Genomic DNA, 72,089 nt, shown 5'->3' with positions numbered 1-72,089 from the left:
TTGGATAGGATCTAACGATTCCAATTTTTGTCGGTTCGGTTCCATTTTAGACCCGAATCTAATCGATTCTAATGAAAAGGGATCCAAGGGTTTTCGGTTCTAGTTCGATTTCGATTAAATGGGTACCCCTTCACACCCCTAGATGTGACAATAGTGATGATGATGATGATTGCAATGATGATGACTACAATTATGATGATTATAATTATGAGGATGATGAAGATGTGATAAGGGCATTGATGATATTTTTTCTTAGTTTAAAAGAAACGAGTCAAAAGACAGCTGAGGGGCTAATGTCACGGCTCTGACCTATTTAAAGTGTTTTAAAAATAAAGTTAAGAGTTGTCCGTATAACCATTATAAGATTGTTTTAAAAATAAAGTTAGAATTTTTCGTATAATCATCATAAGAAAGTGTTTTAAATAAAGAATTAAATAAATGGTCGGGCTTTATAACCTGAGGTGTCATTTAATGTAAGGTTGGGGTAGTTTCATATTTAAAAAAATAAAATTAAATAAATGGTTGGGCTTTATAACCTCATGTGTCATTTAATGTAAGGTAGGGGTAGTTTCATATTAAAATAAAATTAAATAAATGGTCGGGCTTTGTAACCTCATGTGCCATTTAATGTAAGGTAGGGGTAGTTTCATATTTGAATAAAGAGTCGTGCCCGGGTGACACAGGATTTATTGTGATTCTCACAATTCTGACGTGGACATGCATATATAACCGTAGATGATTTTTACTCATATTGCAAGGAAACACATCTATGGTTATGTGCACATCCCACATCAAACTTGTGAGAATCGCAGTAAATACTTCATGGCATTTCAACATTTTCCTTAAATAAAAAATTAAAAAAAATAACTAATGTAGATTTGGCAATAAGCCAATAATAATATTCACTCATGGCAATGACAAAGATAATGTAACGTCATTTCAATAACTATAAAATAAAAATAAATAAATAAACAAATAAAGTTGATTTGTTTCAACAATACTCACCTTCCTCTTTTATTGTAATGGTTAGGGGTGCAACTTGGTATGGTTCAAACTGAGAACTAAATCAAACCAATAGCTTTGGAGTGGTTCGGTTTGATCTGGAATAATTTGCAGTTCGGCTCCGGATTACGAAAAATGGAAAACTGATCAATTTGGTTCGATTCTTGGATCAAGCCTGTATAAAACCGAACCAAACCGAGAATCGAACCCTTATATATATATAATTAGCTTTAGTTCGGTTTGGATTGGTTTGATTCCAATGGAATTTGGTTCGGTTCTAGTTCTTATTTAGTGGAACCGGCCTATGTCGATTCGATTTCAATTTGACCTCGACCTGAACCAAACCGAACCAAGTTGCACCCCTAGTAATGGTACTGACAAGTTGTTGACCCAATGAATGTTTGGTATGGCCCTTGCTTAACAATCAATAAATGGTGTGAAGAGAATATTTATCATGGGCCAGGCCCATAATAAACAACAATGATACAAATGCTCGAATCCAAGATATTTACAAAAAAATGATCGACTTTTGACAAATTTACAATTCTAGCTCATTGTTCATTCTAATTAACAAAACGTGAATGATGACAAATTCGGAAGTTTTTAAAGTGATTATTTCTCAAGTTTAAAGTGCCAATTTCATTTTAAACGTGTAAAATTGTCATTTAAAACCTGCAAAATAGTCACTTCGTTCTGAATTTTTTATATAAAATATATTGGTTATTTGGGCGTCCATGTGGATCCAACCCATGATTGTCACGTATTAGAACTCCTCTTAGAGTCAGAGTCCTAATAAGATTGAATCCATATTATTTAAGGAAATTGCAATTTCTTTTTCTATTTTTTATCTCTATAAATAGATATGGATAAGGGACGTGAAATACAATAATAGAAAAAAAGATTTTCTTCTATATATATATTTTTATCTCTAAGTTGGCAATTTTATGGGTTTCTATCAAAGTCCTAGGGTTCAAGAAGTGGAAAGAATTGTGACAACTCTAGAAGCGTCGACGTGATGGATATTAGGATTTTCGATCTTCAACGATCGACTCAACGTGACACGACTTTAGATTTGGATCCCCGCTATGACTAAAAGGTATGCTCCCTAAAAAACCTAACAAAATAAAAACATGATTGTTCACGTTTTGGCAATGAAAATGAACAATGAGATGGAATCGTAAATAACTCATTTTCAGATCATGAAATGGTAATTCACCCCAAATCCAATGCTTAAAAATTGAAAATTGACCTGATTTTTCGTGTGTAGGTCAGTAGCTTGGTTGGACAAACATTGGAGAAGGGTATGTAAGTAAAATTTTAAAATTATAAATGTATGATTGTGTTACATTAAATCACTTAACATATAAAATTGTGTAATGATTTTCTAACTCAACTCCAACATAATAACTCAAAAACTCATTGACGTGGCATGTGCAACAGTAGATTTTTCCTTCGGGAAACATAATTGCAAATCCCCATAAACATGTGCAATTGTGTATCCCAAGGGAAAAAACTGCGGTTTTTGCACTTGCCATGTCAAGGAGTTTTTGAGTTATTCTGCTCTAAAATCAGCACTCTATAAAATTATATTAAAAAAACAAACTTGGAGTTGACTTCAACAAGATGTCTCGGATCTTGAATAAATCAATATAATGGACAATTCACCATCTTGCCCAATGATTGGGATGACTCACCCAAGTCATCTCGGCCTCGAACAAGTTTTAAAATCATGTTTATTGATACAATATATCTTGGTTGATGTAATGCCTATAAATATTCTAGATATCCTAATTGATATATTCTAAATATATCATGTTGGATCATAACCTTCCACTTGTGATGAGATACATTGACAATGATACAGTGTATCCCATGCACTTTAATACAATGCATCTTATTCTCTAAAATTTATGATCTCATGAATTAGATGCACATGTTAATTATTTATCTCAACCTATAGATAAAATGGGTATCTCCTAGATTCGAAAATATCACTAAGGTGGCATGTGGTTCGAATTATAGAAATTGGTTATTTAAGACGTTGAAACAATGGATTGAAGACAATGTTGAATAGGTTTCGGATCTTAAAAATGGTGGATTTTTCAATAGAAATATTAATTAAGAATTTTCCTTGAGAGGTTAGAGTCAATGGATGGAGATGAAAGTTGAATAAAAGCTAAAAGAAATTTTAATTTTAAGTGGAAAAATCAAGGATTTTCTTTCACAAGTTGAAGCAATGGATTGAAGATGACCTTCAATAACTTAATGACTTGAAGATGATGGATTTTTGAGAGGAAAATGAAGAACTTTTTGGAGAAAAATCAAGATCTTGATGCTTTTCCAAAGCATTTTTTGCCAGGCTCAACTGAATTTCAAGTTTTTGAGTTGACTCAGGGTTATTGCTAAAAGAAAATTTGTTATTATAACCACATAATCTAATTAAGTCAACCCAATCGGTTTTAAAACTATGATGTGACTAGGGGTGTCAGTGGGTCAGTTCCGGTTCAGTTCCTAAGGAACCTCGAATCATAACCACTACATTTATTTTGATTTCGGTTCTTGTTAGTTTGGAGTCCAGTTTCAAAATAAATAGAACCAGATACAAAACCGCCAAAAAACACAAGTACCCATTGGTTCTGATTCTCAAGAATTAAATGAGAAGAAAAAATATTTCAAATCATTATAAATTTTTTTTCCTTTAAAAAATTAGCATATTAAATACAAAATTATTAACTTAATTATAATTTATTATACTAAACATACAAATTAATGATTTTTTTCAAAAATAAAATTTTATCCTAGTGAAAAGTAATTTTTGGAAGATATTGCTTATTTTAAGTTCCAATCAATAATTTATATGAAAAATTAAAAAATTTTACATAACATGCATTAATTTTGATATAAGAGAATAACTTAAATTATCTATAGTATGAAAAAAAAATGACAAAATAAATCGGTTTCGAATACCTACAGGTACTCATTGGATAGAATATAATGGTTCCGATTCCTATCAGTTCGATTTCATTTTAGACCCAATTTTAATCAATTCCAATAAAAAGAGAATCAGGGATTTTTGGTTCTAGTTCAGTCTCGGTTAAATGGGTACCCATTGACAACCTTAGATGTGACAATAGTGATGATGATGATTGCAATGATGATGACTACAACTATGATGATCATAATCATGTGGATGATGAAGATGTGATAAGGGCATCCATGATATCTTTCATTAGTTTATGAGAAACGAGTCAAAAGACAGCTCAGGGGTTAATGCCATGGCTCCTACTTTAAAGTGTTTTAAAAATAAAGTTGAGAGTTGTCCGTATAACCATTATAAGAGATTGTTTTAAAGATAAAGTTAGAATTTTCCTTACAACCATTATAAGAAAGTGTTCAAAAAAAAAATAATAATAATAAATAAATGGTCGGACTTCATAACCTCATCTGTCACTTAATGTAAGGTAGGGGTAGTTTCATATTTTAAAAAAAAATTAAATAAATGGTCAGGATTTATAACCTCATGTGTCATTTAATGAAAGGTTGGAGTAGTTTCATATTTAAAAATAAATAAATAAATAACTAATGTAGATTTGGCAATAAGCCAATAATATTATCACTCATGGCAACGATAAAGATAATGTAACATTATTTCTATTACTGGAAAATAAAAATAAATAAATAAAGTTGATTTGTTTCAACAATACCTACCTTTCTCTTTTATTGTAACGGTTAGGGGTGCAACTTGGTCTGATTCAAATTGAGAAACAAATAAAACTAATAGTTTTGAAGTGGTTTGATTTGATTTGGAACAAATTGCGGTTCAGTTCCAGATTACAAAAATGGAGAATCGATCAATTTGGTTCAGTTCTCGAATCAAACCTGTATAGAATCGAAACAAACCGAGAATCGAACCCTTATGCAATAAATAATTATTATGAATCATTTTAGGAGTTAGGACATAGATTAATGATCTTTTATAGATAAACTAATGATTTTTTATGAATAGATTAGTGATTTATTACATGCTAAGATCTCAAACCAACATCCATTCAACTTATTTTAATCATTGGATCATGATAGATCTAACGGCACTGATCGAATTAACATGTTAATAACCCATGTGTATATAATTTCACTAAATAGTTTTAAAAATTGCAAACACCTCCCCAACACTAAACTCAGATGTCTCTCCTCTCTTCTCCTTTGTTTTTCCTTCTCTAACTCAAACCCAAACTACAAACCTCTTCTCTCTTCTCCTTATTTTACCTCAAACCCTAATCCTTTTCCTCTTTATTACGACGATGACAACTCACTACCGTTCCTTTGCGACACACTGACCTCAACGACAACAACGAACACTCAATGTCATCTTTGTTGCTTCGATCTACTTTTCTCAACAAGATCCTAAGTACAACAACAACAATTATCAAATAAAGTAATATATTTCTTCTCTTTTCTGGTTCAATTTCTTATATATATATATATATGGGAAGGGATCAATAGACAAAATCTTAGCAAACATTCTAGATAAAGTTTTGTCTTATATGGTTAAAAAGTTTAGAAATGAAATGAAATGATTTTTTTTTAGGATGCTCTCTATGGTTGGTAGATCATCCTCACAAAAAATCAACCAATTCTAAAAATTCTAACCCCATGAAAAGTGATTACAAACTAACAATAAAAATTGACATCATGATTCTTCATCTTATAAACTAGGGTTAGAAATTTCAGAACTTGCTGATTTTTTGTAAGGATAATTTTCTCATCATAGAGATCATCATCATAAAAAATCAGCCCATTCCAAAAATTTTAACCTATATAAGACAAAATGCTTTGTCTAGATTGTTGTCTATATATATATATTTATTAAAAAAATGGCAGTTACAATTTATAAAATATTGGCAACCCATAGAACCGAACTGAACCGAACCAAACCAGCATTAGTTTGGTTTGGGTTGATTTGGTTCTAATGGAATATAGTTCGATTCTGATTCTTATTTAGTGGATCCGACCTATGTCGGTTCGGTTTCAATTTGACCTCAACTTGAACCAATCCAAACCAAGTTGCACCCCTAATAATGGTAATAACGAGTTGTTGAACCAATGAATGTTTGGTGTGGCCCTTCTTAATAATCAATATCTGGTGTGAAGAGAATACTTATGATGGGCCAGGCCCATAATAAACAACAATGCTCAAATCCAAGAGATATTTATAACAAATTGATCGACTTTTGATGAATTTATGATTCTAGCTCATTGTTCATTCTAATTACCAAAATGTGAATGATAACAAATTCGGAGGTTTTTAAAGTGACTATTTCTCAGGTTTAAAGTGACAATTTCATTTTAAAAATGCGAAATTATTGCTTCGTTTTGAGTTTTTTTTTTTAAATGAAAACATGATTGTTCACATTTTGGTAATGAAAATGAACAGTGAGCTAGAATTGTAAATAACTCATTTTCAGCTCATGAAATGGTCACCCCAAATCCAATGCTCAAAAATTGAAAATCAACTGGTTGGACAAACATTGGAGAAGGGTATGGAAGTAAAATTTTAAAATTATAAATATATGCTTGTGTTATATTAAATCACTTAACATATAAAATTGTGTAATGATTTTTTAACTCAATTCCAACAGATTAACTCAAAAACTCATTGATGTGGCATGTGCAACAATAGTAGATTAACTCAAAAACTCACTGATGTGGCAGTCAAACTCTTGTTTAACTAATGATATTTTTTAAAACTATTCTAATAGAAAAAATTATTCAATTGCACATCTTGAGGTTGAAAATGAGAATAAAAATAAATCTCCTAAATATTGAAGACAATGGATTTTTTAGAGATAACATTTGTAGAAAGAGGCCGAAAAAGATAACATTTAGGTCATTTTCTTTTAGTTTTCAAAGGAATTCTTCATGTAAATGTCCAAACTACCCAAAGAATTATGATGGCTTTATATTTTATATGAATTATAATAATAATAATAATTATTATTCTTATTGTTTAAATATAAAAGTACTAATAAGTAAAGAGTTTTGATAGTATGACTTGCCAGTTGGCATACTCAAATGATTCCATGACATGGACAAGTTTGGGCCATAGAATTGTACGCCTTGGGATATATGGTTCCCTTAGGATACACTTTTTTTTTTATGAGGAAGTGCAATTGTGTATCCCGAGATGTTCAGATCTATGGTTCCTGAACTTGTCACATCATGGAGTCATTTGAGTATGCCACCTCACGAGTTATAATATCAAGACTCAAAAATAAATTTTGTGGAGTTTAGTCAGACATTAAACACTTAGGAGTTGTTTGTTAAACTGAGCAAATAAGTATTAAAAGACTATAATTGCTGAAACTATATAAACGCTGAATTTAAGTGTTGAAAATGTTGTTTGTTTACCTGTTTGAATTGTGCTTAACTGATTCAAATTAAGCATTGTAATCACAAAATATTGTTTGTTAGTTATTGTAGAAAGTTGATAAAATAATTATATTACCCTTTTCAATCACAATATATTCTATTTGACTATTTTAACTGGTAATTCACATCATATAATAAAAAAAAGCATAAATGTAAAAGATAATGTGTTTTGATATTCTAAATTACATACATAATTCATTGAACCCAAATATTAAATTACAAGACAATAACTTTCTCATCCAAATTTAAATTTTTTCATACAACACACACGATCTTCTCTCTCATAGTAACAGTTGGAACATCCCATCATCTTATTTCAAAGATAAAAGAACTTAATTTTGGATAAATAATTTTTTTATGGAAATGAAGGATGGGTAATTATAAAAGCACCCCACAAATTAATAAGGACAGCCCACACCATAGCCAATTTTTTTTGTCTTATATGGGTTACATTTTTTGGAATAAGTCGATTTTTGGTGAGGATGATCTCAATGGTATGGAGATCATCCTCACTAAAAATCAACCCATTCTAAAACTTCTAACCACATCAAAATTGATTTTTTTTTTAAATGAACGATTTACGATTCTTGAACTTGTTTTAATGGGGTTAAAAGTTTCGGGATGGGCTGATTTTTTGTGAGGATAATCTCCTCATCGTAGAGATCATCCTCCCCCAAAATCAGCTCATTTCAAAACTTTTAACCCGTATAAGACAAAACAATTTGGCTATAGTGTGGGTTGCCTTATTAATTTGTGGGGTGCTTATATAATTACCCATGGGACATAAGAGGTACTATCATTTTTAAGTATAAAGGCATACTTGTCCGTGCCGAAAGATCGGTGCTTACCGCTTCAACGAAAAATTAAATGACCCAACTTCACTTTTTTTTTTTTTCACTTATTTTTCAGCCATAAGTACTGAAAATATAGAGTAAAACATGTTGATTTGACAAAAAGTGTTGAATTATTTTTTTTTTCAGCATTAAGTACTAAAAATAAGCCCAAACAAACATCCCCTTATTGCCTTGTCTCTCTCCTTATAAGCTCCTGGGGCCCCTCCACTCATAGGCTATTGGTTTTGAGCTGGACCTCCAAATTTATCATGGTATCAAAGTGGGTCTTTCACTCCTTCACGTCGCCCAATTCATATCTCCACGTGCTTTGGCCCAATCCGACTCACACGTGCGGGGGCGCGTTGAGTTTAGTTCCACAACGGACACTCATTTCCTTGTCTCTCTTCTTATAAGTTTTTGGGCCTCTTCACTCATTAACAATTGATTTTGAGTTGGACCCTCAAATTTACCATGGTATTAGAGCGTTAAGTTCATATAGGTCACGGGTTCAAGTCTCTTCGAGGGAATTTTCCACTCTTATGGGTGAAGGAGAGTGTTGAGTGTTGTGTTATCCGCTTTTGCTCCTAAATATCACGTGCTCACGTATCGTACTCTAGTTTGACCCATGACTCTTATATTTAAAGTTGCGCCTTCTCCATCAGATCAGTTTCTTAGGATCAATGGTTATTAATAAATTTAAAAGTAATTAAATTATTTGAGTGGACCTTAGGAGATCACTTAGGCAGGTCAAATAATTCAAAGAAGTTTTAAAACCCTAAATATAGTTTAGTTGAAACACCCACTCTCCAAATTACTTGGAAGTTTCTCTTGTGCGTTGAATCCTTGTTCTACAAGCAAACACTATCATATATAAACTGAAACCTTTCCAATTCAAATCTTATTCTATAATTACTATCAATTATTTGGTTGCCTTGAGAAAGAAACCTAACTTTCCTATCCCTCTCAAATTAAACTTTGGTATTTTCTTCATCTTCTCCATTTTCAGATGCTTTGGTTCTGCCCGTGCTCACGCCGACAGGATCCGAAATGAAACCCAAAGAATTAGGAAACCCAATTCTGGTTCCTTACTTCCCTACCAATGGCATATTGAAATGACTCCATGATGTGGCAAGTTCGGGTACAATAGATCTGAATGCCTCAGGATACATGATTTCACTTTCTCATAAAAAAGTGTATCCCGAGGCATACATCTGTACGGTTCTCAAACTTGTCCACATCATGGAGTCATTTGAGTATGCCGCCCAGTGACTCATATTATCATAACTCATTATATTTTCTCTCATCCTATATCCTGGTTGCAGTTCTTACACTATTATTGTAGCTTGAGTAGTATGAGACTTGAATCCAAGAGGGCTGAGTTGTAATTTATTTAAAACTTTTATCATTTTATAGCTCTCACATAGAAGACCACAGTCAAAGAGTGTAAGTTAAATTCATGAATAAAATTATTCTATGATCTTGACTATCATGATTTTCACATACAATTTAAATAACATATATGATTTTACAAAGATAAATAACATACTTGAATCCATAGCAATTTCTTTAGAAAAATTGTTGATCTGAAAATATGGATTTCTCCAAGAGATGAGTTTCTCTCTATTGACCCTTTCTCTTAAAAGAAAATCTGCATTTACACACTAATGATGAAAATTGTATAATGCCTCTTAAAATGGGTAGAGAGAGGACCTATTTCCTTTAGTAACTGCTGATGTAGTTTTTGTAACTACCACTCCACTTCCCATCAAAGTTAGAAGTTAATAGATAGAGGAAAACTACTTCTCTAACTGTTAGTAACCACTACTCTAGAGATTAGATCAGTAACTTCCTTTTATAAAAGACTAAAAGTGTCATGTGAGACAGAAAATATATCTAACATTCTCCCACTTGGCCCATATGACTAATTTCATTTGAGCCTCAATGAAGTAAACATTATGCGCATAAAACACTAATCAATCTCTAACTTAAATTAGTCATCATAAATACTATGGTCAAATGAATCACTAGTATAAGTCATGGCGGTTGTACATCAATAAGGCGACATAGTCCCTTCCATGTACTATAAAACTAGCAATTCAATCAACCATGGTTCATAAATGAGAAGTATCCATAATTGGTCCAATAAAATTGTCTTTGTAAAAGACTTCCTATTATCTTTTATCCATTCTCATAGATGTACGTACAAAATGGAAAACAGGAAAAATCAGAAACATGAATAATGAGATCTCAAAATGTCAAATAACATAAACCATTGCAATCCAAAACATAACAGGCATCAAAGATTACAATCAAGACCCATTCTTCTAACATGTTCTTTAAATGTCTTTGGTGGTAACCCTTTAGTTAGTGGATCTGCAACCATGAGCTCTGTTTTAATATGTTCAATAGACACTCGTTGTTTCTAAACTTCCTCCTTAATGACAAAATACTTTAACTCCATGTGTTTAGCACCATTAGAGTATTTGTCGTTCTTGGAGAAAAATACAGCTGCAGAATTATCACAATAAATTCTCAACGGCTTCTCAATAGTGTCGACAATAGCAAGTCTTGAGATAAAATTTCGCAGCCATAAACTATGAACTGTGGCCTTAAAGCATGCCACAAATTCAGCTTCCATTGTGGATGCAACAATAATAGTCTGTTTAACATTTTTCCATAAAATTGCTGCTCCAGCCAACAGATATACATAATCAAAAGTTGATTTTCTACTATCAACACATCCAGCAAAGTCTGAATCAGTGTAGCCAATCACCTCCAAATTATCAGACTTCTTAAAAGTAAGCATGTAATCTTTTGTTCCCCTTAAGTACCTCATCACTTTCTTTGCAGTTCTCCAATGATCCATTCCAAGATTACTTTGGTATCTACCCAACATAACAACTGCAAAACTGATGTTTGGCCTATTGCAAATTTGTGCATACATCAAACTTCCTACAGTAGAAGCATAAGGAATTCTTTCCATCTGTTTACGTTCCCATTCATTTTGTGGATATTGCATGAGACTAAATTTATCCCCTTTCTGAATTGGGGCAACATTTGCAAAACCCAAAATTTTCAATTCGTATCTCGAGAAAAAAATAAATAGTGAAATTTTAAGAAAATCTTGAAAGTGGGACTTAGGGGTAAACCTTTAGGATGTTTCTGATCATTTTTAATGGAATCTGACTTCACCATTGGATTCAAAATGATCGAAAAACATACTTTAGCATGTAAGCATGCTCAAATGAGAGTCCGAATATAAAAGTTGTAAAATCCTCGATTACCGAGTTGGACCAAGTCAAAATAGTGAATTTTTGATAGAGTAATAATTATTAAGATTAAATTATACCATTGGATTCATAATGAAAAATTATTGAAGATGGACTATTTATTTGTCATTTTTGGAGATCAGAAAGTCGAATTATCGTCAAAAATGAAAACGACATCAATTTTAGGGGTCACCTCAGGCAAAAAATGTAAATTTTTGTTAGAGATAGAATTTGTAGAAATTGACTACACCATTAGATCCGGAACGAAAAATTAGGAGAAATAGAGTATTCATTCATCATTTTTGGAGTCCGAATGGTCAAGTTATCGTCGATCGAAACAATAGCCAAAATACCAATTTCGTCCCGAGATCTTATATAAACAATTTTTTTACTTTCTTTTCACTATTCATCTTCCCCAACCCGTTCAAAAACCAACCACGTTTTTCTTAAAAAAATTTGTTTTTCTCTTGATCTTCTAACGTCGATTCGTCGCGAACCGTTCACCGTCGACATCCGACGCAGAATGGAGAAATGTCTGCAGCCTCGTTCTCTACAAAATCCATCGAAATTCCTTCCGTTTTCTTGTCTTTTTCACCCCGTATCGTCAAAAATCAACCGTATTTTTATATGGAGATTTCGTAACTTCGACCTCGAATTTCATCCGTTTCGGGGTCAAACCGTCCTCCGTCGCATAAGAGAGAAAGGACGACCACATGGAGATCTTCGAAACCATCGGGTCGATTTCAAAAATCAGCTACTTCGAAATTCGGTCCGTCTCAATTTTCGTACCGATCGTCTCGATTTTCGTGCACACACTTCGATCCTTTTGCCTAGAGATTGTAAGGAACTCTCAATTTCTATTAGTAATTGTAGATTGTGAAAATTGCATTTAGGATTTTATCAGAAAAATTTTGATGTATTTCCAAAATATAGAATTCTTTTGTTATTTAAAAATTCACGCCAGAAATTGCATGTTTGATATGTTTTATTGTATTTTTTAACAAATTATACGTGGGTAGGGTATTTTAACGGGTTATTTCCATCAATTGGGTCTTGTGTACTGCTTGGAACCTATTTTGATATAAAATATATATATTTTTCAATATTATTGATAAAAATAAATTATTTAGTTGGAAAATGTGATTTAATATTTAATGAACTCATATTGAGTTGATGAATATAAAAAGATGGATATTTTATTAAAGAGATTGAAAACTGTAAAAATCGGAAAAAGGGTATAAAACGGTAAAATGTCAGAGTCACACCTGAAGGGTGATGTCTGCATTTTACATTGTTGTGTTGTGTATAGGTTAGTGAACGGATATTCAGGGATAAGGTTACTGGTTGCATGTTTATTTAAATTTCTGTTAGCGCGATGCGCTGTTTACTTTTCTGTTATGTTATTTATTTTAGGCCGGGTGGCCACACTTGCATGGTAGGAAATTAGATATCCATTCTCAACCTTGTATTGTTAATTTCTCTGTTGTTTTCAAATGAAAATAATCTATATATGTAGCTATTTTGTGAGCTGTTAAAGAGTCTGTGAATGCCTGAAAGGATAGTGCGTCATATCATCCGGAGTGGTGTACTATCTTAGGATGTACGATAGGGACCACCAAGCTCATACGTGGTATGAGACACGTATGAGAGTAGAGTCACAACTGGAATCCGGGTTTATTCCTCTCTATCTTTACTAGTGAACTTGTAATGTAAAGGTGGTCCTATACGAATGATTTGTATATTTGGGTATCACATGCACGCCTGATAGGCATAGACGAAGATGATTAGTCAGTGATCACTAACAATCTATAGTAGTCGAACGTTCTGACACATCGAAAAGAGATACATTGCTTACGGTCAGGTCAAACGGCGAGCCTGAGCCGGATAAATGGTCAACCAAGCATGGTAAACAGCAACCAGCCACAAAATCAGGAACTAAAAACCAGAGAAGAATTGTAACATCATGTCCCGACTAGAAGCGATCCAATCGTGAATCCCAACTCTCTAATTCCAATACTCCACCATTGTGTATTATGTATCTGTTGTTTATTTTGATATATAAAATGAAATCCATGTTTAATGTTTCCATTTGATCAATTAGATTTGTATAAAAAGAGAATGTTATAGTGAGTAATGATGATCGAATTAATGTGAGTTTTAAAATGTTTAGTTGCTCATCCCTAGTTATATGTACCAGTTAATCGTAATTTTTTCTTTAAAACTTTGTATATTTTAAAATAATTCAGTATGTTTATTCTTTCATGTTAGAAGAGGTTATTGACAGAAATTATTTTCTTCCTTACTGAGTAACCATTGTTACTCACCCTTTCCTTCTCTATTTTTTTAGTCTCAGATTCAGAGCTTGGCGAGGCAGGTATAGAGCACGAGTGAAGATCATCTGGTGGGTCAGATTGACAACCACAGTTTGTCACCTGGTGAGTATTGGGGCTACACCCCCTAGTGGGTCGATTTGTCAAAGAGTATAATAGATTTTGTTTTGAGCGTTAGGACTTTTATTAGAGTGAGAAATATTTGTTAAATCTTGTATTCTGGTTATTCTTCCGCACTCTGATCTTTCGTACGTTATCAGATGTATATAGGCTTCCGCTAGTATTATATTTTGTATATATATATATGCAGGATTGTATGTCGTTTATCAGGTGCAGGTTGAATCGCCTTGGAATGCTAACATAAACAGAGGAGACCATGCCGAAATTTTGAGGTGCCACCTAGTACCTCGATATCTGACATGGAGATTTGTGTTAGCGTTTGGCGGGGCACCACAACACTAGCTAAACAGTTCTCCATACCAAATCTCTCTAAGATTGTTTCAATATATCGGTTTTGAGACAGCCCCAACAAACCACTGGAGCGATCACGGAATATTTCTATTCCAATCACGTAAGTTGCCTCACCCATATTTTTCATTTCAAAATTCTCAGAGAGAAATTTCTTAGTTGTGTACAATAAATCAAGATCACTACTGGCAAGCAATATATCATTAACATATAAGATCAAAAATATAAACTTGCTCCCACTAACCTTCAGGTATATACCCCGATCAACGGTGTTTTCCTTAAATCCGAAGGAAGTAATAGTATCATTGAATTTAAGATATCACTGTCTAGAAGCTTGTTTAAGTCTATATATTGACTTATTTAATTTGCAAACCATGTGTTCTTTTTTCCTTTATGGAGAAACCTTCAGGTTGATCCATATAAACCTTTTCTTCTAAACTCCCATTAAGAAAAGCAGTTTTCATATCCATTTGGTGTAGCTCTAAATCAAAATGAGCAACTAAAGCCATAATGATTCTAAGTGAATCCTTCTTTGATACAGGAAATAAGGTTTCCTTATAATCAATACCTTATTTTTGAGTGAAACCTTTGGCCAAAAGTCTGGCTTTATGTCGTTCGATATTGTCTTTTGAGTCGCGTTTGGTCTTAAAGACCCATTTTCAACCAACTGTTTTATATCCTTCAGGCAATTCGACAAGTTCCCAGACTTTGTTTTGATCCATTGATTTCAATTCATCATTCATGGCATCAATCCATTTATCAAAATCATTACAGCCAATGGCTTGTGAAAATGAAACCGGGTCTTTACTGGTCCCAATATCATAATCAGATTCTTGTAAATAAACCACATAATCATCAGAAATAACAGGTCTTCGTTCTCTTTGAGACCTTCTTAATATTGATTCTTGTGGTTCTTCCATAATTGGTTCATTAGTGATAATCTCATTGGGGAGTGATTGATCAATAATTTGTTGTTCAATATTGTCAGATGATTCTGCAATTGTAGGAACAACAATTTCTTTAGAAGTTATGGGTAGTGGGACTTGCACCCTAACTTCTTGAATATTTATTTTTTGTAATTGATTACTCCTACTGATTTCACCATTCTCAATGAATCTGGCATTACCCGTTTCAACAATCTTCGTACTATGATTAGGACAATAAAACCTATACCCTTTGGATTTCATTGGATAACCAATAAAGTAACCACTAATGGTTTTGAAATCCAATTTCTTTTCATATGGATTATATATCCTAGCCTCCGCTGGGCAACCCCAAACATGTAGGTGCCTGAAATTTGGCTTCCTTCCTGTCCACAGTTCAAAAGGAGTCTTTGGAACTGCTTTAGTAGGAATCTTATTTTATAAATAAACAGCGGTCTTAAGGGCTTTCATCCATAATGAAATGGGTAAAAATGAATTACTTAACATACTCCTAATCATATCCATCAATGTACGATTACGCCTTTCAGCCACTCCATTCTGCTGAGGTGTACTTTGCATAGTGTATTGTGCACATATACCATGCTTTTCTAGGAGTTTAGCAAATGGGCCAAGGTGTTGACTCAATCCATCATATCTTCCATAATACTCACCACCTCTATCTGATTTGATAATTTTCACCTTTTTATCTAATTGCCTTTCAACCTCAACAATGTACACCTCTAGGGCATTCACTACTTGAGATTTTTCATGTAATAAATAGATATAACAACAACGTAAAATCATCAATAAAAGTGATAAAATATTTTTCTTTACCAAAATATGGCGAGTCAAAAGGCCCACAAATGTCTGTATGGACAATTTCAAGAAGTTCTCCACTTCTTGTAGTACCTTTCTTTATGTGTTTGGTTTGTTTTCCCTTAATACAATCCACATATACATCGAGATCAGTAAAATCTAGGTTAGGCAAAATCTCATCTTTTACTAATCTTTCCATTCTTTCTTTTGATATATGACCCAAACGTCTGTGCCACAAGTGAGAAGAACTTTCATTGATCAGGTTACGTTTAGTTCCAACATTATGATACAGGGTTAAAAAACTTTCAGCAAAACGATTATTAAGATTTAGTTTATATAAACCATCACATAAACTACCAGAACCAACGAAAGAAGAATTTTTAAACAAACTGAATCTTCTATTACGAAATGAAAAAGGAATAACCTTCAAGGTCAAGTTTAGACATGGAAACCAAATTACGAGAAATAGAAGGAACATAAAGTGTCTGAAACAAATCTAGATAACAATCAGTGTCTAAAAATAAACGAAATGTCCCGGTAGCAACCACTGGAACTTTGACTCCATTTCCCACAACTATGGAACTTTCATTTTGGTTTAAAGTCTGGATTATAAGGAAGCCCTGTATCGAATTAGAAACATGAACAGTAGAACCTGAGTCAATCCACCAAGTATTAGAAGGAACTTCAGTAAGGTTTGATTCGAAACAAACGTAAGCTAAAGGCTTACCTTTCTTTTCAAACCATGCTCTACGTTTGTGGCAATCTCTCTGTACATGCCCAAACTTCTTATAGAAACGGCACTTGATACTGTTTTGTCCCCTCTGATGAGCCTCTATACCTTGAGGAGGCCCATTGATTTTAGTTGATTTTGCCATTTTGCCCCTCTTAGGTTTCTTCCACTTCTTACTAGCTCATTTGATTATAAGGTGAACTGAATGATGTCCTTTTTGCTTAAGCCTTGTCTCTTCTTGAACAAGCATATTAGCCAATTCATTTACATTCCACTTGTCTTTAATAGTGTTGTAATGAATTTGAAATGGCCCATATTGAAGAGGTAAGGAGTTAAAAATAAATTGAACAAGAAAAGACTCATCTACATTCATCCCAAAAGCTTTCAGTTTAGCAGCTAGATTAGACATCTCAAGGATGTGCTCATGTATCCCCCGAGTACCATCAAACTTCATGGTGGTGAGTTCAGCCATTAATGTCCCAGCAAGAGACTTATCAGCTGAACGAAAACGTTCTTCCATAGTCTTAAAAAATTCCTTAGCAGTGTCAGGTACAAGAAGTGTTGATTTAATGTTGTTCGCTATACTCATTTGCATAAACATAATGCTCAATTTTTTCGATCTTTCCCAAGAATGATTTAAAGTCTTTTCTTCCGCACTACTAACTTCAATAATAGCAGGCGGTTTCTCAGTCCGAAGTGCTAAATCAAGATCCAATACACCTAGGTGAAACTGGACTTGCTCAGACCAGTCTGAGAAATTTGCTCCATTAAGGATCGAAACAGATGAAGCATGTGAATGAAGCGAAACAGGAATTGAAACTGCAAGTAAATATATGCTCACACATTAATGCTTTGAGTTAAATAATAAACAATAAATAATATTGTTGTAACACATCTTTGGATGAAAATTACAATATACAAAAAATTAAACTTTTAACTATTATGGTGATTCCCTTTCACCTATTAAAAAATAATAATTAATAATGTATCCATAATCCGATAGGTTCGTTACCTTTGGGTATCCGATTCCAACTTTCAATTAAGGATACACATTAATTATTTTACCTTAGTATATTAATCATAAGAAAAGTGGTGCACCTTTGGGCCAAGCCAAAATATTCTCATGATTAAAGATACATATAAATATCTATTCAAACTTTGCAAAGTCATTTTCTTAATACTTGGGATATGAGTATTAAGATCTAAACTACAACTTGAAACCTATGACTTTCTAATTGGATCACTTTGGTGATTACCAAACTATTTCATAAAATAGGTTTTCGAGTTGAAATAATCACTTTGTAAAATAATTTATCATCAATCACATCAAATCATCATGTAAACAATTTCATACATGTGGCAATTTCATGTTCAAATAAACTATAAAAAGTAATAATAATAATAATTATTATTATTATAACAAATCAATACAAGAAATGTTACTCATAAATTTCAAACATGATTCAGATTTTATTAATGATACACATTTTGTGTGTTGTGTTCTATACTGTAGAACAAATTATGAGCAATATTATCAATTAAATAAAAATAAAAATAAATATGTAACATCATGCTGAAAATGGAAAGTAGAAAATGTACTAAAATATGTAATTTTCTCAATTAATTAAAGCAACCAACAACATCATATTTTATATATGAGAATCCATAGATAACACGTTGGGTATAAAATAAATGAGATTTTATTTTGTGGAAAACTTTAATAATCGCAGCGGAAAAGAAAAAAAATTAAAATCAAAACTAAATCATATAAAATATATATGAAATCTTCCACAAATAATTGATTCCAACAAATAGATCATAATGGAAAATCAGGAAAGTCTTAACCTGTGGCTCTGATACCACATGTAAGTTAAATTCATGAATAAAATTAGTCTATGATCTTGACTATCATGATTTTCACATACAATTTAAATAACATATATGATTTTGCAAAGATAAATAACATACCTAAATCCATAGCAATTTCTTTAGAAAGATTGTTGATATGAAAATATGGATTTCTCCAGGAGATGAGTTTCTCTCTCTTGACCCTTTCTCTTAAAAGAAAATCTGCATTTACACACTAATGATGGAAATTGTATAATGCCTCTTAAAATGGGTAGAGAGAGGACCCATTTCCTTTAGTAACTGTTGATGTAGTTTTTGTAACTACCACTCTACTTCCCATCAAAGTTGGAAGTTAATAGATAGAGGAAAACTACTTCTCTAACTATTAGTAACCACTACTCTAGATATTAGATCAGTAACTTCCTTTTATAAAAGACTAAAAGTGTCATGTGGGACAGAAAATATATCTAACAAAGAGCACTCCTAATCTTCCAAACTTTTAACAAAACCTATGAGTAGGTATGCTTAAATCGGACGAGCTTCATCTGAGTCAACTCAATATTTGTGGGTGACAAGATTGGAAACAATACTCAGGATCCAATACGGTGTCCCGTTCGTACAAAATAGGTTAGGTGTCTCCTTGGCACACTTTAGTTTAGTTGGTGGTGTAAAACACCTTGGGTTACTAATCAAGTCCTTCACGCAGCCCAATGTGTTTATTTTCAAATCAAATTGTGGCCATTTATCTATAGAAACGGGACACCATACGGGATCTCGACTCCAAAAATATAAAGTATTCGAAAAATGCTGAAATGACAAAAAGTATTTATTGCGATTCTCACAAGTCTGACGTGGGATGTGAACATAGCAATAGGTGTGTTTCCACGTGATACGAGTAAAAATCATCTACGGTTAGCCATCCACGTGAGAATTGTGAGAATTCGGTGTCACCCAGCACGACTCTAAATATTCTTCCCCTCCTTCCATTCTTGGAAGTTAAATAGAAGAATAAAAGGAAAACTCTATTTTGACCAGCTCTCAGCAATGACCAACGAAGTCAAGTCAAACATTGCACCTTGGCTTTTCTCTCTCTCTCAACAACCCTTTTTAAAAGTTTCCTCTTTTGTTTTTTTTTTTTCCTTCCTAGTTTCGATCAAACCCAGCCTCTAAAACAACTTTCCTGCACTCCTCTCCACCTCTCTTCATTGGTTAAAGCTTTTGAGAGAGAGATGGGGTACTTAAGCAAAGATGAGAAATCTAAACGAGTTTTAAGAGTAGTGAAGACTATATTCTTCTTGCTCACCATGTTTGCTTCTCTTCTCATCTTATCTTCTCCTCTTCTACTAATCATAGCCGATACCCTTCTCCCTTCTGTCCTTCTATCTGCTTCTCTCACTCCCTCTCTTTCATTGCTAACTCTCTCTTCTCATCTCAACAACTATGATTTTCGATACTCTCTCATAGACATTCCTTTAATCTCCATCGTTAGATCGGCTGTTATATTATGTAAGAAAGAATATTCAAGAAAACCCAATTTTCTTTTAAAACCCAAAATTGGATGACATCGATACATAGAAGAGAGAAAAGCTAACATGGGTTGGTGTTATTTGTTGTTGTTGCAGGTGTTTATTGTTTCAGTGATGGGCCGAGGCGATGTCGTAAGCCATTCATGGGGATTACTACGTTGTGTTCTTTGTTGTCTCTTGGGTTTGTTTCTCTGAAGGCTTATTATGTATTTGGTGTTTCGCGAGACGGAAGTGAAAGATATCTACGAGCTATGGAAGTGGCTTTGTTCATGAGTTCTCTAGTTTTAGCGATTGGTCATACAGTCGTTGCGTATCGGACCTGTTGCAGGGAGAGAAGGAAACTGCGTATTTACAAAATTGACATTGAAGCTGTAAGACCTCTCTCTCTCTCTGGCTGGATGGCTGGAAAAGAACTAATCAACTAAAAGGCTAGGGTCATGTAAACAGATGGCTAAAAAAGTTAAAAAAAATCGATGACATTTCTAATTTCAAAGTTCAAATAATTGAAATACGATAAAAGGTAAGAGTTTTTTTTTAAATCTATTTGCACCCACCTTTTGGCTAATTGCATTCACTTCCTTCAATACATTCCACTCTCCAAAATGTGCTTGAGGCGGGTGCAATTAGCCACCTTGGTGCAAATAGAGCAACCCCCAGCCCCCGTCATTTTTTTTATTTTTTATTAATAGACGGGAGCGGATCCTTTATATTACTTTGTTTCTGCAATGCAGTTAGACGGTTGAGACAATGCCACTTGGCAAAAACATCAAAATCTGACCGTTCAAATATTAGGAGTTCAGTGACAGTTAATTTTCAAAGTCATAGATCACGCTTAAAAAAATATTCCTTTAACAATGTCAAATGTACTAATGAGATACCCTCGAAATCTGTAGGAAATGTACGGAGTTATCTCGGACAAGATAATCCATCTAACTCGATTTACAATTGTATATTCATATATATTTGTATGAAAATAATTACAATTAAAAAAAAAAAAAAAGATAACTTAGAAGATGCTTGATAATAAAATAATAGTTTATTTAGGTAATATGTATTTAAAGTCTAAAAAAAAAATTATTTCAGTTAAAATATATAAAATACCAGTTATGACTACTTTGAGTTTTACCGACTCGAATGAGATTTTCAAAATATCATCCAAGTCATCTGGTGAGATTTCACACAGTTGAGGTGCCGTGCCTATCTGTCTTGTTCATTGAAGATTCCAAGCCCGAGTCATCTCGGTCTAGGACAAGATTTGAAATCATGTTAGCTGCACATCAAATGTAGGACAGACATGGGCTTGCAAAGCAATTCCGAGGTCATGGTTCAAGTTCAGCTTACCCATAAAAAAAGAACAAAACCGTACGACAGAGATGGGAAGATGTTCCTAAGGGATTCCTAGCAATGTTGATCACTAAAAAACCTATATCAATCCCTAACAATCCTGTGTTTCTCCTTACATCTCATCATTCATACCTAAAAATCAAAATATCATAAAAGTTTGACAAGGAAGATTTTAATCTCAAACAACATTTGTGGCTTAGAGTCGATGTATGACTCAGATAATGAGAATCTGGCTAAAGAATCTCTAGAACCTGTAGTGATCACTGGGAAACCTGTGTTCTCATTGTCATAAGTTTGACATTACTCATCAAACGTGCATTGATATGAGAGCAAGCCAGTGGAAGGCAACATGATAATTTGTGTATAGGTCCACCAAAAAATTGGCCTAAATGATTAGTGGGCCCAACAATGTATCCCCTTGTGGTGTGGGCACGAATGACACACTTTCTGTTGGAGAGCTGAGGTGAGCATGTTTTGAACTATGTGCAGTTATCCGCGTGCCAGAAGAAGGGGTTCCCAAACTATAACAAGCTCCTACAAGAAGTGAGAGTGAAGTAGAAAAAGGCACTCCACATATGGGATTTACTCGAAGTTCTTTGGTAACCTTCATGACATCAATCGAAATTGGAATATTCCGCCAAAACATGCTGAAATGGCATGAAAACTTTGAACCATGAGTGTGTTCATTGTGAGTTGAGATATACTAATTCATGGATCTTGGTGATTCTCTACACCACACTATCAATCTATCATGCTTAATTTTCAAATTGCTGTATTGTTGGTTGATAACTTACAGGTAATGAACTTTGTTGTATAGGTCTGTTTGCTAGAGGATCAGCATCTGCAGCAAATTAGATGTCAGAAAACAATTTCGAGAGGCAAAACAAGAGTAGCAAACAACAAGGTTCCAGACCTTTAGAAGACCCTCATAGTTCATGTTGGGAAATCTCAAGGACCACGCAATGGAATGGACCTTGGGATGGAGGCTGTAAGCAATATATGCATACATAGAGGCCATGACCAACAAAAATATGAATTTTGGGAATACCTATTCGTTTGCATGTAACATCTGAAGTTTTGTATTTTAGTCCATATTTCAATAGGAAATTAACAGGAAGGAACCTTGTTTGGGCTCAAGCTTTGTTTTTAAGCTACCCATTGAGAATTGTCTAGGCATTTAGATGTTTCCCACTCAACCAAATGTTTGCTAGATGGACTGCAGTCCGCAATCAGATTAATGAGATTATGCAGTGTATAGTATCAGGCTTGGAACGCCTGTGAAATCTTCCTGGAAAAATGTCAGGATTCTCACATAAGAAAAACGACAAAGTTCGATAAGAATACCATTGAAATATGGATGATTAATAGAACAGTGGAAAATGGTTAATTATCCACAAGTCCTCTTATGCGCGAAATATGGTTCAGGTGCAGCAAGTAGAGTATTTGTTTTTAATATTAAAAAAAAAAAGGCCCAAAATGTCTTTGATTGACACTTGATATGACTACTGTGGTGGCCTCATTGTAACCAAACAAAATAAAAAAAGCTGATAACGAACATTGAACTGAAAATGTTCTTTCTTGAAAACAGAATGGGGAGCCTATTCCTTGCTAATTCTCAGCCCGTTTTTTATTTTTCTTCTTTTAGCAGGAAGTAGGAGTATACTAGGAATACAATCTGACAAACAAGAGTTAAATATAGCCTACCAAAAAAGAAGATGGGATCAAGTATAGAAAACTTACTTTGCACCCATCAGGGTAAAATTCTCTGAACTCCACCCGTAAGCAAAAGACACAAAACCATATACAATCCTAACAAGAAAAAAATATACTCGAGTCTAGATGCAATCAAAGAAAAGGATAAATAGACCCAACGAATAATACGTAATCTCAATCGAGTATTCAAGAACTTTCCATTGAGCAACACAAGACTCCACAATCAAATTACAAAATAATCTATTCAACAGAGTGATCTGAGTTTCCAATGTCTGCCTTCTCCTCGGGTCCTTATCCAGTTTGGGATCTGAGTTGAGCATACAGCTTTTAGTTTCCAATGGATAACACATGATTCCCAATGTGAAGAAGATTCTGCACACATTATCCTAAGGATGAAATTCAGATGTTTCTGTACTCTTTTAGAACTTCTAATCAGGCCTCTAAGATCTGGCAAATTTTTTAACCCATGGTACTCACACTAGTCATTGCAGAAGTTCATCCCATTAAGGAGAATTTTGGGATACTCAAAATTAGATTTCATAATTTAATATTTCTGTTACATTATGAATAACTTTGGATTTACCATTTATAGAAAATCAAAGATTGTTTTTTTGATGGGGTAAAAAAATCACCTAACTAATAATAATAATACTCGCCTAACTAATCAAATGATTTAACATAACGACTAAAAATCAGTGACTTAAATTTTCATTTTTATAAGTTTTAGTAAATTTCAGAGTAAGGAAAAGTAGCTAGTCTTGCTAGGTTATGTTTTTTAGAGTTGTTAACTTTTAATAGTTGCTTGTTAATAAGTTAGTAGAGTTAGATGTTTTAATTTTTTTACATGTTTATTTGTTTAGGGACGTGCATTAATAAATAGGAATGACTCCTTATTTTATCAAATAAAATGAATAATTGTTTTGGTTGGATGCTAGCTTCTTCATGAGGCAAGACTCCTCTGTCAACATTTTTTTTTTTGATAGATACTCCTCTGTTAACTTGATTTAAGACTATAAAATCCTCATACCAAAATAATACTCTTTACAGCCCCCAAAACAGAACCATAACTTCAATCTCCCCTTAAACCCAAGAATAAGCCCATCATAACCTTAGACCCATATCAAACCCTACTTCAATCAAACTATAGGTTGTCCATGTTTTTGTTGGATTTGGGAATAATCAACTACATATTTGGGCTTGAGTTGGAGCTCAAGATAAACCAGTGATACCCAGTCCAGGTTCCACTTGTCAAAAGTTTCAAGCATTGCTTGTCTCCCCTGCTTAAAACTCATTGACATTTTCTTTTCCTAAACTCCCCTAATTTCAGTTGAGATCCAATTTCATCCACCAAAACCCCAAAGAAAATTTTTCCTTTACCAACTTGTTTTCAGTCTATAAAATAGCAATTTGTTTTTATTTTCGAAAATAGAGCTATCATCCCCAATCTCACATTAAAAAAATAAAATCATAGAACAGATATTTATTTGTTTTTTTATTGCTTGTTGTAGGTGTTTGTAATATCAGAGCCTTATATTTCATGATATTGTTGTTGCTTTCATTGATGAAACCATTCATATTTCTGTGTCAATATTTCTAATAATGGAAGGCCTAGGGCTTTACCTTTTCTCTGTCCTTTTTCTGTTTTATCCTAGGCAACAGAAGCCAAGAAGTTATTCCAGAACAAATTATTCCACTACCTAGCGAAAGGGTCCAAAGATTTGGGGTAGGACAAACAAATCATATTCCTTCATTCAATTTTTTCTAGAGCCATATCTTTTGTTATTGAACCTTTGCTGTATGTCCCAAACCATCTCAATCGACTGTGTATTATTTTATCGCCTAGACGAATTCCTACATTTTCTCGAATGCATTCATTTCTAACATTATCTTTCCTAGTTTTTCCACTCATCCATTTCAGAATCTCATCTCAGCTAATTTATTAATATGATGCTTTCCAAACCGCCCAACAATGAACTCCATAAAACATAGTTGGTTTTATGGTCATCTTATAAATTTTCCTTCTAATTTTATTGGTATGCTCACATGGCACTTTGGAAGCATGCCTCCACTTTAACCATCTAGTTCTAGTTCTATGGGAAACATATTTTTCAATCTCTCTACACTTAAATATAGTAAATTTGAGATAATAAAAATGGTTGCTTTGGGACATTTCCAGACCATCATTTTTTACCGGACATTCATCTTCATGGTGTTAATATTGAACTTACACTCCACATACTTGGTCTTGGTGTAGACACCCTAATTTGCACGAACCCGTTAGGAAAATTCAAATTTCCTCGAATTGATTCCGAGTTAGACTTAAGCCTCTCAATGGACCCGCATTGCCACTTGGCATCATTGTTTATGCATACATGCACGCTTATTGCATCTCATATCATTGCATGCCCATACCTTGTCCCTAATCCACTTTAAACCCATATCCATCACTCATACCCTATCCCAAGTCCATATCTCAAACCCAAAACCAAGTCCATCCTAAGCCCAAACCCAAGTCCATATCCTAACCCAAACCCAAGCCCAACACCAAGTCCACTCCAAACCCATTCTCTCGTATCTCGTACCCCTTCACAAGATGACACATGTTGATATCTCATAAGCCCCCAATACCCAATGCATCATCTAATTGGAGAGTCAACTTTCCCTTTGTGAAAACTCAAGAATGTCCTTCTCAAAAAGTTTAGTCAAACCAAAAAGGTTATTTGGTCTTTTGTAATAATCCATAAAGGTGAGAGAACTTCCAATCATACCCTCAAAAGGTGGGAATCTTCAAGTACATACATGGAGTTCTCCCATTAGTCCATTTTAAAATTATACTTCTACCCTTACTTTATGTGTTATTTACAAATGAACTAAGGTCTACTTTTCACCTACCACTTCACCTTTACACATGCCATTCTCCTATTCACCCTCTCAAAAGTGCTTTTGTTATCCCATTGGTCCATTTCAAAAATACACTTCCATCCCTTGTTTTATGTGTTATTTACAAATGAATCAAGGTCTACTTTTTACCTACCACTCCACCTTTACACATGTCACTCCCTTATTCATCCTCCCAAAAGTGCTTTTGTTCTTTCACCTCTATTTACCAAAAAACCAAAGACCAAAGAATGCTTTTAGGGTTTCTTCACAATGTCATCTTTACCCCCATACAAATGAAAAATCCAAAAAGAAATAACCTAAATCTCATGTCCATTTTCTTTATTGTTAGGGTTGGACCACTTTATCCCCAAAAGTTCTCCAAAAACTCTATAAATACCCTCATTTTCTAAGAACAATTTATACTCTCAAGCCCCCATCCTTCAACCTAAAACTCTACCAAAATTTCTACTCATCTCTCAACCCTCAACTACATCCTTCAACTTTCAAGTTCATTTCTCAAGCTCAAGTTCATTCAATACCTCCAAGGGGACAAGGTGGGATAATAGTTATTTATTTATTTTCTTTTAACTTGCATCTTCTTCTTCTAACCCTCTTTTTTTATTTTTAGAAGCCTCTAGGATGTAATGGAGAACCCTCTTTCATCCCGAGTAGATTGAACCTCAACCTTGGGCATGGAATGCTTGAGGCAGTTTGGTTGAAAGGATGGAGGTTGAAACCCTTTTTAACTCATTCTCATGTCATGTATCATAATGTACACTATGCACACACATCACACATGTTTGGCTATGATGAAGAATTGTGTAGCTCTCTTGATGGGGCTAAAACACTAAGTTTCTAGTTAAGCATGCATACATTAAGGTTGTGGGTCTAAAGGGAAGTTCATTCATGAAACTTCTCTAAAATCTTAAACCAACATTTTAATTCATGTAAAAATGTGATGACTTTATGGGATATCCTCTCCTATAGGATATTCCTCATGTCTACACAAACATTAAATCATCTTTCAAAAGGGGTACATACACTATGTGCACCCACCCACTTCATGCATCTCATGCATTTTACTTGTTATGTTAATCTTTTCAAAAATGGCAAAATCTAAAGGTAACCACCATAGGTGGAGAGAATGGGGTGCTTAACACCTTCCCCATTCTCTAATCGAATCCCCTTACATAAATCTTAGGTAGACCATACCTTTTCCATGATTGAGAGTCACTACAATGCCATGAAAAAATGGTCTTCAAAATAATCAATTCGGGTGGCCATTCACACCCATTTCTAAAAAAGAATGGTGGCGACTCCAAACAATGTAGCATTGAGGTTCAAAGATGAATATTCTCATATCTACACTTGGGTCTATTTATTTTAAAGTACTTGGACTCCATACAATTCTCTCCAAGGCCGCAACACTTTACATCATATCAATACAACAAACCCACTCCCATCTTCCTAAGAAGTCCTCAAAGAAAACACCCTCAATTCCTTGAAGATTTTGAGTTTACATAAAGACAATAGGGAACTCATAATTGAAATTACCATACGCAAAACAAGTTGCTCCCTTCCTACAAAGACCCACCCATTTCACTCTTCCCAAATTCCCAACAGATCACAAAGGGTAGAAAGCTCCACAACAACCTCTTTGCATTGGGCAATAAATAGCCTATCAACATCCATGACTCAGAACGATAAATGAGACAAAACAGGAAACAACCCACTACTCCAAACAAACCTAGGAAGCGAGCCCAAATCTCCTGAGCTACTCTACAATGAAGAAGCAAATGGTTCAATTCTCCATTCTCTTTGCCCAGAGACCCCTTCTGATAACCTGATCCAACGTCAGGATCTTTCCCAAACTGTCGCCCAAACAACAAACCATAAATTCGAAGTAACTCATTTAGTAATGAATGAGAGCTGACAACAAGTTATTAATTCAAATAGGACAGCTACATTTTCAAAATTTGATCCCAAAAAAGGGCAAAATGTGCAAGATTTTTACTCTTTATTTATTTATTTATTTTTCTGCAACAAGTGTATAAATGAATACTGAAAACACGCTATACAATCGATACAGATAAATGGAAAAATATATATATATAGATAGATAGATATATCCGAAGCTCACCTCTTCTTGGAATCTCTGAAGCGTAAGACGCTTCTGCTCAAGATCAGCCCTTTGTCTCTCTTATGTAGATTTATGTGCACTGTACCATCCTCTGTCAATTTCAATTACAGATTACTACTTCTGCAAATTTAGGTATTTTAATACCTAATTCAGAAGCATAGAAATGAAATTGAATTGTGATTACTACTTCTACTCCCTAATCCCTAACAAACAAACACCTATCATCCAAAATGACGAATCGATCTTCGCGGGGAAGACCAGATTGTACTGCCAACCAATAAATCCAAATAAATAACCCTAATAACGACTTCTACATTAACAATTGAACAGTTGGACTGTATCTTACAGTATAAAAGCTTCGTTAGAGATGTAGATGTTAATCTCCTCTAGCCTCTGATTCCATTCGAAAACCTTCTGATCTGAAACAATGCAGAGATCGAAAACCCTAGAAATGAATTCGAACTCACCACCATTTCTCGGCCTTTTTTTTCTTCCCTTCTTGCGGTTATTTTGCTGTCTTCGCCTCTTCGGTCCTTTCTTTCGATCTCTCAAGGCTTCCCACTCTACAACTAACTACTAAGCTGGAACGAAACGGAAAAAACTTTGAAGCGGAATGCTTCTTCAAACTTTTGATAAAACCCTCTCCCTTGGATTTCACGTGGCACTTTAGAGTTCTAAATTTTGGCAGATATATAGAAATAAATTAAAACGCCACGTGTATTTTAACGAAGAGGGTTTCTTCAAAATTTTGAAGCAACCAGTCCGCTTCAAAATCGGACTCAAATAACGACCCGTGGTCATATATGCCACGTGGCATATTGATTCTTCTTTTTGAAATGGGCTTATTAAATCGTGGACCTTTGGGCCGACTTCCCTGGATCTACGATATGAGATTTTTTTCTTTCCTCTCCTAGTTTTGGATAATATTTGAGACACCCCTATGTTTACAAACCGACCACATGAACCACTTGAACTCGGTCTTTTCTGACAGACTAAATAGAAACTGACTGAATGCTCTCTCATCTTCGACCTCTAGCCTAAAACATTGATCATTCTTCTCAAACCCAATATTACCCTCATTTGCAACCTTAGATTCTATCTATGAGAGTCATTCTTACAGTAACGGATTGACGTTGAGACCCAAAACGTGACCCTCTAGAGTTAGGATGATGGTTATGTGCACCTCAATTGAAAAAGTTTGACAAAAAGATTTTACGTGCCTAGAATAGGTAAAATGGTTTTGGCATAGATTAGTCATTCCAATACAATATTTGAGACAAAAGCACGACAAGGAAACAAGAGAATTGATGGACAAACAAACCACTTGACTATAACAAAGGAGATTTCGTTACGAGGGAAGTGATCTCTTAAAGATCATCTCGTTACGAAGTCAGAACACGAGAACGAAATCATAGTTACATTGCAAAATGGTCCCTGAGGAGGATTGATCTTATTGTTTTTCATCAACAATCTCGAGGATTCATAGGGAATTTGATACCCAAAGATTCTATTCAAGGAAATTATCTCTAGTTCATTGCACATGGTTTTTTAATTCGGTATTTCATCTCGACTTACCCCCACTGATACACAAATCAAGTTCACTCATCCAGTCATCTCGTTTTGGAAGAGAGATAAATCCATTTTAATGCGCTAATTATATATATTTTAAAATAAGGTGTATTATAAAATGCTTAATAATGTGATCATATTTTTATTTAGATAACAAATATTTAAATTACAAAAATAATTATTTAAAAAAAATACAAAAACCCAATTGAATCAACCGAGTCATCTCGGTCTCGAATGACATTTGAAACCATGGCCCCAAGTGTCTCACACGCATGATTGTTCACGAAAGCATGCGCGTAAGACAATGTCTTGAAACGTCTAAGCTTTGTCCTTATAACCCATACACTGACACACACACACACACGTTACATGCATTACCTTTAGATCAGTACATTGAACCGTACATGACATGTGAAAAGTCTGGAAGTATTCACGCACATTGGAAGCTATTTTGTCCCTCGCCAACTTCAATTTGTGAACTTATTTTCACATGAGACATGTGAAGTTGATCACAAATCAAGAATTTGTTGTAATATATGAAAATTTCTAACCTCAAATGTACGTTAGAGATGGGAGGAAAATTATAGAGATATTTACAAAAAAGTAATCAACTTTTGACGAATTAATTTTTCCGTCTTATTGCTTGTTTTAATTACCAAAACATGAATGATAACGGATTCAGAGGTTTTTAAAGTCACTATTTTACAAGTTCAAAGTAACAATTTCACTTTAAACATGTGAAATAACGACTTAATTCTGAAATTTTTTTTTAACGAAAATGTGATTCTTCACATTTTGATAATTAAAATGAACAGTGAGTCCAAATAGTAAATAACTCGTTCTCAGCTCACAAAATAGTAATTCACCCAAAATTATAATTATCACCTTAGGGACCAAAACTAGTTTCGTTAGGAGTTAGGTTAACTCCTAGTTAGCAATCTCCCGTTTAACTATTGAAAAATTCATGAATTTTTCTTTTTATTTTTTTAATAAAAATATTATTCTCTGGATTATTGAAATATTATGAATAATTCACAAATTTTAACTTCAAAAAGAATAAAACATGATTTTTACGACTTTTGCGAATTTTTATAAAACTCAATTGAAAAAAAAAAAATGCTACTATAACATATTATATGTTGCTAATGTAAACTTATAAGTTGTGACGTATAACACAAGTCGATCATAAAGCAGCCATGCTTCAAAATTTTGGAGGAATACACTTTTTAGGTGGCAAATGTCCTTTTTTATTTTAAAAAAATTAACGGCATGGCCTTCTACATTTGTTTGAGATTACACATTAATTTTTCAAAATGATGATTTGTTTCTTGACTTTGGTATATTTTTATAAACCAATGGAATAATAACCTTAATGCCCTCATTATCACTACCATCATTATTATCATCACCTTCACAATCACCATCACTATTAACATCATTATCTTGTCACCGGATGTTTAGTCTTTTGAATTTTTAACTTAGACAGATAATACACGTATGACGCATATACCGCATATTTTCCCATTTATTGTATTTTTTGCAATCCAAAATTTTCACATGTCGATTTTTTATTGTATTTCGAATTTCTAACAAGTGGCTAGCCTGCCTAAATAAGATAATAATACTAAGGGGTCGTTTGGCCTACATGGATTACTAAATTGGCAATCCAACACCACAAGCCTATGTCGGAAAACTCAGATTAAAAAAGAAAAAATGGGTTGATCCAAGGTGATGAAAATGGGCGGTTACGAAACTCCCAAATTTAAAACTAAAAGATAACGATTTTTAAAAGGTCGGAAATCTCTAAAACAACATCTTCTTGTCACAACCTTATGTCTTCGAGACTATAATTGTCCTGTAAATTATGTAACTAACATCTTACCCAGAAATCAGTTGCAGCATTTATTCAGATCAAGGTTGCATTATAATTTTGATTTACAAAAATTGTGTCTGATTGAAGAAACTTCCAGAAAAAAATATCTAGGATATCAATGGATCATGTTTGGATTTGGGCCAATTTGGTATCAATCCAATAAAGATCAAATTGGACCTGAAACTGATCTAATAATTTCGGATCAGACTCTTATTTGGATCCAATAATAATCAGATTGAGTCAAGATCAAGTCAAACATGATTTCATATACAAAATCTAAACAATCTTCGTACATTTAAACAAAATATATAATATAATTTATACTCTTTCTCGTGTTTTATTGGTTCGGTTCCTTATCTGATTGGGAGGGACATTATCAATCTAGAATTGATCCAATAAGATATCAGATTGGAACCTTATTGGATCAAAGATCGGATTTTAGGTTTGATCCGATCCATCGATAGCCCTATTGTCACATATCATAATTGTATAAGATTAAGAAAGGAATAGATTTGGATTGCTTTGAGATTTGGATTAGATGTCTAAAAATCTTTCATTCCCTCACGAATTGTCCATGCCTAAAGGTCAAGAACCAACCTCCCAACCAAATCTCTTGGAATCATCCCAACGAATAGAAATTGAAGGATTGAGGGCCCCATAATTGGGTTACGGGTGTACCAAGCAAGCAACAAACAACAGGCATCCAATGACCAACCATGGCAATAAACCTAACAAAGAAGATACATCAAGAACACGGTCGCTTGTTTCTTGAGATTTATGTGTTGATTTAGGATAAGGATTTTATTTCTAGTTAAGCATGATAAATTTTGGGTGATGTGGAGGAGAGAAAGGCTTATTCTGATACTATGATAAATTTTGAAGTCTAACTCAAAATCAATTGACAATGAGTGGAGAGGCCCGAGAGCTTATAAGGAGAGACAAAACAATTTGTGTCTTATGTGGAACTGAACTCAACAAAATGGATTATGAAAAAGAGCTTAGAACTTATATAAATTGTGGAGGTAAAAATGTACAATTTACCTTGAGATTCTTATAGAATCTTTGACATCAACTTCTCCTTGATCCAAGTTATTCAAATGCCTAGGGTTTCTTGGCAAGCATACTCTAATGCCCAAATCACTCGTAGTACAATAATAGTTTTATATAATTATTGATTTCATATTTTTCCCACTTTCATCCTCCCTTTTTATAGTTTCATATTTAGGATAAATTCAATAATTACTTTCCTTAATTTTATTCTCCACTTGTGTTCTGATTCTTCAAGATCCCTACTTCTATTAACCACATTTAGATGAGTTAACTAAAAAAATTCTTTGTCACTAACTGGTAGGTGCATAGTTTTATCGCTCGCTTTTCATTTTAGATTTCTCATTGGGCGTAATTCCTTTTATGCGGATCATAGATGCTTTTCACTTGTATTTTAGTGAAAAGCATCCATAGTTTCGTACAAGAGTGGAGTTAGTAAGGAGTTGATGGGGGCAATTGCACCCAACAGAACTTTGAGACACCCCTATATTTTCAATTAATGACATGCCCTATTTGTTCCAATTCCCTCACTTCTCCCCCATTTGCCTCCACACGCTCACCTCCCTCCAATCCCCCCCTTAATTTTTTTTTTTCATGACATTGCTTCTTGACCGGGCCTTCTCATATACTAATTGGAAATGACTTAAGTATCATTTTCTTCAACTTCTAACAAAAAACCTTTGAATTTATCCTTAAAACCATTCATCTTCAAGTTCTTCAACTATACAACTAACCATAGTTTGCCCCCACTACAAGAAAATCCTGGCTCCACGACCCTGGTTCCGTACACACATCCACACCAACAAAGTATGAATTGATGTGAATTTTAAAGTCACTGCAATTCCTCTACTTCATTCCATCTACTATTTACTTTCACTATCTTGATTTATCCACATTTTCCAGGGACTCCTCTCTTTTCTAGAACCTTCAACTTGAATCTACATTCAGACTTTTTTTAAGAATAATCAAATCATCTCAATCAACTTTTATTAAGTTTATCATCTATATTGAATCTACATTTATATTTTTCGAACGTTTTTTATTAATTTAACATGATATTTCTTGATCATCAACATTTAATACCTTCAAATACAATTAATCTTATACTATCTTATAATTTAAAAAACAAAAAATTTGGTGTCTTAAATTTCAATTTAAAAGACACGTGTCGATTTGTTATTCATTGAACGGCTTCAAACCCACACTTGTAAACAGCAAATAAAGTAGTGTGATATATGGTGACACTTAAAGCTTCTTTAGGCTCCAACCGCCATATGGCGTTAGCCGCAAAGGGCGTAGGATTTGAAGCCTCACCTAAGAATTTTTCTGATGGAAACTTCGGGGAACCGCTCAAAAGGAGAACGTTAGGGACTGGTTTGTCTTTTTCACCATTTTTCAAAAAATCAGACCGTTGGTTGGTGGGGGCTTGAACGTTCCTCGAAGGTTCTTCCTATTCGTACGTGCACGGGCCATTGTTTTCTTTCACTTTTCGGTTGCATTTTTCATTGTACCCGTTCCTTAAAGGTTAAAATAATTTGATTTTTTTATTTTTTTTTATTTGACATTTCTACCCTCTCTTGAATTATGTTCGTATTTAAGATTGATTAATGCTAGAGTGACCTAAATGGAAGACATTCTTGACGTGGTGACGCACACATGTCTGTAGATGTGTTTTCTCTGAGATACGAGTAAAATACATTCACAGACATACGTGTGCCATTACGTCAAGATGTATCACTCTAGCACAACTCTTTAAGATTTGAAGAGACATAGCTGTATTCCTAAATATACTCATTAAAAAGGAATTTGATCTTGATTCAATTCTCCTACTTTATCAAGTTGAAAAAAACTTAATCAAATATATGATTCCTTGCGTTATTTCTACATCGATTGTCAACCTGATTTAACACGCATTATTTCTAAATCAACTATTAATCTGATGCAACCTCGGCTCTTTTTTTATTGGGGGTTAAGTGAGTCTCAAGTAAATCCAACAAATCAGAATTAAGATTCGTTGATGAGATCTTACTATGTAATAATAAAGAGTAAATTATCATTTCGTAATTTTAATTCTCGAAGTGTCGTGATAATCTGACTCCCCTCCCCCCCTAACATATGCCCCCCATCTTAGAACTATAGATCATTTTTCGGGACACAAGAAAAAGATTTATGGCTCTGTGTATCTCCCAAAGCAAAAGATTTACGATTCTGTAATGGGGGTGTATGTTAGAGGGGGGTATCAGAAAATCACTATTCATTCCCAAAACATGAATGTTCGAGATCACAGGTTTTTCAAGAGATGATTTCTCAGGCATGATCAATTTTTTAGTGCCAGATTGTCACTTTAAATTAAGAGATTTTCACATTTTGGTAATTAAAATGAATAGTAGCCCAGAATCGTAATTTAGTCAAAAGTTGATCATGTTTTAGTAAAAGTTTCAATAATTTATCCTACATTGACTTTCAACCTAATATGATTTATTTTTACGACAACCTGATGCAACCTATCTTAAGCAACCAATTTCCTCATATAAGGCATCAATCATGGGAGTGGAATTGAAGCTATCCATCAAACAGATAACTATTTAGATGCAATGCAAGAAATTTCCGAGGAAAATATATCTTAAAAATTATATTAATCCATAAAAAATAAGAACTGTTTAGTGAGAAAAGTACCAGTAGATGCCCATGCAAATGGCACGTGTCATCCGCACTTGAATGTGATCCTTCGCAGTATTGCAAAGTTTATTAATGGGTAAATTACCATTTCATGAGTTGAAAATGAGTTATTTATGATTCTGACTCATTGTCCATTTTAATTACTAAAAAATGAATAATCACGTTTTCGTTAAAAAAATAATTTAGAACAAAGTGACTATTTCACAGGTTTAAATTGCAATTGTCACTTTAAACTTGCAAAATAGTCACCTTAAAAACATTTGAATTCGTTATCATTCATGTTTTAGTAATTAAAATAAATAGTGAGCCAGAATCATAAATTTGTCAAAAGTTGAACACTTTTTCGCAAGTGACACCCAACCTAAAAAAATGGGGGCACTGGATATTTTCACTTTTAGGTTCTGTTTGGACGCATCAAATTGCATTTTACGTATCTTGAATTGGATTTTCCTTCATTCCGTGACAGTAAACCTTGGCCAAATTAGTTTCAAAGTTGTTTGTCCAACATTAATCTTGACATGGAATTAGTCTATATGTTGTTTGTCTGATATCAATGAAAGTATATTCTAATGCAATAAATTATTTAAAATTTTAACTGCAAAATATATATATTTTAAAGTAAAATCTTAACAAATAATTTTTTTGTCCATTTTTTTACTCTTTTCAACATCTCTTTAAAAAAGTTAAAATTATTAGAGGATTTTCATTATTTTCTTAATCAAGGTTTTTTGTTTTGTAAAACAATTTTGTCCTTGTTCTTTGTATTTTTTTTTTTTACATTTCATATTTAAGGAGCCTAAATTAACATGAAACCCAATAATAAATTATCTTTTTGAAGAAATTATATAACCTAATTAAACAATTATTTATAATAATAAAAATTTGTACTTTTTTTTTATAAATAATTGTTTAGTTAGGTTTTTTTATTATAATTTCCCCTAACATTTTTAGCCGAGTCAAACTATAGGATGTTAGATCATTACGTGAGCTCACACTTTGGCATTCAAAAACGTGATCCAATAGGGACGTAGCGGAATTTTTTTTAAAAAATTTGAAATTTTAAATTTCAAAAAAAAAAAAAAGTTATTGTACATACACCATTGAATTTTACCTTTGGATTTGAGAGTTCGATAGCCGTCCATTTTCAAAACCTAAGATGAAGCTCAAAATAGTCTTTCTTTTTTAAATATTATTTTAAATCAGAGTTTTCCATTAAATCTTGTGGTGTTGGTTTGCTAATATAGTAATCCATGTGGGTCTAATGACATTTAGTCAGATTTGAGATCTTACTAGGGTTGTAAGAAAAATGGTTCCCTTTTTAATTATAATAAGACTCTTGTTATAATTTGAGAGATGTTGGAAGGGAGAGACATGGGAAAGGGGAATCTTAGTCTTTTGGTGGGATTTCTTTTTCCTAGTTTTATAAGATTTTTAAGTTACGCAACTCTCATATTGGATTCGTTAAATTAATTTTTTTTGTGAGACAAACGCAAAATTAGTGGAAAAAGTATCTTACACCGAGGTTAGGATACCATAACAATAGAGATAAACACGGCATTATTGGGTTGTTGGGGTCGATTTGCGTGGGACCATTCTGATAATGATCAAAATCGATTCTATAAGAATGAATTGGGAGATCGGATTGGATGAAATCCAATTTGATATGTAAAATACAAATAAACTTCTTATAAAGTTACATGATTTCACATATTTTGATTGGATTGAGGACCAATCAGATTGGGACATAATTGATCTGGAACAAATTCGATATGTTATTAAATTCAGTCTTTGTCGAATTAATTAGATCCTTATCAAAATCCGAATCTGCATCGAGATACAAAATTTTCAGATCAAATTTCAGGGATTATTCAATCCCTTGCAACCCTAACAGGACAACAAGCTAAAATAATGAAGAAACATTATTGTCTTGTACATATTCATTCCTTATTGATTTGATAATTAAAAAAATGTACTATGAGGGCATTTTTGGATTTTTCAGCAACTAGATGTGAATGCAAGAACCTACTAGGATTTATATAAAAAACATAAAAGTGTACTAAATAGAAATAGATTCTAATTCTGATTTTTTGTCAATATAAATGGATTGCTTTAATTTGGGAATTCTTTGAATAATTTGGACTCCATGAATGAATCATGTAATTTGGGGAGTCTACATCATTTACAATAAGTGTACAACTTGGATGAGTTGACCCAAGCTCAACCCGATTGATCAACAAGTTTGGGCCGAACTATGTAGAACATGAGTTCAATTTGGATTAGAATAATTCAAACCAACCTTAATTCGGATTGAGCTCAAGTTGAGAGTTTGGGAAACAAAACCTAATGCTATATAATATTTTTATTAAATTTTAAAGTGTTTTTTTAATTATTTTTGTTTATGATATAAATTTTTAAGATATAAACTTTTTTTTTTGCTAATCAAAGAGTCCAATCCCCCCCACAACTACTTAATTCAGACTAACTCGAGTTCAATCTGAGTTTAGAAGCTCAAGTTCAGATTTTCAACCCACCCATGTAGCGGCCAAGTCATTTTCTGGCATGTACATATGACATATGCTATAAGTGTAATGATTTTCTTGTGCCCCTCTTTTGACGTATGCCCCATCATGGAATTGTAGATCATTTGCCCCTTCTTTGACGTAGGCAACTTGTTTACGACTCTGTGATGGGGGCATATGTCAAAGAGGGGTCATCAGAAAATCATGACACTTATATAATGTGTGAAACAATGTCAATTTTAATGTCACTCTCGCATGATTGAAAAAATAAAGAGCCGTTCTATATTGACTTCTTACAACACTAAGCTGAAGTGGTGGTTTGCACGGAATCATAGATGCTTTTCACTCGTGTCTCGAGAAAAACATATATGATCCATGTATGAGCATAATGTTGAACGTAGGTGTGGTAGGAAGTCAGTTTAGCATTTTTCAAAAATAAATATCCCCAACATATATAAGGTATCTCTAGGATAAATCCAAAACATCTATGATCCATGCACACCTCCATATCAGCGTAATGTTGAACGTAAGTGTGGTAGGAAGTCAGTTTAGCATTTTTCTAAAATAAATATCCCCAACATATATAACGTATCTCTAGGATAGATCCTAAGAATTGGATTTCTAGTTTTTAGGGGTTAGAACGAATCCCAACCCTTGAATATTTCTTAAACTAGTGAGTATCCATAGATCCTACGCGTCACCAAACGCAACCCATATGAAGCCATGCAAGAATAGCAACAAAAGCTATGAAGCTTCCTGGAAAATACCTTAGCAGTGAAATTGCCAGTCTGTTAGCTTGGTATCTGCCAACATATAAAAGGAAGACGTTGAGGGTGAGCTTTGTTATAGAACTCTTGATCCATCCTGTGTGCTACTGGTACTGCTAGTAATATAATTATCAAATATCAGTAGTGGTTACTAAAATCATGGCCATACAGGAGACCTGGAAGGGCTTGGACAAGGAAGATCAGATCTACAATGGACGGACGGCTCACAGCTTATCGTCTTCGTCTTTGCGAAAGAAGTCGGACCTTGAGCTTTTGTCCAAGGTTCGGTGTAGGCTTCTTAGAAAATTGCTGGCTAATGTGCAGGAAGTCACTCTGGGGACTAAGCTCTTTGTTCTCTTCCCAGCTATTGTTCTAGCAATTGTTGCCCAATATTATCACATTGGGAAGGTTAGTAATGTTTGAAAAACTCATTAATTTTTTTTGACTCTGAATTAGGACGAGTTGACTCAGTAAATGAGTTTCATAAAATTAATTAATTAATATTTTTTCTGTACAAATTAACAGCCATGGGTTTTTGCTTTGAGTTTGCTTGGGCTCACCCCACTTGCTGAAAGAATTAGTTTTCTCACTGAGTAAGTCATCAAATCCAAATTTTGATTTTAATTTTTTTTCTTAATTTCTTGTTGAATTCTCATTTATTTTTTTTGTAAAAAATTGCAGACAGATTGCATTCTACACTGGGCCAACAGGTATTTTCTCTCACCATTTGAAGCTTTATTTATTTTTATTTATTATTGAAAAAAAAAAAAAAAAGTTTGAAATTTGATTTGATTTGGAAATGCAGTTGGAGGGTTACTTAATGCAACATGTGGAAATGCAACAGAGCTAATAATAGCAATATTTGCTCTAATTAGTGGAAAAATAGATGTGGTGAAGTATTCTCTATTGGGTTCCATACTTTCAAACCTACTTCTTGTTCTTGGGAGTTCTCTCTTATGTGGTGGCTTAGCCAACATGAAAAAGGAGCAAAAATTTGATAGAGTAAGACATTTAATCACGAACCCATTTCAATTTTCTTCTTTTTTTCATTACCCAACTCACTAACCGACTTGAGTTATCTGATACCGATTTAACAGAACCAGGCCGATGTGAACTCGTTACTTTTGCTGTTAGGTTTGCTGTGTCATGTTCTGCCATTGATGTTCCGATACGCATCTAGTTCCGAATATCGTATTGGAACTTCTATATTACAGATGTCGAGAGTGAGTGGAATCGTTATGTTAATCGCTTATGTAGCGTATCTCTTCTTCCAATTGAAGACACATAGGAAGCTCTTTGAAGCTCCAGAGGTAATTATTGCTTTATTTTACCAACCTTTTTTTTTTTTTAAAGAAGATTTATTATTCAAATCGGTCTCGCTGCATTTGTTTAGTTTTTTTTTTTTTTTTTCTTCTTTTGTTATCCCTTGTCAATTGTCTGTACCAGCTTTAAACTGACTTTCTTCATCATTGTGCTGACGTAATAGTACGCAGAGAATCATACATTGTTACCTCGGGATACATGGAAGAAAATCAACGGTTATTTGCACACTACCACGTCACACTGGATTAACGTGGCACTGCACAAAAACAATCATAAATTATCTGTCTTTCTTAGAGTGACCTTAAATTCGATGAAGCTGGGATGACACAGGATTTACTGTGATTCTCACAAGTCTGACGTGGACATACATACATAACTGTAGATGATTTTTACTCATATCACGAGAAAATACATTTATGATTATATACACATCCCACGTCAGACTTGTGAGAATCGCAGTAAATACTTTGTGGCATTTCGGCATTTTCCCCTTAAATTCACTTCATCATCTATGGTTCCATATACACAACCACATAAGCAAAGCGAGAAATTGAGTTAATTCTAAAGTAGGGATGGCACTAGATAGGTTGGATATCGAATCAATACCACTCTAATACATATCGATTTTAAGCATGTACCCGATTTGAACGGATTAATGAATATGTGTACCGAATCTGATATGTTTCATTTCATCCTTAATTCGAAATCAATCTGATTTGAACACATGCCTTATTTTTAAATTATCAATGATTAAAAAATTTAAAAATATATAAAATCATATAAATTTTAAAAAATCTATTTTCCAACTTATCTATATGTATTTACATGAAATTAAGAATTATTAAAAAAAATATTAAAATGAATTTGGATCGGAATTGTTTCAAAGTGTATTGGGGTACATCCGAATCCAGTCCAAATTTTTTTCTAATCTAAGGTTTTAATCTAAATCCGATCCAAAAATATGATTTTTCATGTTTTTTCGAATCGAATCGATTCAAACATTGGGTATATTTTGGTTAATTGTCAATCCTATTCCAAAGTCACTCCAACATTTTTCGAGATTATTTTTCTCAACGAAAATAAGATTTGTGTTGGAGTGACAGTACAGGATACTGCATTACACACTATGCTGATGTGGACGTGCGAATAGAACCATAGATTCTTTTCATGTGTATCTCAAGGAAAATCGTCTATGGTTCTATTTGCACCTCCACATCAACACAGTGTTTAACGCAATGTCTTGTACAATCACGTTAACATTTTTTGAAAAATAATTTAGGGTTCTCTATGCACTGTCACATCACCACAATGTTGTAGGAAGTCAGTTTAGTATGACTCTCTCTCTCTCTCTCTCTCTCTCTCTCTATATATATATATATATATATATATATATATATATATATATATATATATATATATATTATTAGTAGCTTGTTTTGACAAAATCCTAGTTAACATTCTAGACAAAGTTTTGTCTTATATGGCTACAAAGTTTTAGAATGGAATGATTTTTTGTGAGGATGATCTTTATAGTCAGTAGATCATCCTCATAAAAAAAAAAAAAAAAAAAACAGCCAATTTTGAAACTTCTAACCCCATGAAAAGTGATTACAAACTAACAGTAAAAATTGATGGTTCACAATTCTTTATCTTATAAACTAGGGTTAGAAATTTCAGAATTTGCCTATTTTTTGTGAGTTCTCATCATAGAGATCATCCTCACAAAAATTCACCCCATTATGAAATTTTTAACCCATATAAGACAAAATGCTTTGTTTAGAATGTTGTTTAGGATTTTGTTAAAAGAATGCCAACCTATATATATATATATATATATATATATATAGTTATGTGCTCACTATCATGTCATTGAGTGTTTTTTTTTTTAAATTAGTATTCATATTTCTTGATGGGAAAGGAAAATGCTAAAGTGACTATGCAGGACACTGTTCAACACTGAGTTGATGTAGAGGCATACGTGGAATCACAATGCTTTTTCTTGAGATACGAGTGAAAAAATTATTGTTCAGGGGAAATTCTAATATAGAATGTGGTTGGACATGGAGTGTCCAAATGAGGAAAATTTACCCCTTAGGAACTAATCAATAGGAAACCTACATTTTTCTTCCCATTTCATATTACACCTCTTGCTATCTTTATCTACACAGACTTCCTACAATACTACCATCAAAACTGTGTGACTATCGATTTTCTTCAATTGTACGATACTCATATCTCGTGGAAAAGCATCTATGGTTCCATGCCCACACAGTGCCAAAGGCATAGGCGCCTTTGCAATGTTATTTTTAAAGTCAATTTAAAGAAAATTGCTAAATTGATTAAAAAAGACACTTGAGTGGCATGGCAATGAGAAATATTTTTCCTTGTATCCCGAGGAATAACGTCTATGAGTCAGTAAACATTGTCACATCAATTTTAGTGTCTTTTCAAGTTAGTTTAGAAAGACTCTTTTTCTTTTGCGAATACTCCCATTTTCTTTATTTTTTTAAATGAAAAATGCCGAAGTGACCACATTAGACACTATGCTGACTTGGGTGCACACAAAACCTTGAGATACAAGTGTGAAAATCTATGGTTCTGTGTTCACCTCCACGTCAACCTAGTGTCTAACGTAGTGCCTTGCACAATCACTCCAATACAACTTTTTTTAAATCTCCAAAAAGGGAGAGATCTTGAGTTCAAGCCCCCTTGTTGGCTACCCATAGGGATTTGCCCGACTTACCTGGTATGTGTGGTTTGTGAGGGTATTGCATGTACTTGGGGGATTTGGACGACATATGGTGCTCTAATGGTCAAGTGCCTTTCCCTTATTAGTCGACCCTACGAGTCCGAACAAACTCATAAAAAATAAATAAAAATTTGGGGTTACAACGTGATATGAAACTCTCCATACAAGATAGCAAATCATATATAAAAGTAACTCAGATTTATGGAGTTGATTATCAGGAAGAAGATGATGGTGATGATGCAATCTCCGAAGAAGCCGTAATAGGATGCTGGAGTGCATTTGCTTGGTTGGTTGGAATGACAGCATTGATAGCTTTGTTATCAGAGTATGTTGTGGGTACGATTGAGGTACATATATTATTCGAGCTCCCCTAAATGCATTTTGCTAGGCAAGCGAGATTAGTGATCAATAATTAGTAGGTGAAGATAGGTTTTGAACCCAGATCGTGGTATCAACACTCAGACTTTAACTAACTCAACAAGTTGGCACCTTACAAGCTCTTTCATACAACTTCATAATTATAGCTTAATTAAGAGTTTGATCCTAGCTATGCTTAACGCATACAAATCGAACATTTTTTTTTCTATATGTATTCTTTTATTGACCAGGAAAATGCCTTGTTTGTTAGGACGCATCAAATACTTGGGGCATCTCGATCAGCTTCATCAGCTTAATCTTGCTTCCAATCGTTGGGAACGCTGCCGAACACACAGCCACAATCATATTTGCTTTTAAAAACAAGTTGGTACGTAACGTGGACACTTTTAACTATATTTTTCTTATTGAAATAATATAATGTGTTTCGCGTGTTTAATATTTTGGAAATAATGCAGGATATATCCTTAGGTGTTGCTTTGGGGTCTGCAACTCAAATTTCTATGTTTGTGGTGAGAATTTAGAGGAATCCAACATAATTATTTCTCTCTTAAAGTTAAATTTTGTTTTAATTATCTATTATTATGATTCAGGTTCCCTTAAATGTGATCATTGCGTGGATAGCTGGTATCGAAATGGATCTTGATTTCAACCTGCTTGAGACTGGTTCTCTGGCTTTTGCAGTACTTATCACTGCCTTCACTTTACAGGTTTTACCTATACACTTGTCCAATTTTATTAACTTCAAAACAAAAAAATTGGTTACCCCATTAATTAAGTTTTGTTTTCACTTGATAAAATTATAAATAAACATATTCATGAGAGAGCCGTGCCACGGTGACACAGGGGAGACCACGGGAGACGTGGTGGCAAGCATATAACCGCATATGCTTTTCTGCGAGATATGAGTAAAAAGCATCTATGGTTACGTGCACACCACGATGTCAGATGTGTCCTCCATCGTGTCACTCCAGCATTAGTCTTCATGAAAATATAGGAATAATTCCAACAAGTGATAAATTAAGAAAAAATCAATTGAAATACTTTAGTCATCAAATACGACAAAATCAATAATAATGTTACCAGAGAACAATGTGCAAGTTGAAGATTCTAAATGAACATGAGAAGATACACACTCACACAAAAAAAACCAATGAGAATGGACATGAACCTACTTAAATTAACATAAGATATTACTTTAAATGGAATGGAGTACAAGAACAGGATTAATCATTCAAAAACTAAATTTTTTTTTGGATGAGGCTTTGATGATGTTGAGGAAAAATTAAAATAAACTAAACCTAAAAAAGGAAGAATGATATTTGATTATTCTTTGATGATTACAATAAATTAAATAGAAACATTAAAGGATAAGAATGGATCATTCCAAATCTAGAATGTAATCTATCCTAATCATCATCATAATCTAAATCAATATTTTAGTTATTCAAAGATAATTTTAAATAATACGATGCAGCACAGTACACCTGATTACATTGCATCCTATGTAATACTCTAACAATATTAACAGGATGGGACTTCACACTACATGAAAGGGTTGGTTCTCCTGCTTTGTTACATCGTTATCGGGGCATGTTTTTTCTTCCTCCAAACACCACTGAGTGAGTTTCCATATTAAATTAATGAATTTTTAAAAACGAAATTCAATATGTGCCTTATGTTATCTATCATTATTTCCTCGACTAATTGCCTTTTCGATACCAAAACCAACAGATACCATGAACTCGGGAGTCGAATCATCATCAGGAGTTCTCTTAGCATAACCGGCAAGTTTTAATATGTAATTTGTTATAAATTGGCTATTATATGGACAATAATTTTTGTTATTTGACGAATCATCATTTAATATTTGTAGGTTTTGGTTTTGGGAATAACGATGGATGCGCATCTAGGCTAGTGTTTATGTCTTGAGACCTTGAAAGTCTTGAAGCAATGCACATGCAGTTACATTTTGCTTATCAAGGGAGAGTACTTATTTGGTGAATCAAAGGATAAAGTTAGTGTCTAAGCCATCATATGTATATGGCTGAAGATGGATAACTATGGAACCCATGAAGAAGCTTCAAGAGTAGAAACAGTTTATTGTAAAGGAAGTTGTGCTTGTTGAACTGGTTAATTGGTTTCTCTAAGCTTCTTGCTAGTTTCATTTGAATATGGTTAATTGAATCATGTCGAACTGGTTTTAGTTGGAAAAAAATATAAAATGGTATCAACAAATAAATGTGAAAATGAAACCCTAATTTTTTGTCATGGTTTTAAAACTCAAACTTGACCGTGTCAACTCGAATCAATTGGATTTTGAGGTGAATTGGCCCCAAAACTTGATGGAACAAACTTGACAAATCAACTCATCAACTTGACCAAGTCAACTTGTCAACTCGAAAATACAACAACTTGGGTCAAAAACCTGACCAAGTTATTCAATTCTATATAATGATTTTTGTGGATAAGAAAAAATAATTTATTTTATTTTAAAATCATTTTTCAAATATTTTTAAATTTAATATATTTAATTTGAATCATTCAAGTTAACTCACGAGTTTTGGACTTGACTCAACTTTGTGGATATTAGAGTCAAAATCTCGAGTTTTCAAACTATGATTAGTCCCCCATTAATTAATTTCTAATTAACTACCAATTGAATCAATTCATCTGAGTTACATAACAAATTCAATTTGTTTTAATGTTAGTTTTCAATTAACAGAAAACACAACTCTCATTTTAAATATCAATTACTAGAGTTTGCTCGTGCTCTTTGGGGTTAAAGAGGTAAAATAAGAAAGATAATAAAGTTGGAGGGTAAAAGAGAAAAGATAGTAAAATTAGAACGATAATATTAAAAAGGGTGGGGGAGAGGAATGACAATAAAATTAAAGTAGGGTAATGTAGATTTCATTTCACTATATCTAGAGTTGGACATTATACCTCACAACTATAATTAAAGTAAGACCCATCATTTCATTTTATTATATAGACTAGAATTCGCTCGTGCCTACAACACAGACATCTTGTTTGGGGTAAAGAGGAAAAATAGTAAAGTTAGAGGGATATTATTGAAAAAAAAAAAAGATAAAAGAAGAAAGATATTAAAATTTGAGGGATGTTATTGAAAGGGGGGTGTTGAAATTTAAGTGAAGGAAAAAAAAAATAGAAGAACAAGAAATTGCTTTGAGGCACGTAGTATTATATATTATCTTATAGATAACAAAAGCCTCCACTACACTTGAAAACAAACATACAAATGAGTTTCTGGTGAACTTGTCTTCAAGATACAAAAGAGTTGAGTTTAACCACAAATTGTATGTCCTCTAAAAATTTATACTTATTTTGAAAGAACCTGTCACACAAGATTTCTAATACACGAATAGCTCTTTCAAAGGAAAAAAATAAAATAGTTTAAAGAACGAGAAGAAAATTGAGAAAAAAGAGTCTTGGAATGAAGAAAGATGGTATAAAAGACTTATTTATAGGTTTCAAATTCCCTTCAAAAAGATTTTAAAAACAATGTGGGATTTTATAAATATTTGAAAAAGAAATCCAAAACAAATTTTCTCACAAAAAACAAATTTCAATCCATATGAAAAGACAACAACCAATAAGATTGCTCCAATCCACATCACTTATTTTTCACTCTAACAAAAAATACAACAAACTTCATGTAATTTTCTATAGTTCGCATGTATGAAAGGCAACCCCTATTTAGGGAAGCCTTCAATACATAGACCAGTATGATTATGAGATTTTTTTACAATGTCTAAATCACCCAAAATTTTGGGTGTTTTGTGGAAAATGGTTGGATATTCTACAAAAATTACTAAACTCGTCATAATTTTTTAGGGTGATTTAGACATGCCCTTTACTTTTTATTGAATATTAGAGATTCCCCTATGTTTTGAAACCGACAACTGCATCACTTGACCTCAGTCTTCTAAATAGGCTAAGAGGAAACGACTTGAATGCCCTCATCTTCAAACTCTAGCAAAAATCCAAAATTTTCTTCTCAAAATCAGTTTTCTTCAAGCTCTCCAATCTCTATGATATATCTACTCAACTTTATCTTCAATTCATCATTTCAACGTAGAACTAACCTTTTATATAAAACCCTAGATTTTCCTACCCAAAACCTCATCATTTTCAAAATTTCCAAAAATCCAATATGTGTTTTCTTCCCAAAATATTCATCTTGAAGCTCTTCAACCTCTAGGGTAACTTTAATCTATTCAACCTTATTTTCATCAAACATTTTCTACTTTGCCTCTTTTGTAGAAAAACCTAAATTTTTCTTTCCAAAATTTCAACAATTTATGTTTTTCAAAAATTATATCTTGCCTTGAAATTTGAAGGTTGAAGCCTTGAAGTAGATAAAATGTTAAGATGGATAATGAGGATTAAAACTTTGATACAAAAAGATTGAAGATGATTGATTTTGAGAAGGAAAACATGGGTTTTTGACTAAAGGTTGAAGATTAGGACATTTGAGTCGTTTCCCCTTAGTCTACGTAGCAGACTGAGGTCAAGGGATGCATGTCATCAATTTCGAAACATGGGGGACTATCTCTGATATTCAACAAAACATGGGGGGCATGTCCAAATCATTCTTATCAACATTAAGGGTATTTTGATTATTTTACCAGATTTCAGCAATAAAATACTGTCAAACGAACATCAATTTGTGGCTTATGTGTTTCTGTAACGAACAAGCTTTTGCTAAATATGGCTTTTTAGGCTCTAGACTTTTGTTTTTTTCCAGAAGTCATTATAGAGCTAGAACTGAATTCTATAAAGAACAGACCCTTTGTTTCAATTTGAGTCATACCATATAAGTTAAGGGTATTATTAAAATTTTTGTATTTTAAATACTTTACACCCAATCTGTTTAAAATTCTATCCAAGCCCTTCTGCATCCATCCAAGAATTTTAAAATACCACACAACTATTGAGTTGACTCATCTGAGTCATCCCATCTCAAACGAGACCCATTGATTTTTATAATTGGTATATTTTATCTTTCAACACATTTATTGAGTTGACTCGTTTGAGTCATCCAATATCAAACGAGTCAACTGGGTAAAATAAAATATGATCAGTCATAAAATTATAATGTTTTCTATTAGAAAAATAGTTAATTAGAATATTCTCAATTACATGATCATAAATCTATTTAAAAATAAATATTTAAATAAAATTATTTTTATCACAAAATTATATATAAAAAAAAACTTGTTAAACTCGGGAAAAGTAGATGTGTAAAAGGAATTGTACGAAAGCAAAAGGGGCTTTGGTGAAATTTTTAAAAAAATTATGTGATTAACTTGTTTCTCAGGTTGGAACAAAATCCTCTAAAATCTCCTCTTAATTTTTATGTCAAAATACCTTTGATTAGTTTCTCACGTTGAAATTAACTAAAATATTCGATTCTCTCTTGTGCCATGTGTCATATTTGAGAGTGTAGTAACTCCCACTCTCCTAGTTGGAGCTGGGGCTATCAAGCCTCTTTTTACAATGGCTGTGCATCAAATAGCCAAATATATGAAAAATAACTTCCAACATTTCTTTTATAAACTACATAGCTGTTATAATAACTTCCTTTGCAAAAAAATTTTTGCTCTTACAGACTAAAATACCCCCATCTACGTATACGAGAGAACCATGCAAACCATTGGGGCATGTGCCACGAAAACAACTCATGATAAAAAGAGAGTAGTGATAAGATGACTTGCCACTTGGGATTCTCAATCGACTCCCTGACATGGCAAGTTCGGAACTGTAGATTTGTACGCCTCAGGATACACTATTGCACTTTCTTATATATAAAAAATTGTATCTCGAGGGAGCTGTGTATCTCAAAGCATACAGATCTATAGTTTCCGAATTTGTCCACGTCAGGGACTTGATTGAGTATGCCACCTGGTGAGTCATATTATTAGGATCGTAAAAAAAAAATTATAGATTCAACTAATGATAAATTAATTAACTATCACAGGACAGTGGATAATGATACCACGGGAACTAAAAGAGACATTCTACAGTCACATCAACTTTTGCCAAGAGCACACCAATTCACATGATATTAATGAATGATTCCCACACATCTTGGGGTGTTCCGGGTAAAAATTGGTGTGATAATATAAGCTCTCAATAAAATTTAAAATCCCATGGTGACATGCATAAAATAGAGTTTGGTTTTTCAAAAAAACAAACTTAAAAGGGTATGAATGGGTAAAAATCCCCATTTTGTTCGTGAAACCTAGTGGGACTTGATCCTTCCATTTCATTAGTATTTCTTCATTGCTTGTTGTACACTTGGATTATTCTTGGTTGTTATCGCTCAAATGGATATCCAAGTTGATCAACTCTTATATTCATCAATTGTCGGTCCTCATAATTATGATTTCAACCGTTGCATATCGTGTAATATCCTAAAAAAAAAAAAAGAATTAAGTGTATAAATATAATAGTGTATGTATATAGGTGTGTTTGGTTAAATATAATTGATAACATATAAATATAAACTTTGTTTCCATCATTTTATACACTAATAATATTTTTTTCTCTTTAGGGGTAAAAAGGTAATTTTACCTCATGATAATTTAATCACTTTGAAAATATCATTATCAAATAAATATTTATCCTTTGATATGAGTTTGATGAACTATTGTAGTTGGAAAATCATAACTTAATAGAAAAATAATATCTCTTTATAATAGGGATGCAACCATCATTTTTATTGGAGTAATATATATTTTTGGGTATTCAAATGTTAAAATTTCACATCGACCAAAATATAAAAGATGCTTATAATATAATTTTACAAAACATATCAAATTTTCTAAATTTTAGGAGACATAAGATTTTTGAATTATTTTGCCCTTCACATATTTTTTTTTACTTCTTTGTATTTTAGTCTTTTTATGCGAGATCCAACAAGGAGATTTTTCTAAAAAATTTCAAATGTTAAAAGACACCTCAACATATTTTTTTTTAATTTTAAATTATTTCTAGATTGTGGGAGAGAAAATGGGGGTGGTTAATTGATGTTTATCCCATAAATTTGAGAATTTTAAATTTGTAAGACTTTCTTATGCCATGTGCACTGAACCGTATTTCTTTTAATCCAAAATGTAACATGTTTTTAATCCTATTATTTGATTATATTGAACTCTAAGATGTTTCCATGTTGTTCAAAAATCAATAAATCAATAATTATCATGAAGTAGTGAATATTTTAACCTAAATGGATGCAAACTATAAGATCAAGGCCACACCAATTTGTTGGGAACCTTAACTAATATTGGAGGATCAGAAAAATAAACTTTAAAAGTTTTAAAAATCCTAGAGGTCATCACTTCAAAATACTTAGAGAAACACCATTATTTATTAGAAAAACACCATCGGAGAAGTCCCTGAAACTTCTATATGCTAAAGTTGTTTGTTTTCAGAAGAAACACTAAATTTTTTCATCTTATCAAGGTCTAAAACCTACTTCATTTTCAGATCAAAATATAAGATAGGTGCATACCTATATTTTTTCTTGATCTTTTCATTATAATGGTGATATCTTATTTGTAAAGTTTCTTGTACATTTTTTTATGTAAGAAAAAATTATTTGTTTCTTTTTATAAATCATTTATGATAAAAGAATTCACAAATGATGCATTATTTCTAAATCAACTGTTAATCTGATGCAACCTCGACTCTTTTTTTATTGGGGGTTAAGTGAGTCTCAAGTAAATCCAACAAATTAGAATTAAGATTCGTTGATAAGATCTTACAATCACAACAAAATTTTAGGTTCTTAGCGGGGGTCAAAAACTATTATTAATAGTGATGGCCACGTGTAACACCACTATAGGTGGTGTAGCTAAAAACCATATTAAGCCCTATAGTGACGGTCAAAAACCGCCACTAATTATTGTGTTTACCGTCGCTACAGATGTAAATGAGGCCCATAGTGACGGTTAAAAACCGCCGCTAATTAATTGTATTACCGTCGCTATAAATGTAAACCATGTACGATTTGAACGCCTATAATAGCGGTAATGACCGTCGCTAATAAGATTTTTTTAATTTTTAATTTCTTTTATTTTAAAATTATTTGTAATTAAATACCTATTTTATACAACCTATTAATTAAACACGATTACTTAACAATTTTGGATACAATGCACTTATAATCAACCAAAACTAATTAACTTTAGAAATTCTCATAAATTACAAAGGAGTACATAGTAAGTAACTTTTGATACATCTCGAGTCTCAACCAAACAAAGCAACCACCTCATTACAACAACTCTATAAAAATAAAAATAAAAAACTCTCTCCTCTTTGTAGACTCTTGGATAACAACATCAATTTTAACTTACAACATAAAACCTAGTAAAAGCATAAAAGAAAATGTGAATAAGAACACAAGTTCTTTTATCAGGACCTTCAAATGGTTCTCAGGTGCAGTTTAAATTGTTGTGCTTTAAATTCCTGTCATCACATTTTCAAACTATTAGCTTCCAAACATTTATCTATATATTATGAGGATACATATAGTTCATTTAAGTAGATTTGCAATTTCTTCTTCTTTTTCCTTGTATGGTAATTATAACAACCAAGTTCGGATTCGACAGTTATGCAATTGGGTTCAGTTCAGTTTAATTTGGACAAATCAAGAAAAAAAATTTGCAAAAATTTTGGGGATTGTACAAAGCCTCATAAGATCTTTGGCACATGTTCCAACTTGTGCCAAAGATCAGGGAAAATCTAGCCCATAACATGTAATAACATATGCATTGCACTTAGATTCATTTGTGAACTATTTCACATTATTTTGAGAATCGACAGATACTCACACTGTTTGTAATTGAGGGGAACTGAACAGGTGATGCGATACTTCTCCTCGAAGTTGAGTGTCTTCCATGGCCCTGCATGACAAGATTTGTAACTTCAGGACAAAAGATTGAAACCTTTTTTTTTTTTTTTGTAAGAGATCTTGTGAGATGTAGAGGGAGAGAGATACAATATGGTCAAGGACTCTAAGGCTGAAAACAATAGGGGAACATCTAATGTATCAAAACTATTATTGCTCATGTCCCTGCAAGGCACAAATTATGTTTAGTTGGTGATGAAGAACAACATTACTTAGATGATATTAGATAAAAACTTATGATAATACAATTCTCTCTCAGAAATAGAATTTGGGTTAGGAAAGAATCTTCTTTTCTTCCACTCTCGTAGTATATTTATCTCGATATAATTTGTAAAGTTGTTCATACTTGCACGTAGTTGAGGAGGTACATGCTTGTTAGATTAGGTATGATAACGAAAAACAGTAGCACGTCCAATCACGTTAAAAACAAACAAATGGATCCGGCAAGCCATTTCAAAGTAACTTACACATGTATGAGAGCCATGTTTGAGCTGAAAAGTTTAGGTGGGATGGGACCAGAGAGTAGATTCTTTCCGAAATGACTGTCAAGAACGAACCAAAAATGGAAATCAGTAATTATCATCAACAAAAAACTAATAAGAGAAATAAATTATTCCGAATAGAGAAGACTTAATACATACAAGTGCTTGGTGTTGTGTAACAAATCCAGACTAGGAATATTCCCATGAGAGACGGGAATGGTTCCAGTAAGCTTGTTGTCTGTCAGATCCAACCAAAAAAGAGTAGATAGCTTACCTATCCAAGGAGGTATATTTCCACTAAAGCTATTAGAATTTAGAGATCTGCATGGAATCACAATATGTAGGTAGGTTAAGAACAATATACCAAGAAAAAAACTAGTACTAAAGTTGAAAGTCTTACAAAAATATAAGTTGTGATAGAGAGCTTATCGAGTCTGGGATTGGACCAGAGAAACCACAACCAACCAAGATTCTAAAATGCAACAAAAACTAATTAGAACTATTAAAGGATTTGAAGTAAACATCACGATTTTCTCACAAGTTTGATAGTTTCTTTAAACTCCCAATTGTTTGTGGAATAGGACACGTAAGACCCTTGTTGTAAGATGGATCCCTACATGGAACAATCGGTAATCAAATATGAATCTATTCGGAAAAATTAAAATAGAATTAGTCTTCTATTACAGGGGAGAAAGTGAACTACAAAGAGAAGACATACAAGACAAGTCGGAATATCTCCAGACGTCACCACAATTAAAATAGTTGATAATTGTTTGAGATGAAATTGATTTGGGTCAGAATTTCAAGTATTTGAGATAGAAGATTAAATATAACAAGCACTTACATGTGGATAACACGTGATTCGTTGCAGCGGATTCCCACCCAATCATCACCACAAGGATCTGAACCCACCCAATTTGGTGAAGTGTTCTCCCATACATCCTTCAAGGAGTTTAGAGCAGCAACTACACAAGGAGAAGCAAAAGAGTGTACACTATAAGCCTAGTCACATAAAACTGAATTGGATCAATCAAAGCCAAGTATGGATCACTGATTAGATCTTAAGATAAATGCCCATGGGATTCTCTTCGGAGTCAAGACTCCGATTCAGCAAAATGTCTGGCATAACAATGACATATACTTAATCAAATTGGCAAGTTTTTCTTTGTGTCAAATGCGTTCTCAACAGTATACAAAGTATGATCTAATAACACAAAACATACCATATTTGAATTCTCTAATGGATAATTGATGAAAAACTAGAGACGACAATGATACTACATACCATCCGACATGTCAATCACCACCATTACAGCCAAGAGTTGGAGCATAAGAGCAAGCAGTGAGGCATGGATTGTTCGGTCCATTGGTCAAATAAACATCCTGAAAATCATTGTATTTAATTGGTTGGTAAACATTCTTCAAAAAAATACTTCTATTACAATTGCTTGTGGCATATAACCAATTCTAAAAAAAAAAATCATTTCAACCAATAATGATTTCTACAGGCCCATACAAAATAAATTCTTTTTTCTAAAAAAAAAAATGAAAGCTGTAGCCCCTCATGTTTAAAAGAATACATATTTGATAGGTTCTTGTTTAACAGAATATTAAACCAATTATAGGTATAATACTTCAAAACAGAATATTAAACTAATATAAAATACTTCAAAATGGTCTTACATGAGTTATTGTACATACACCATTGAATTTTACCTTTGGATTTGAGAGTTTGGTAGCCGTCCATTTTCAAAACCTAAGATGAAGCTCAAAATAGTCTTTCTTTTTTAAATATTATTTTAAATCAAAGTTTTCCTTTAAATCTTGTGGTGTTGATTTGCTAATATAGTAATCCATGTGGGTCTAATGACATTTAGTCAGATTTGATATTCTTACTAAGGTTGTAAGAAAAATGGTTCCCTTTTTAGTTATAATAAGACTCTTGTTATAATTTGAGAGATGTGGGAAGGGAGAGACATGGGAAAGGGGAATCCTAGTCTTTTGGAGGGATTTCTTTATCCTAGTTTTATAAGATTTTTAAGTTACGCAACTCTCATATTGGATTAATTAAATTAATTTTTTTTGTGAGACAAACGCAAAATTAGTGGAAAAAGTATCTTACACTGAGGTTAGGATACCATAACAATAGAGACAAACACGGCATTATTGGGTTGTTGGGGTCGATTTGGGTGGGACCATTCTGATAATGATCAAAATCGATTCTATAAGAATGAATTGGGAGACCGGATTGGATCAAATCCAATTTGATATGTAAAATATAAATAAACTTCTTATAAAGTTACATGATTTCACATATTTTGATTGGATTGAGGACCAATCAGATTGGGACATAATTGATCTGGAACAAATTCGATATGTTATTAAATTCAGTCTTTGTCGAATTAATTAGATCCTTATCAAAACGCGAATCTGCATCGAGATACAAAATTTTCAGGGATTATTCACTCCCTTGCAACCCTAACAGGACAACAAGCTAAAATATTGAAGAAACATAATTGTCTTGTACATATTCATTCCTTATTGATTTGATGATTAAAAAAATGTACTATGAGGGCATTTTTGGATTTTTCAGTAACTATTATGGATGTGAATGCTAGAACCTACTAGGATTTATATAAAAAACATAAAAGTGTACTAAATAGAAATAGATTTATAAATGGATTGCTTTAATTTGGGAATTCTTTGAATAATTTGGACTCCATGAATGAATTGTGTAATTTGGGGAGTCTACATCGTTTACAATAGGTGTACAACTTGGACGAGTTGACCCAAGCTCAACCCGATTGATCGACAAGCTTGGGCCGAATTATGTAGAACATGAGCTCAATTTGGAGTAGAATAATTCAAACCAACCTTAATTCGGATTGAGCTCAGGTTGAGAGTTTGGAAACCAAAACCCAATGCTATATAATATTTTTATTTAATTTTAAAGTGTTTTTTTAATTATTTTTGTTTATGATATAAAATTTAAGATATAAACTTTTTTTTTTCTGTGTGCTAATCAAAGAGTCTAATCACCCATAACTACTTAATTCAGACTAACTCGAGCTCAATCTGAGTTTAGAAGCTCAAGTTCAGATTGAACCTAGGTCTACCTTTCAACCCACCCATGTAGCGGCCAAGTCATTTTTTATCATATTGTAGACACCCTATTTTTGCGTATGCCTAATTCGACAATTCGTCACCCGATTATCGTGAATTCCTAATGATGAGTGCAAAGAACTCGAAGGCTTGTGAGTACTGTCCTTGATTTCTCCCGTTCTCAATCTTTCCATCTCCCCTACTCATTACGACTCGACATAGAAATTTACGCACGCTTAGAATCGCTACACCTTACACCCGATTTAGCAAACATATATACGTTTAGGATCGATACACAGTTCGATAACTTAGAGACATCGCTATGCTAGGAAAATATGACTTTGAAACTTAGAAATAATCACGTCGAAACTAAAAGAAACCTCACGTTAAAATTCGTAAAAATTTGCAAAAATCGACAAAATGACGAAAATACCTTTCATGAATTTTGGACGTCAGAAAGACCTTGAAAGTACTTCCATTGCACTTAGAATATGATTTCGAGTCTAACGAGACCAAAACCGACGAAAACAGATAAATTTAGAAAAAATTCATGGAAACGACCGAAATGCCCCTCAACATCCAAATTCAAATTAGAGACCTCAATCCTTAAGAAAATGTAATAAAAATTGAAATCAAATTTAAAATCTAATTTAATAAAAATCAAACTCAAATTAAAAATTAAACAATTAAAACTTAAAATTTAATTCAAAATTAACTAATTAAAATCTAATTAAAATTAAACAATTAAACATTTAAAATTAAAATCAAACAATTGATCAAATTAAAATTAAAACGTAATCAATAAATTAAATCAAATGAAAAAAATATTTCAAATCGATCAACCAAAATTCCAATTAACCAATCATCAAAATTAAACTCAAATCTAATCGACAAATTTAAAATCCAAAATTAATTCAATCCAAAATCAAACTTGATCGATAAAATCAAATTAAATAATTAAAATTAAAATTTGAAATAAAACACAAACTCAAATTTAAATTAAAAAAGAAATTTTAAGTACCAAATCAAAATCAAAATGTCAATGAAATCTCGTTAAAAATCAACCCAAAACGAAGATCGACCAACCAAAACTCGACAACAAGAGACAACTAATAAGATGAGTAGCGTGGGATTGCCCCACCATCATTCTCCAAAAGGGAATTAAAAAAAAAATAAGAAAGAAATACGTGTAAACAAAAAGGAAAAAAGAAACAAAATGTTTTTAAAATAAAAAGTTGTCTTCCATAAATAGAGAAAGCCGTTTCTCTCTCAAAAAAAAAAAAAACTTCCTCTCCACAGTCTTCTTCTATTCTCCTTCGACTCACTCACTCTCTCTCTACTCTTTGGATCTTCTTCTCCATGGACTAAACGGCTGAACAACCCTCTCCACGTTTTCTTCTCTTTGGGCTGGTTGGACGTCTTCTTCTTGCTCCTTCTCCTTGCTCACTTCTCTAGGCGAGCAGTAGCTCTCTTTGACTCCATTACAACTCTCATCTTCTTCCTCTTTATCTCTTTCTCACGTTTTTCACAACCCATTACAGCCCCCTACAACTCACTTTTCTCTCACGTCCCTCACCTCCATAGCAGCCCACTGCAGCTCACCTCTCCTTCAACGTCTTCTTCTCTCAAGATTCACAGCCACAGGTCCCAACCATCGTGTTGCCTTCATCACTTTCAATAGTCCTCTCTACAAACGTGGCTACTGCAGCCATCTGCCCCGGCACCCCTCGATCAATCTTCGCCTCACGTGTTAGCACGTTTCCAATGCCCCATTGCAGCCTTCTCTCTATCCTCATCATTCTAACAAACCGGGAACACGATCCTCTAACAGCCCTCTTACTGCCCAACGTCTTTCTCAGACTTTTCTCCCTCTTCACGTCTCCTTCTCCAGCGAAGAAGAAGGTTCTCCCCTTTGCTACCTTCGTCTTCCTCGGCGGGCACTCGCAAACTATCGGGATCATACCTGAAGGAATTAACTCCTCTCATCTCATTCTTTAAGTAAATTTATTATTGGTTTATGTTATTTTATTTATATATTTTTGTTCTCGTTTTCTCCTTGTTCTTCACGGCACACCTTTTTTTTTATGTATTAATAGAATTAGGAAAATATCGTCTAGATAATTATTATTTTTTATTTTTCATCTTTGCATATCGGTGGGATTAGACTTTTTTTTATTGTTTTTATTATGGTAGGATTAGGAGGGTATTTCTTATTTTATGTAATTTTTATGTTTTTTTATCGATACGGTTAGGTTAATTTTCTTTGTATGTTGACCATAGGATGATTTTGGATCGTAGTAGAGACCAATCATCTTGATCGGACGGGTTCGGTGCCTAATACCTTCCGAAACCTGTAATCTGACCCCTTATCCATATCTTTGATCCGTGGACCGATCTATATCCATTTGGAGTTATTTATGGTTCCTAGACTTAAACTAGGTGACGACTCCCATTTTTTAAAAGTCCCTCATTTATAAATCGGACCCCTATCTACTATTTAGTGAAAACGAGTCGAAGCGATTTCAATGACGACTCCACCGGGGATTTTAGGGTCAAACTCGACCCGATCCAAGACTATCCTTGGGTTGACTTTCACTCGAGTTAAGCCAGTTGACTCAATGAGACTCTCAGATTAGGTTAGATTTTGTCCTTTTTTTCATTGGTTTGTGATTGGATGTAATCAATTATTGTATTCATTGTGATTGGTTTGATTATGGGATAAATGTAGTTTGTATGATTGGATATTCACGAAAACGCCCCGGGCGCACTTTATCTCTTTGCACACACTCACGAGCATGCATATACATGTTTGCATCATAACATGTCCTTATAAACCCCCGTAGCTGGATCCAAGCTAACCTGGTCCTTCGGAATACATGGGATGACAGTGAACGCTACAACTTCAGTACAGTACCTTCGGGTATATCAAACTGGAGCACCACATACTGCTTGACCAAGTAAAACTGGGATAGTATATCGGTGTTTCGGACTGAAGTGACCTAAGCTTTGTCCTAACCTAACATCAATTATATAGTGAGCTTAGAACCTTGAACTTAAGTGCGATCCCACTAGGCCGGGACTCGAATCGACTAAGAGTGCTCCCGAGTTGTTTTCCTTAATTTAACCAAAAGGTAAGAGGGTGGACCGGTCTACACCGCTCAAATTGAACCCGCAATACCGGTCCAACCCAATAAATATAATTGATGAGACATACCGATCAATGTCAAGTTAAACCAATTAGCCCAATTGTGTAGACACCCCTTGCACTCGCCTGATTAATCAACTGGTTAATCCGATTGCAACGGTTCTCAATGATGGATGTTTATTCCAATGCTTTATTTTGTTACCAGATATGTTTTAGAAATCCGGATGAGGTATCTCGAACTCACAAAACTGTAGAAACCGCGCTACGCTAGGAAAATATAACCCCAAAAACTTAGAAATCATCATTTTTCAGACAAAAAGAAGTTTTACGATAAAAATCACTAAAAAATGACCAAATTACCAAAATACCCCTAACATCAAAACAACCTTAGAGCCTACGTTATGCTTAGAAAAATTCATTCAAACACATAAAATAACAAATTGAAACCAAATAAATCATTTTGCCAATTTTCACAAAATTTGACAAAATTACAAAAATGCCCCTCATAAAGTCCACGACCATTTCACACAAAAATTTCATAAATGACACAAACCAATATTTCCATTTAATTTCTTATGAAAAACCGATTCTAAAACATCCTAGAACATCAAAAACTGACTTGAAACGCAAAAAGTCTTCTCCGAGGGCAAAACGATAATTTTACAATTTTTATAATTAAAAATTTTGAAATTAATAAATAAAATATTAAATAATTAAAGTGAAACATTAGTAAAATTAATTTAAAATTTTGAACCAAAAAAATCGATCAATTAGGTTCTCAGGCAAAATTGTTGAGGGTTGCCAAGATATTTATTCAAGGACCCCTCTATTTGGGGGTCCAAAGAATTAAAGATATAATAGAGGGGGGTTCTCCAAAAAAATTAAAGTCAATAAAGTAAGACTAAATTCAAGGTATTAAAGTCAATCAAGTAAAACCAAAGTCAAAATTAAAGTCAATTAAGTAAGACTAAAATCAAGGTATTAAAGTCAATCAATTAAGACTAAAGTCAAAATCTTAAAATCAATCAAATAAGACAAAAAGTCAAAATCCTAACAGAGTTCTAATTAAATAATAACTATATTTAATAGAATTCTAACTAAAATATAACTCTACCTAAAACAATTCTAATTAAAATACAACTCTACCTAAAATAATTCTAACTAAAATACAACTCTAAGTAAAAGAATTCTAATTAAACATTAATTCTATCTAAATCAACCCTTAAAAAAATCTATAAATAGGGGTCCTCACACCCTATTTTCGTATCAAATCAGAAACCTTAGGAAAAGTAGGTCAAGAAGCCTCCCCAACCTTCCTAAAATCCTAATTGTAAAGCCCTAACTCCTTACCTAACATCCATACCTCAACTTTACCTCAAAAAACACCCAAAACCCTTCTAAAACACCTTCAAATCCATAAGAAAAATCAGAAAACTCACAGATTTTAGAAGAAGATACCTCAACTTGGAGATCAGAAATCAAATCCGGTGACGGGCGAATAGCAAGGAAATACATACGTAGATACTCTTCGCTGGTGCTGAGGGAATCGTTGTAATCGGCAAGATAACTTTCTTTTATATTTTTTTATTATAATTATTTATTATTTTTGGTTTATTTTGTAATGTAACCGATTTTGGGAAGAAGTAGAGACCGGCACTTGCCAGGCGGGGTTGGTGCCTAACATCTTCCAACCCTGTAACGTGATCCTCGGACCCGTATTTTCTTTCGTAGATAAGTTGTCTTTGTTTTTAGAGTCAATGATCGGTTCCTAGATCGTAATAACTAGGTTGCGACTCCCAAACTTCAAAGGTCAAAAGCGGATCCGCACACCCCACGGATTGAAGGCACTTTCAAATTGGTAAACGGATCTTATGGATTAAGACGTGGACCGATTGGACTAATTGGCTTAAAAATAGTACATGAAACGATTCAAGTAGAATATTCAGATCCATTGGGTCGAACCAGCCCAAATTCCAATGGGTACCTAGTCCTAATCATTTTTATTGGCCAATTTAATTCAATGGACTGAATATTTTATAATCAACAAGATCGAGATTAGTAAAAAGTCATATTAAGGGATGTATCGAGTAGTACAATCAGAATCTTACTTTTTGAAGGTCGTGTAATCCTTAATTATGATTCAAAATTTTTAAGATTCTTGATCAATCAGCAAATCATCTTCATGTAATCCCTTGCTCAGAATGTTTCATCGATTAGAGACTTTGAATCTAAGGGGTTAATTTAATAAACGCTATCAAGAGGGACTTTTAGTTCTAATTGTTAAAACCTACCATTGGGTCTGCAACGAATAATCCACCTTTGATGGGATTTCAAGATATCATTGCTCCTAAGCTTAAGCGTCCACCACCTAGTTGGAGTCATGAGTTGGGTCGGTTAAGACGAACATCAATACCAAGTGAACCATCAGAAATGGCCTCTGAATCGGAACTCGTAGAAATTCAAAAGGTCTTAGCGGTATTTGCAATGGACATAAATAGTATCAAGAGTAAGATAGAAGTGTTAGAACAGATCTCCGAGTCAATAAGAAATCCCCCTAATGATTAAAGGGGTAAAGGACTGGAAGGAAGCACAGTTAGAAATCTAGAAGATGTCTACGAGCTCGATGGGAATGAAGAACAATTTAACGAAAATCCAATGCTAGATAATATAAGGACTCAGTTGGAAACGGCTTTGAAAAACATCAAAGGAATTGATGAAATCACAGCAAGCATCGAGGTCCTAAATCAAATCCCTAAAATCCGTCTACCTGAGAAGTTTGTGATGCCAAAAATGGAAAAATTCAATGGGGTAGGTTATGCGAGAACACACCTCAAAGTATATGTCATTAACATGCGTACTCTAGGCTTAAGTGATGAACATATGACATTATTATTCCAACGTACTTTATCGGGATTAGCACTACGATGGTTGATGTCTCAGGATCTAGCTGCAATAAGGACATGGGAAAGTATGTCAAAGTCATTCTGGCATCAATACAAGTATAGCACAGAAATTAAAACTTCTATGAGGGATTTGGAATCAACCAAACAAAAGAATAAGGAAACGTTCACTGATTTCATTGGTGGTTGGAGGGCCAAAGCTGCACAAATGTGGGACAGACCATCAGAAAATGAACAAGTGGCAATCATACTGAAAAACCTCACACAAGGGTACACTCAGCACTTGGTCGACCAGTACCTCCCCACATTCGAATCTCTATTGCAAACCGGTAGCCAATTAAAAGATGCTTTCGCTTCCGAGGTCATTTCCAACCCTTATGACAATAAGTTCAAAAAGCCATTCCCCAATTCCAAGCCTAGTACTAATCATCTTCATGTAGCCAATACGTTTATTACACCCATCTATTCTACTACCCCGCTTATTAACCAAACTAATCCCAGTCAACCTCGACCGCGCAGGAAGTTCACTAATCTTGGGATGTCTTTGAGTGTGTTCTTTCAGAAACTATTAAGTAAAGGGCTTATTACACCTCTTCAACATCGACCTCTACCAAGTCTACTCCCCGCTTCTCACAATCCCAACTCATTTTGTGAGTTTCACTAAAATCCTGGTCACTTTACTAATCATTGTGTTGCTCTTCGTCATCCCGTTCAAGACCTCATCAATGTCAAAAAAGTTACCGTCCCTACCCCTGCGCAACCGAATCTTACAACCAATCTTCACCTACGTACCAACCTCCCCAGACCTTGAACATGGTGTCCAATACCTATATTTCATTTAACCCAGTCCTCCTCATCCACCCAGTCAATCCTAAATCACCTAGCCCTCCTCTTATTGGAATGATAGTCCCCAAGGAAGTTATCACCACTGGCTGTGAAAACATTCAATCTAATTTCAGATGAAATCTATTGCTTATCCCCACCTCATCGTGGTAGCTCTACTCTCATCACTCAAACGGATGAATCTAGTTTCTTAAAAGATAAAAATCCTTACTTATTGGACCAAGAATACGAATACTTCTCCCTCTATCGCAATGAACGTGAACATGTGACACGAGAAAAAAGAACTTTCAAAATATCTGAACTCGATACGACCTTGGTCAATAAAGAAGAATCAAATCCGAATAAGAAAATGTCAAAAAAGTGCAAAGAATCTGCAGAAGAAGTTTAAGACTGGTAAATTACCACAGAGTCTCTCAACATTGCCCAATTGTTCCTTGAAGATTATCATGTTTCAGTCCTACCAGTTGAAAGCGACGTTCTGACTCCTCAGTCTGTAATCAAACCCGTTGTGGGTACTTATCTTTAATTTTTCATGAGTCATGTGATTTAGTTTGGGTTTTGTTTTTTTATTATTTATTTCGCAATGTCTTATTCTTGTTAGATCAAGTCTAGCATTTTATTCTACTGAGTCAAGTCAGTTTATCGAGTCTGCAATGGTGTCTGTCGCCCCATCTGAATTTAATTAAATAAAAAAAATTCTAAATACCTCGAGCGCATTAACGAGTTAACTAATAATCTTGCTTTAGGAGAGGATCCGCTAACAAGGAATCCCCTCCCGAATCAATCGAATTATTTAAACAAGAAGACAAAGGTCAGGTTCAACCTCTAATCGAGGAAGCAAAGGTCATTGACCTCGGAACAAAAAAATAATTCTCAAAAAAATTCAAATCAAAATTGACTTATCCCCAGAGGAACACGAGGAGATGATGAATTTATTCAGAAAACTCAAAAAACTTGTTCATGTGGTCCTAAGAGGATATGTTGGGTAAGCTTGGGTGTTGTTCAATAAGAAATAGGTACCTGTCCTATGAACTAGAGCAGAATCACGTAATCAGAGGACGAGTCACATCATTGCTGAATTTCTCAAAAATAATAAAGAATCCAAAGTGGAGCACTGTTAAGGCAGCTAATAAGAACCTCGAAACTTCTATCACAAATGTGTTAGACACATTGAGATTGACAAGAGAAATCATAGTTCACGCCTTCAACATGTCAAACTTCGACTCAATTTTCTATACGGACTACTCAGGGTTCTATGTTCTACGTCATGAAAGAAAGTTTGAAATGGAAAATTCGTTTCTTAAAGTGCAAATAAAATATCCATCGTTAGAAGCGAATTTGATTTATTGCCATGAATCATTTGTATTTTGATACGAAAGCAAAAATGCGGTACATACAAGTTGAAGATTGAACCTTTAAAGAAAATCAAGCAGTTATCTTCAACCGAATAAAAAAATTGCAAATCCAACAAGGAAGGTCATCTCGTCACCAAGATAAGACTATTTGGAAAAGCTGTCAGACTTCAGAGATCATCACACGCCAAAATACTAAAATCAATCAACCTTGACCAGATCAAGTAGTACTGCATTTAAGGAGGCCATCTTTGGCAGAACCAAGTTTCCTGTTACCCAGTTAAATATCTCCCTTCTCAGCCCCTCATAGCCCTTTTCAAAAAATATAAATAAAAAGTCTTGCATTTTTCTTTCTTAGTCCGATCATCTAACCTAAGGGAGGGAATGTATTCGAACTACGTTTTGGTCGGATCCCAAAATTTTGGGGTATGTAGGCAACCTAAGAAATTACTTCAGGCCCGACCACATCAAAATAAAAAAATGGATTCCCCTACAAAGAAAAAATCCAAAAAACAAAATCAAAAAAGGGATATTGTCAAAATGGGAAAGAAAATTCAAAGAAAAATAAAAAAATTAAAAGAAATACCACACAAGGGGCATTTGGGTTTTGAGCCTCAAAATTCCTTTCTTTCTATACCTAGTCCTAAGCTTACCTATGGAAGCCCTCCTAAGTACCGTGCAAAAAAGTCAAGGAATGAAGCAAAGCATGATCAGACTAGAAGTTCAAAAGGAAAAATAAAGCCTGCTAAATTAAAAATTCGAAAGGTCGACTTAGGCAAAAATCAAGGCAAGCTCGCAAGGTTGAAAATCCGAAAGGACGACCCTGACAACAATTAGAGCAAAAAGAAAAGAAATAGAAGAAAAAATGTAAACTCGTTAGATTAAAAACCTGAAAATACGATCTGGGCAAAAACTAGAACACACTCGCTAGATTGAAAACCTGAAAGGGCGATTTATGCAAAAATCAAAGCAATCAAAAGAAATCTCATTCCAGTTGAGAATTTAAAAGGTAGTCCGAGCCAAAACATTGAAAGTCCGAAGGGCCAAGCTGCATCGACTTCGGGGCAAACAATTAATCATCGTACTGTCGATACCCAGTTTGAACCAAATATAGACTCAATGGATACAAGTGTCTCGTCTACGATTGATCTAAAAAGCATCACGTCCCTAAGTGAATCGATGGGAAGAAAGAATAGATTCTATGACGAATTTCAAAAAGAAATATTTTATTCCAATTTCTTCAAGGCTGACTCAAAATCTTCAATGTAAAAAGTCAAAATTAAAAGTTAAAACTTTATTGCGCTTGCCGTAATCAAAGATTTCAAACTTTCATAACAGGGGCATTTTTCTTTTCCAAAGAGTGCAATTCCCCCCTTACACAAGGGGCATTTTTTTCAAACCTGTTCGATTATCCTCAATGCAACATTCCCTATCAAACTAGGGGCATTTTGTTCTGATGCCTGATCAATTTCGATCCCAAAAGATAAGGTTAAAATTGAATTAAAAAGTACCCTCTTGATAGTAATTTTTGAAAATCCTCGAGGTTCAAAGAACATTAAAATGTTGACCAGACCTTCATAAAACCCAACTCTTTCCGAAAGTGTTGTTGATTTCTTACTTGTTTTACCCAAACAAAATAATTCATTACTTTTTCACCCCGAGTAGGTAGAGTAGAACCCCAGAAAAGGTTCATTACTCTTCCACCCCGAGTAGGTAGAGTAGAACTCCGAGACAACAGTTCATTACTCTTCCACCCCGAGTAGGTAGAGTAGTACTCCCCAGAAAACAGTTCATTACTCTTTCACCCCGAGTAGGTAGAGTAGAACTCTCAGAAAATCGTTCATTACTCTTCCACCCCGAGTAGGTAGAGTAGAACTGTCAGAAAATCGTTCATTACTCTTCCACCCCGAGTAGGTAGAGTAGGACTTTTAGAAAATCGTTCATCACTCTTCTACCCCGAGTAGGTAGAGTAGATCTCCCAGAAAATAGTTCATTACTCTTTCACCCTGAGTAGGTAGAGTAGAACTTCCAGAAAATGTTCATTATTCTTTCACCCCGAGTAGGTAAAGTAAAACTCTCAGAAAATCGTTCATTACCCTTCCACCCCGAGTAGGTAGAGTAGAACTCCCAAAAAATAGTTCATTACTCTTCCACCCCGAGTAGATAGAGTAGGACTCCCAGACAAGCAGTACATTACTCTTTTACCCTGAGTAGGTAGAGTAGAACTCCCAGACAACAGTTCATTACTCTTTCACCCAGGTATGTAAAGTAGAACTCTCAGAAAATCGTTTATTACTCTTCCACCCCGAGTAGATAGAGTAGAACTCCCAGAAAATAGTTCATTACTCTTCCACCCCGAGTAGGTAAAGTAGGACTCCCAGACAAGCAGTTTATTACTCTTTCACCCTGAGTAGGTAGAGTAGGACTCCCAGACAACAATTCATTACTCTTTCACCCTGAGTAAGTAGAGTACAACTCTCAGAAAATCGTTCATTACTCTTCCACTCCGAGTAGGTAGAGTAGGACTCCTAGATAAATAGTTCATTACTCTTTCACTCCGAGTAGGTAGAGTAGAACTCCTAGAAAATCGTTCATTACTCTTCCACCCTGAGTAGGTAGAGTAGGACTCCCAAACAACAGTTCATTATTTTTTCACCCTGAGTAGGTAAAATAGGACTCCCAGAAAATAGTTCATTACTCTTCCACCCTGAGTAAGTAGAGTAGGACTCCCAAACAACAGTTCATTACTTTCACCATGAGTAGGTAGAGTAGGACTCTCAGACAAATTGTTCATTACTTTTCACCCAGGTATGTAGACTAAGACATTCAACTTTTACTCAGATTATGCTAAAATTATGCTCAGATTACGTTCAAACCTTATGCACAGCTATGTTCAGTGTATGCTCATATTTTATTCAGTTTTACTCAATTTTTAATTCACAATTTCCTCAGGTTTTATTCAAATTTTGTGTTTTCACAATTTTTCATTATTGAGTTTGTTATCCTCTCAGCATGAATATGCAAAATGGAGATGTGCCTTTTTAAAATCATCACTACACTATTGCACACATATGCACTTGCATCAGTCAAGGAGAATTTCAAAATTCAAGGATTTGACATTTTTAGTCCAATGAGAGGTTACCCTTAAGGATCTGGACGCATTGACAAATTGCCGAATCAGGCTGCAAAATAAGCTGTCATTAGCTTTGGCATTCGAATGTCACAATATCTATCACAATAGTTTGGCCATCTAGTTTGCTACTACCCTCTGCAAAGAAATGCATTATAGACACCCCATTTTTGCATCTGCATAATTCGACAATTCGTCACCTGATTATCGTAAATTCCTAATGATGAGTGCAAAGAACACAAAGGCTTGTGAGTACTGTTCTTGATTTCTCCCGTTCCCAATCTTTCCATCTCTCATACTCATTACGACTCGACATAGAAATTTACGCATGCTTAAAATCGCTACACCTTATAGCCGATTTAGCAAACATGTACGTTTAGGATCGATACACAGTTCGATAACTTAGAGACCTCGCAATGCTAAGAAAATATGACTTTAAAACCTAGAAATAATCACGTCGAAACTGAAAAAAAACCTCACGTTAAAATTCGTAAAAATCTGTAAAATTTGACAAAATGACGAAAATACCCTTCATGAATATTGGACCTTTGAAAGACCTGAAATTACCTCCATTGCACTCAGAATATGATTTCGAGTCTAACGGGACCAAAACCGACGAAAACAAAGAAATTTAAAAAAATTCATAAAAACGATTGAAATGCCTCTCAACATCCAAATTCAACTTAGAGACCTCGATCTTTAGGAAAATGTAATGAAAATCGAAATCAACTTTAAAATCTAATTTAATAAAAATCAAACTCAAATTAAAAATTAAACAATTAAAACTTAAAATTTAATTCAAAATTAACTAATTAAAATCTAATTAAAATTAAACAATTAAACATTTAAAATTAAAATCAAACAATTGATCAAATTAAAATTAAAACATAATCAATAAATTAAATCAAATAAAAAAAATATTTCAAATCGATCAACCAAAATTCCAATTAACCAATCATCAAAATTAAACTCAAATCTAATCGACAAATTTAAAATCAAAAATTAATTCAATCCAAAATAAAACTCGATCGATAAAATCAAATTAAATAATTAAAATTAAAATTTGAAATAAAACACAAACTCAAATTTAAATTAAAAAAGAAATTTTAAGTACCAAATCAAAATCAAAATGTCAATGAAATCTCGTTAAAAATCAACCCAAAACGAAGATCGACCAACAAAAACTCGACAACAAGAGACAACTAATAAGATAAGTAGCGTGGGATCGCCCCACCATCACTCTCCAAAAGGGAATAAAAAAAATAAAAATAAAAATAAAAATAAAGAAATACGTGTAAACAAAAAGGAAAAAACAAAACAAAATGTTTTTAAAATAAGAAGTTGTCTTCCATAAATAGAGAGAAACCTTTCTTTCTTAAAATAAAATAAAAAAAAAAGCTTCTCTCCACAGACGTCTTCTTTTCTTCTCCTTACACTCTCTCTCTCTCTCTCTCTCTCTCTCTCTCTCTCTCTCTCTCTCTCTCTCGGCTCTTTCTTTCTCTGCTCTTTGGATCTTCTTCTCCATGGACTGAACGCTGGACAACCCTTTCCATGTTTTCTTCTCTTTGGGCTGGTTGGACGTCTTCTTCTTGCTCCTTCTCCTTGCTCATCTTCTCTGGGCGAGTAGTAGCTCTCTCTGACTCCATTACAATTCTCATCTTCTTCCTCTTTGTCTCTTTCTCACGTTTTTCACAACCCATTACAACTCACTTTTCTCTCGCGTCCCTCACATCCATAGCAGCCCCCTGTAGCTCACCTCTCTTTCAACGTCTTCTTCTCTCAAGATTCACAACCACAGGTCCCAACCATCGTGCTGCCTTCATCACTTTCAACAGTCCTCTCTGCAAACATGGCTACTGCAGCCATCTGCCCCGGCACCCCTCGATCAATCTTCGTCTCACGTGTTAGCACGTTTCCAACGTCCCATTGCAGTCTTCTCTCTGTCCTCATCATTCTAACAAATCGGGAACACGATCCTCTAACAGCCCTCTTGTTGCCCAACGTCTTTCTTAGACTTTTCTCCCTCTCCACGTCTCCTTCTCCAGCGAAGAAGGTTCTCCCCTTTGCTACCTTCGTCTTCCTCGGCGGGTACTCGCAAACTATCGGGATCTCCTCTCATCTCATTCTTTAGGTAAATTTATTATTGGTTTATGTTATTTTATTTATATATTTTTGTTCTCGTTTTCTCCTTGTTTTTCATGGCACACTTTTTTTTTATGTATTAATAGAATTAAGAAAATATCAGCTAGATAATTTTTATTTTTTATTTTTTATCTTTGCATATTGGTGGGATTAGACTTTTTTTATTATTTTTATTGTGGTAGGATTAGGAGGGTATTTCTTATTTTATGTAATTTTTATGTTTTTTTATCGTAACGATTAGGCTAATTTTCTTAGAAATTTTTTTTTGTGTTTTGTTCATTTTTTATTCTTTTTTGCATGTCGATAGGATTAGAATAATTTCTTGGGTATTTTTCTAGGTCTTTATTTTTTTAGCATCTCAATAGGGATTAGGAGGATATTTTGTTTATATATATTTTTTGTATTTTTTTTTTTTTTGTGCATATTGGTAGGATTAGGAAAGAAGTTGTTTTGCTTTTATCTTTATTTTATTTTTATTTTTTTATGAACTTGTGATGACATGATCCTTGTATTCAAGCATGATGGTCCTATACTTCTACAATGATTTGTGAAGATATATTTTTTAGCATGTCGTTGAATGATAAATGTTACTGAAAAATTGATATATGTCATTGCATGATAGTTGTTTTGAAAAAATTGATGATCCTAGAAGCTTGTCTGTTTGAGTCGATTTGAAAACCATTTGAGTTTGAAAATTTTGTATGCATTGGTATTTGTTGATCTACAATTTGGTAAGTATGGTATTGTGAACTTTTTCTTGTTATTTCATAAGTTTCCAAATTGGTGAACCTGGGCAAATTCACATTTTTTTTTAATTCGAAAATTCCCATTCATAATTTCGTTTTGAAAATCGATATTTGGAATTTTCTGATATGGAAATTGCATAATTTTATATTTAAGGAAGGAATATATTTATAAATTTCTATTTTAAGAATTTCACATTTTATTAATTTCTAATTTAGATGATTTTGCAATTTCATATTTAGAAAGTTCATGGATTTAGAAATTTCTAACTCAAAATTGTGATATTTGAAAATTTTCTATTTTGGGAAAGTTCCATTTTTTAAAAAAATTTCTAATTTGGGAATTTCACATATATTTTTGAATTATAATTGGGGAAACTTCGGATTCTCAATTTGAAAATTCTTTAAGTTCCAATTTGGCAGTTTCTACTTTGGACAGTTTGGGGAATACTTACATGTGAAACTTCTTAATTGATTCAAGATCATGAGACTAATTATGACTTTTTCAAATCCTTCTATTTTTGTGGAATTCAAAGGATAATCATGTGATAATTGAGACGATTTTAGCCATAGGATTTGTTTGGCAAACCCAACATAAATTGATGATGATGATTGGACTGTAATCTTGACCGTAGTCTTTGTATGTTGACCATAGGATGATTTTGGATCGTATTAGAGACCGATCATCTTGATCGGGCGGGTTCGATGCTTAACACCTTCCGAAACCCATAATCTGACCCCTTACCCATATCTTTGATCCGTGGACCGATCTGTATCCATTTGGAGTTATTTATGATTTTCTAGACCTAAACTAGGTGGCGATTCCCATTTTTCAAAAGTCCCCCATTTATAAATCGAACCCCTATCCACTATTTAGTGAAAATGGGTCGAGGCGATTTCACATATGACATATGACATATGACATATGCTATAAGTGTAATAATTTTCTTGTGCCCCTCTTTTGACATATGCTTTATCATGGAATCGTAGATCATTTGCCCCTTCTTTGACGTAGGCAACTGGTTTACGATTCTGTGATGGGGCATATGTCAAAGAGGGGTCATCAAAAATCATTACACTTACATGATTATATGTGCATCTCCACGTCAATAATGTGTGAGACAATGTCAATTTTAAAAAATAAAGAGCCGTTCTATACTGACTTCCTACAACACTGAGCTGAAGAAATGGTTTGCACGGAACCATAGATGCTTTTCACTCATATCTCAAGAAAAACATATATGATCCATGCACATCTTCGTATCAGCGTAATGTTGAACATAGGTGCCGTAGGAAGTCAGTTTAGCATTTTTCTAAAATAAATATCTTCAACATATATAAAGTATCTCTAGGATAAACCCAAAACATCTATGATCCATGCACACCTCCATATCAGCGTAATGTTGAACGTAGATGTGGTAGGAAGTGAGTTTAGCATTTTTTTTTTTAAATAAATATCCCCAACATATATAACGTATCCCAAATATAAATCCAAAACATCTATGATCCATGCACACCTCCATATCAGCGAAATGTTGAACGTAGATGTGGTAGGAAGTGAGATTAGCATTTTTTTTTTTAAATAAATATCCCCAACATATATAACGTATCTCTAGGATAAATCCTGAGAATTGGATTTCTTGTTTTTAGCGGTTAGAACGAATCTCAACCCTTGAATATTTCTTAAACTAGTTAGTATCCATTGATCCTACGGGTCACCAAACGCAACCCATATGAAGCCATGCAAGAATAGCAACAAAAGCTATGAAGCTTCCTGGAAAATACCTTAGCAGTGAAACTGCCAGTCTGTTAGCTTGGTTTCTGCCAACATATAAAAGGTAGACGTTGAGGGTGAGCTTTGTTATAGAACTCTTGATCCATCCTGTGTGCTACTGGTACTGCTAGTAATATAATTATCAAATATCAGTAGTGGTTACTAAAATCATGGCCATTCAGGAGACCTGGAAGGGCTTGGACAAGGAAGATCAGGTCTACAACGGACGGATGGCTCACAGCTTATCGTCTTCGTCTTTGCGAAAGAAGTCGGACCTTGAGCTTTTGTCCAAGGTTCGGTGTAGGCTTCTTAGAAAATTGCTGGCTAATGTGCAGGAAGTCACTCTGGGGACTAAGCTCTTTGTTCTCTTCCCAGCTATTGTTCTA

The 72,089-nt window shown here is 33.7% G+C and overlaps 3 protein-coding genes, 2 long non-coding RNA genes and 1 pseudogene across 9 annotated transcripts in view; 3 read left to right on the top strand and 3 right to left on the bottom strand.

The window, feature by feature from the left end:
* Positions 1-10,686: 10,686 nt before the first annotated feature.
* On the bottom strand, positions 10,687-11,247 carry LOC147386274 (secreted RxLR effector protein 161 pseudogene; annotated as a pseudogene).
* Positions 11,248-19,806: 8,559 nt separating this feature from the next.
* On the top strand, positions 19,807-22,934 carry LOC147386273 (uncharacterized). 3 transcript variants are annotated; one of them, XM_086423828.1, is made up of 4 exons: positions 19,807-20,154; positions 20,271-20,545; positions 22,008-22,117; positions 22,336-22,450. In XM_086423828.1, exons 1-3 carry the CDS (start codon positions 19,878-19,880, stop codon positions 22,074-22,076), a joined length of 621 nt encoding a protein of 206 aa, XP_086279954.1. In that variant the 5' UTR covers positions 19,807-19,877; the 3' UTR covers positions 22,077-22,117; positions 22,336-22,450. The 3 variants fall into 3 exon arrangements, with proteins under 3 accessions (XP_086279954.1, XP_086279952.1, XP_086279953.1); XM_086423826.1 differs by lacking the exon at positions 22,008-22,117 and having other exon boundaries at positions 22,336-22,934; XM_086423827.1 differs by having other exon boundaries at positions 22,008-22,928.
* Positions 22,935-22,963: 29 nt separating this feature from the next.
* Positions 22,964-29,704, bottom strand: LOC147386272 (uncharacterized). The gene is made up of 3 exons (XR_015172113.1): positions 28,598-29,704; positions 28,252-28,342; positions 22,964-23,603 (listed from the first exon to the last, which is right to left on the bottom strand). It is a non-coding gene; the product is annotated as an uncharacterized LOC147386272 (long non-coding RNA).
* A 9,048-nt stretch (positions 29,705-38,752) lies between these two features.
* Positions 38,753-45,342, top strand: LOC147386271 (vacuolar cation/proton exchanger 3-like). 3 transcript variants are annotated; one of them, XM_086423544.1, is made up of 12 exons: positions 38,756-39,113; positions 39,231-39,298; positions 39,387-39,415; positions 39,511-39,707; positions 39,803-40,015; positions 42,996-43,124; positions 43,406-43,522; positions 43,611-43,664; positions 43,746-43,862; positions 44,684-44,774; positions 44,887-44,953; positions 45,029-45,342. In XM_086423544.1, the coding sequence occupies exons 1-11, from the start codon at positions 38,865-38,867 to the stop codon at positions 44,934-44,936; spliced, it is 1,314 nt and encodes a 437-aa protein (XP_086279670.1). In that variant the 5' UTR covers positions 38,756-38,864; the 3' UTR covers positions 44,937-44,953; positions 45,029-45,342. The 3 variants fall into 3 exon arrangements, with proteins under 3 accessions (XP_086279671.1, XP_086279670.1, XP_086279669.1); XM_086423543.1 differs by having other exon boundaries at positions 38,758-39,113; positions 44,887-44,939; XM_086423545.1 differs by lacking the exon at positions 42,996-43,124 and having other exon boundaries at positions 38,753-39,113; positions 44,887-44,939.
* A 6,825-nt stretch (positions 45,343-52,167) lies between these two features.
* LOC147386270 (uncharacterized) lies at positions 52,168-53,301 on the bottom strand. The gene is made up of 3 exons (XR_015172104.1): positions 52,732-53,301; positions 52,558-52,632; positions 52,168-52,255 (listed from the first exon to the last, which is right to left on the bottom strand). It is a non-coding gene; the product is annotated as an uncharacterized LOC147386270 (long non-coding RNA).
* Positions 53,302-71,775: 18,474 nt separating this feature from the next.
* Positions 71,776-72,089, top strand: part of LOC147386269 (vacuolar cation/proton exchanger 3-like) — a 1,459-nt gene continuing 1,145 nt past the window's right edge. The window contains exon 1 of the mRNA XM_086424529.1: positions 71,776-72,089. This exon is cut by the window's right edge and continues 33 nt beyond it. Within this exon, the coding sequence (XP_086280655.1) occupies positions 71,874-72,089 (216 nt within the window). The 5' untranslated portion in view covers positions 71,776-71,873.

This window comes from Akebia trifoliata, chromosome 14 (genome assembly GCF_017979445.1).
Source record: "Akebia trifoliata isolate Shusen 1 chromosome 14, ASM1797944v1, whole genome shotgun sequence".
Classification (NCBI taxonomy): domain Eukaryota; kingdom Viridiplantae; phylum Streptophyta; class Magnoliopsida; order Ranunculales; family Lardizabalaceae; genus Akebia; species Akebia trifoliata.
This window is presented reverse-complemented; position numbering and strand designations above follow the sequence as displayed.

Excerpts from the sequence above, each read along its gene's own strand:
- LOC147386273 (XM_086423826.1), top strand. The coding sequence starts at position 19,878 with ATGGGGTACTTAAGCAAAGATGAGAAATCTAAACGAGTTTTAAGAGTA. Across the intron at positions 20,155-20,270 it reads TAGATCGGCTGTTATATTAT|GTGTTTATTGTTTCAGTGAT; the intron begins GTAAGAAAGAAT and ends TTGTTGTTGCAG. Across the intron at positions 20,546-22,335 it reads ACAAAATTGACATTGAAGCT|GTCTGTTTGCTAGAGGATCA; the intron begins GTAAGACCTCTC and ends TTTGTTGTATAG.
- LOC147386271 (XM_086423544.1), top strand. The coding sequence starts at position 38,865 with ATGGCCATACAGGAGACCTGGAAGGGCTTGGACAAGGAAGATCAGATC. Across the intron at positions 43,665-43,745 it reads CTCAAATTTCTATGTTTGTG|GTTCCCTTAAATGTGATCAT; the intron begins GTGAGAATTTAG and ends ATTATGATTCAG. Across the intron at positions 44,775-44,886 it reads CTTCCTCCAAACACCACTGA|ATACCATGAACTCGGGAGTC; the intron begins GTGAGTTTCCAT and ends CAAAACCAACAG.